At 41.8% G+C, this 72,089-nt stretch overlaps 1 long non-coding RNA gene across 4 annotated transcripts; it reads left to right on the forward strand.

Annotated features, from left to right (window-relative positions):
- Positions 1 to 15,332: 15,332 nt before the first annotated feature.
- LOC120502192 lies at positions 15,333 to 37,226 on the forward strand. Of its 4 annotated transcripts, none has more exons than XR_005627477.1 (4): positions 15,333 to 15,406; positions 29,945 to 30,047; positions 32,174 to 32,291; positions 33,667 to 37,226. It is a non-coding gene; the product is annotated as an uncharacterized LOC120502192 (long non-coding RNA). The 4 variants fall into 4 exon arrangements; XR_005627476.1 differs by lacking the exon at positions 15,333 to 15,406 and having other exon boundaries at positions 27,189 to 30,047; positions 33,667 to 36,698; positions 36,816 to 37,226; XR_005627475.1 differs by lacking the exon at positions 15,333 to 15,406 and adding an exon at positions 27,189 to 27,839.
- The last annotated feature ends 34,863 nt before the right edge of the window (positions 37,227 to 72,089 follow it).

Genomic DNA, 72,089 nt, shown 5'->3' on the forward strand with positions numbered 1-72,089 from the left:
TTTTGGGGTTTTTTTTGTTTGGTTGGTTTTTGGTTTTTGTTTGGTTGGTTTTGTGTGTTTGTTTTGTTTGGTTGGTTTTGGTTTGGTTTGGTTTTCTTGTTGTGAGATTTAAAATGGCTTTCTGGCTGGCTTGGTTGTAATGATTTGGAAGAAAAGGGAAAGTGTGGATCCCCAAAGGAGGGAAGCAGCATGTTTAAAATGCAGCTGCAGAAGGTAAGTGATAAGTTTCTTTCAGTCTTGAAAATCCTAGAGCAACATTAAAATTAGGTGATGCTAAGTTTATTTCCATTGAAACTGTTGGTCCCCTTTCACAGGTTAAACTTCCCCCTCCACCTTCCTGTTTTCTCCTCCTTCCCTGCAAGTGCAGCATCAAAAGAAGGGATTTGGGTGATGGGGAGGGAGCAGCTCATGGGCAGATGCTGCAGGGAAAGCCAAAGTTCCTGTCAGACCAAGCTCTGCAGGGGGTGAAGGCCAGGCTGTGAAATACTTCCCCAGTGTGACTTTCTTGGCCCATCTTTAAGGTTTTCTTTCTGCAAATCAGATCCCCAAGCTGAAAATGGTTTTTTTTGTCCTTGTCATTGTCACATTGCCTTCGTTTAGCAAAGAGTGGCTGCAGGTCAGGAGGGTGCCCCTGGCAAACCCTGCTTCAGTGGCTGCTTTCCAGAGGTTTATTGAGTGATTGTGTTATCCACTGGGCAAAACAGATGCCAACAGGTGGTTTGTAAAAAATGCTCTGTTATTACTTTTCACCCTGGTGTAGCAGGAGATAATAGAGTTATATTAGACTTGTCTGGCTTTTATTTCACTTGCTGTAACTAATAAAAAGCTACAGGCAGCAAATTTCAGTTGCAAAAAAGGTCATCTTTCTGCCTTTTTTTATTTTTGTGTGTGTGGTCATTTTTTCAAACTGGTTTCATATTTATGGCCCTACTGAGTAATATTTTTTTTCCCCTGCTTTTGGAATCCAACCCCAGGCTCATGAATAATGGTATAATTTGGTGACCCTTCGGAAATTCTTTTTTCCAGCATTGTTTATGTACTTTTATACACATACCTCTTTTTACCTTTTTGGTTTCTGTCTCTAGTAATTCTTTATATAAAAGGCAAGATCATGTGGTGTTTTATGCAGTGTGCAGGATAGTGTGCAGGACCAGCTTTGAGCTTCTCCAGAGCTCTGTATCTCTTGTCTGGATTTGCTGTGTAATTCTTTTGTGTGGCTTCAGCTCCAGCATTTGCTTGTGCTTGGAAAAACCAGCCAGGTTGCTGCTGCAGATGTCATTTTTTCATGACCAGCTTTTGGTCTTACCTCCCTGGCTCCTAAATGAACTTTTTCCTCAGTGGTTTGGTCACCAACCACTTTTTTTTTTTTTTTGTGGAGAAAATTGCCTTGGGAACAGAAAGATATTTACTAAAGCAATGGACCTAAAGTTTGAAAGGCACCTGGGGATCTCTACAACAAAACCCAACCCAAAAGTTAAAAAATGCTGACAAACACAAAAGAAACCTCATTAAAAAACCCCAAAACACAATCACCCCACCAAAAAAACCCAAAACACCAAAAAAACCAATACAAACCCTCCCTCCTCTCAAATATCTGAGTCTTCTCTTTCCTGCCATGTTCTATTTCAATAATTTCTTGCATCTGGAATTTTAACTGGTGCCTACAGTAATGGCAATGCTGGATCTCAGTCTCTGGTTGTTGGCACACAATCCCTCCCTAAACAGCTGAATGGCTTGGAGTGCTCCTTGGCTTGTTTGGAGTACTTGTTTGCTTGTTTCCTAATTGCTGACAGCACAAAGTTTTCATTTCCACAATCTGAAGATTGATTTTCAAATTGTCAGCATTGATTTTTTGTTTTTTTCTATGTTGCACAACTAAATAGGAGTTGGCACATGCAAAATACTGTACAAACCAGCCCATGCTTCCTACATTTGGAAAACGAAGCCAGACATAGCCATTTTGCCAAGCTGGAAAAAAAATGGAGCGTTTTCTTTCTCCCCACCCTCTAGAAAAATAGTTCTTAAATCCTTATCAAGCCAAGGAGCCTTTTTCTTTCTGATTGTTTCTTCCAGTTCTGCTCTGTGGTTTACCTCAGCATCTGCTTTCTTTTTCCACTGGAGAGTTAAGCCTGGCTTTGATTAAAAAGTAGCTGAAAGGCAGATTAATGCATGGAAAAGCAGCCTGGCTAATATGGAAAGAGAGCAGGGAGGGAATTCATCAGACATCACCTGGATGTGATGTTTTCTGGTAGCAGCTTTTTCTCCCAGTAGGACTGAACGAATGTGGAGGGAGTTTATTCTTATTTTATGCCACAAAAAGCCAAGGCACATTCTTTGAACTGAACTGAAATCATCTGTTTATCCTTTCTGACTGCTTTGCAGGCAAATTCCTTGGCCACAAGATTATTTGCAAAGCACATTTTTCTCTTTCCCATTCCTCCACATTTTCATGTTTGATGAACTTTTTAAAATATTTGTGTTTCTGTGGAACTCCAGCACTTTGAGATAACATAAATGAATTCAGGGGCATAAATCCCAGGGAGGATGAGGGAGCTGGGAAGGGGCTGAGCCTGGAGAAAAGGGGGATATGGGGAGTCCTTGTAGCTCTGCACAGCTCCTGCCAGGAGGGGACAGCCGGGGGGTCGGGCTGTGCTCCAGGAACAGGGACAGGAGCAGAGGGAACGGCCAGGGGACATTCAGGTCGGATACTAGGAAAGATTTCTTCTCTGAAAGAGTGGTTAAGCACTGGAATAGGATCCTCAGTGAAGTGGTGGAGTCACCACCCCTGAAAGGGCTCAAAAAACAAGTGGATGTGGCACTTGGGGACAATGGATTAGTGGGCACGGTGGTATTAAGTCAAAAGCTGGATTATTAATTTTGAATGTCTTTTCCAACTTTAATGATTAACTTATTATTTAATTTATTACCATTGTTCCTATTATTTTTATTAAAATTATCATTATTACCATTATAATTTTAGCATTATCGTAATTATCATTATTTTTCCCCTTGCTGTGCTCAATACGCTGCCACAAGCACTTTTCAGCTTAAATTTTCCCTACTCCTAAAACTCCTGCCCCATTCCCTCGGAGTTTAAACACCTCACCACAGCAGCTTTAATACAGAATTGTTTCACTGAAATCCTGGGAGTTCGCAGCTGCTGCAGGAGAGGGCAGCAGAGATCAGCGAATGGAGAGGGCTGGGAACAGCCTCACCTCAGCCAGAGGGACCGGGGTTTTCTTTCCCTGTTTCAGTCCTGGAGGAGCGGCAGCTCCCAGGCACCACCAGGCAGGAATGATCTCAGACATGGATTTTAGCAGCAGCTATAAATAGCTACAGGAAAGGAAAGAAGGGCATTGAGAGTGTCCAGTTTCCCTATAAAAGTAGGAACTCAGGTCATCATTAAACACAGGGTCACACCTCACTTGAAATCTGTTCTGATTTGGCAAAAAGGAAATGCTTGACAATGCATTAGTAAGCGTGATTTAAAGCTTCATTTTGCATCTAATGCTGGAAAGGTGGGGTTTGCTGCAGAACTTGGTTGTGACCAAGTCAGGTTCAGTTTATTTGTGTGCTGGTGATGCCTCAGGCCACAAGAAAGGGCAAAAGGCCAATGGAAACAAGCAGCCTGATTTTTGATCTCACTAAAGTGAGAATATGTTTCAAAATAATGAAGTGTAGCTTTTAGAGCTCTACCCCTCTGTGTATCAAGTACTGATGTGACTTCTCATGTACCAATCACACTTGATGAGAAAAAAAAGGGAAAAATACCCAAATAGTTTTGTTTCAAATTTTCATTTGTTACAGAGATGCTGAACTCTACAACTGTTAAAAACATTTAAAAACACATCAACAAAATGAGTTGATATGAGTAGATCCCTTTGGCATATGGAATATTCAGGAAAAACATGCCAAAGCCATTTTTACCTGAACTTATGTAGGAATAATTAATGAGTGGGAAAGAACCATGAGCATGGCCTGGAGCATTTTCCCAGGACAGCTCTTGGCACAGGAGGCAGGACTGATGGCCACCACTTTTGGGGGCACTTGTAACAATATTCCTGTAGAGGAAAAGAGACTTTGGAATCTTTTCAGGAGTGTTTATCTGCCAGCCTAAAGCCTCTCAGCCAGGACACAGAGGGTGAGAAGGTGACTGAAGGTATCAGCCAGCCTTGTCTCTGTTAAAAGCAGGTGACATTTCCCAGGAATTAAACCAAACCCAATGGTTATGGAGCAGGGACTGAGCACTGCTGGGCTCCAAGAGTTGCTGTCATCTTTGGGGAAGTGCCAAAATGAGCAGGACTGCAGCAACGACAGAGAAAACCTTAATTTTGTGCATCTCAGAAACGTTTGTAATTGGGAAGAGCAGAGGAACACCAGCAGGAGATTTTTAGATTGCAGCACTTCATGCACCAAGGGTTAGGAATTGTGTGATTTCAGTTTTAACTCCCTTGTATTGCTGACATTTGTCCCAAATCCCTTTCAAGGTCCAGTTTGTTGCTACTAATTATTTTTTTTTACCCTCTGGTGTCTTACTTATAGGAGGAACTGCCTTTCTGCTGCAAACCTTCCCCATCCTTTTCCTCTTTCAGTCTCTGATAGATGAAAACATGTTTTCACAGAGAAATGACTTAACACTGAGAGGCTCAGTTCCCTCCAAAATCTTCCCTCCTTTTCACATCTCTGTAGGATTTCATCCTTGCCAGCTCCTCTCTCAAGTTCCAAGCTGCTTACGTATGTAGCTTTTGAAGACAGCTCTCCTGTCAGTGTCAGAGGGTTTTATGGCAGTAATTATCTCAGGATGAATACTTTGTTGGGATTAAAGGTCTCAATTAATGTCCTTTTGGGTTTTATTTTGTTTCGTTGGGTTTTTCTTAAAGTTTCTGTGTGCAAATCGTAGGCTGCTGTTTAATTTCACCTTCCAAACTTTTAATTATTTCAAGTTTTGCCCTTTTTCCTTTGACTAACATGTTACAGGTTCCCTGTGGGAGTCCAGTTCAGGATTCAGTAATAAAACCAAGTGAAGAGTTAATTGCCTGGGCTCTGTCCCATCCTATTGTCTGCCCTCTGACTTAACAGCTAAAATCCTTAAAATGACATCGCTGGTGGGAACAGTGGCATTCACATGAGGTGAATAATCTCCAAGAGAGCTTTTCAAATTCACTGTGAGGCATCTTCAGGATGTAACTGAGCAGTGCTTTTCTGAAGCCAATTGTACACCAGCTGAGGGTCTGCCCAAAGATCCCTTGTGTGCCACGCCTTCTTTCCCTAAACTCATTCAAGTTATTCAAAGAGAATCAAATGACAGTGGGTGTAAAAAAATTAGGAAAAAATCAGCAAAGTGAAGTCATATTTGTTTTGAAAGTTTGTAGAAAAGGGTTGGATTCTTTTCTGCAACGTTGGCAGGCTCTGATTCAGCTCTGGCAGTAATTATTCAGAGGAAAGATGGATTCTGTATGAGAGAGAGAAAATGCACACGATTCCCAGGGAGTCTTGCCAGTCTGTGCAATTATACTGATTTCTGACATCTCTGGACAGTGGGAGAGGATGAAAATGAAGTTCATATTTGACACACATGAATTCCTGAGGTGGAAAAGCCAGCCTGTCTCCCAAGGTGCCACATGATCCCACGTCTGCCCCTCTAGCTCTGCTCAGGCAGGAGGTCAGATCTCAGACGCCCTCCCCAGATTTAGAGTCTCATTTAAAATCACAATTGCTGCTAAAAACTCGTGTGCTGCCTCTCCAGATGGAACTGGCCTGGCTTCAGCCCGTAGCCATCCATCCTGAGGTGGAGCTGAGGATTTTTCTGTTGGCCAAAACCAGCTGGGAGCAGCTCTGGCCCCTGGGCAGGGTGACCCCAACAGCACCTTCCACTTCTGGGGCACCCAGCTCCCAGATTTCTGCTCCCATGTGGTGTCACACAGTGGATGTGCCCCTGTCCCTTTTTCTGCCATCCCCCTGCTTACATATTTAATCTCTGTGCTGGTCCTGATCCTTCCAGTGTTGTCTGGCTCAACTTTGGCTAAGAAATACACAAATTCACCAAATTTTAACTGCCTGGCATATAAGCAGCTGATTTTTTTTTTTTTTTGGTAAAAACTTTCAGATATACGGATCAGTGGGGCCTGGGGAGTTTTTTGGTGCATATAGTTTTGAATCAGGGTCAGATTTGTTTTTCAGGGATTATAAATCCCTCTCAAGCATCTGAGACTTATGTTTAAAAGCAGACAGTTAAATTCTGTTCATCTTCACTAATTCAGGCATGCACAAATGCACAACAAGTTAGTGACAGTTATTTTAATATTGATTAAATGCATTTAGTAAAACACTTTGTTCTATATTTCCTCTATTTTTCCTCTAACACTTTGTTCTGATTTCCTCTCTTAAGTTCCATTACTCTCTGTTTGTGGAATTGTATTCATACAGAAAATTGAGTTGAACATACTACAACTGGATGATCTTTATAGAACTGAGTCTATTGCGGATTGTTGCTCCTTATAATTTTCCTTTGGTAGCATTTTGAGCCCAAATTTAAAATCTAGGTTGTTCCAAGCCTGATCCAGCCTGGCCTTAGGCACTTCCAGGGATCCAGGGGCAGCCACAGCTTCTCTGGGCACCCTGTGCCAGGGCCTGCCCACCCTCACAGGGAAGAATTTTTTCCCTAATATCTAATCTAAACCTTTCAGTTTGAAGCCATTTGCTCTTGTTCTGTCCCTACACACGCTTGCAAAAAAAATCCCTCTCCGTCTTTCCTGTAGGTTTCCTTTAGCATGTGATTCCAAAAAGAGACCTTGCAGCTAGAACTGTTGTGTCTCTGATGAGGATGTCAGAGCCAGATCAGCAGCCTGGAGCTCCCTGTGAGCCCCTGGCCACAGTGATGCTGCTGTTAAACTCTGAGCAATGTTTGCTTTGCCATTGCTCCACCACCTTTGTTTCTCCAAGCTCTTGCAGGATGAATTCCTGTTGTCTCTTCACTCCTAGCCCAGACTCAGGGCTCTGTGCTGGGGCCAGTTCTGTGAGACTCAGGGATGCCCCCATCACTGTGCACAGCTCCTGAAAGGTGCCTGTGCTCAGCTGGGGCTGGGCTCTGTCTGCAGCAGCACTGACACACCCAGAGCACACAGCCTCAAGGGAAATACAGGTTGGATATCAGGAAAAAGTTTTCCACAGCAAGGGTGATAAAGCTCTGGAATGGTTGCCCGGGGAGGTGGTGCAGTCACCATCCCTGGGTGTGTTTAACAAAGCCTGGATGTGGCACTGGGGGCCAGGGTTTAGTTGAGGTGTTGGGGCTGGGTTGGACTCGATGATCTTGAAGCTCTCTTCCAACCCAGCCATTCTGTGATTCTGGATATCTCCTGACTCCCAGAGCATCTCTCTAGCTGGGTTGGTGCCTCAGCTTGGAGCTCTGCTGCCTCAGAACCTCACAGGAGATCTTTGCAGGGCCAGGCTGAGCTCCTGAACAGGGCAACCAGACCCCAGCCCCTGGGCCAGCAGGTGAGGCTAGCAGCACAAGGCTTTGGCCAATGCCTCTCTCACCATCCCAGAAAAGCTCCCTCTGAAGTGGTTTATTCCCACTCCAGATGGGCTGGAGCCAGAAAGGGAGTGCTAGCTCAGAGGAATCCATGGTGTACACTTCATAAAAAGAAGCTTTCAAGAGAGGAATGTGTGAGCTAATGCAGTCCCGGGGCAGCAGTAACTCGTGCTCTGACAGGTTCTGTGTCTGAGGCTGATTACCTGCCCCTGCTTGTCCATGCTGATTGATCCTGCCCAGGGAATGCTCAGCTCTGAGTGGACAAGAGGCTCAGCACTCCCAGGCTGGCAGGGAATAGCTGTCCCCAGGTGCACAGGCAGTGAGGTGCATTGTAATCTCATTTATTTAGCACAAGGTCAATTTGGGTCCAAGCTCCCTTTGCATAGTGCACAGGCAAAAAATAGAAATAGAGCAAAAAAGACATGTTTCAAATAACAACGGCCAAAAGCATCAGAGCATGTTATAATGTCCTTGCCTCTTGAATTAAAAACAATTCTAACGGAGATTTTGGAATCTATAGCACAGAAGTTTTATTTTTAGAGAAAGCAGAGTATACATTTACTGGGAGCAGCACAAGCACAGATTGATTGTCCAAGGGCAGAAAGCTGAGTGACTGGCATCTCATGGTCTCTTACACTCTAGTTTTATTTCTGAAAAGTATATTTTTATGCCCTGTATAAATGACATTCTCTAGTTTATCTGAAGAGACATTGCCTTTCAATTGGCATCCAGGTATCCCAACATGCTCAGCCATAAACTCCCCCACACAGATCACACATCTGAGCCATTAGAAACTTTTGCTGAGAGGGAAAACCTGTGCTCCTGAGCTATTGGAAAGTTCAGGGGGTGTAAAATATTTCCTGCTTCAATGAACATTTGGAAATCAAGTGTTTCATTACAATGGTCTGAGCTGGCAGCTCTCACTCTGGGGGGAAAAGGGATTGTGACAGTAATGAAATAACAGTGGAAGTGTGAGATAGCTGACAGTGTAATTCCCTCTCAAACACAACTTTCAGTTCAGTGTCAGCAGACTTCCTGAAGAAAATATTAAGGCACAAATGAAAATATTCCTAGAGAAGGTTGATTTTGGGGGCAGAAGGAGTACAGGGGAGAGAGGGAGAATGATTTCTCAGCACTCCAGGCTGGAAGGGACCCCAGGAGAGCTCTTGTCCCACCTTCTGCTCTGGGATCACACTGGGCTGTGCAGAGCTTCCTCTGGTCTGCTCGTGGGAGCCTCCACGGATGGAGGATCACAGCCTGCTCCCCTGGCCTTATCAGGGAGAGATTCTACCAGACAACAGACTCTAGACACTGGAAATCAGGAGAAAATGGGACCAGTGGTGGCCTTTGAGACACTTCTGTTTCTGTGAAGAGGCAGGAATGCACAGCTTGGGGTTTTGGGGGCAGAACTTTGTCATTGCCTGCTCTGGTTTGGGGGGGTATTTATCCAGCCTGTCCTGATGGAGCTGTTCCAGCTGACATCTCTAGGAAGAGTCTGCTGGCTGGACACTTTTGGGAAGACAGCAGCCAGGAATTCTGGCTGGTGTGGCCCCACTGTTTGCCCTGCATGGGGAAATACAAGACAGGTTTCCTGTTTGCTTCCTATTCATTGCAAAGATGCAGCAAAGGACAGAAACTGCACTCAGGTTTCAGCTTTAATCACTGACCATTGCTAAAGAGCAGCAAAATGATGGGGTGGAGGAGCAGCCTGAAGACTCAAGTGTTTGGCACACAGTCCCAGGATGTTCCAGCTCCACTCTTCACATATTCCAATTTCAGTTTAACCATGTCTGACCAAAGCCAAGAACTCTGAATATTGTATAATCACATCTCAAGTTGCTACCTGTTAAAGCAGGTGTGAATTATTAATGCTGGATTTCTGGAAGCAATTTCAGCTCTGTTGATAAGTCCTCAGGGCTTTCTTTTTCTTTTTTTTTTTCTTTATTTATGCTTCTTTTAGAGTATGCTTAACTAATTGTATACAAATATCAATGTTTATTTCTCTGTGGGAATGTAGGAAGTAGGAATTTTGGGGTTATTTACTTGTTGATGCTGACCTCTTTGGGGGATTTAAAGGTAGTATGTAGGTATCCAAAATATGATTAGCTTTTCAGTATCTACTAGTAATTAGGTTAAACTTTATGGCTATTTAATAAATCCCTGAGGAAAAGATATTTTAAAAATAAATTATCATAATGTGACAGTTTATTTTAATGTATTTTTTCTATGCACAGTACATTCTGATTTTAATTGTTGTTTACACAAAATTTCATGCACTTTTAAAAAGTCTGTTGAAATATCTAAATATTTACCAGAGTATATAGCTGCATTTATGATTGATTTTTATCTGTAAATTTTGACTGGAATGGAGACTGCTCTTTTAAAACCTGTTTCTCATATCCAAAGCTATTGTAAGTGGAAATTTTTAATTTTAAAGCATTTAAGGGAATAACAGCAGGCTTTAAGACTGTATACTCAACTGAGTGGTCTTTACCTTCAAAACCCAGTTTCCATCAATGAGACTCTCTTATGACTGGAGTTTGCAAGTCTGGATCCAGAGTAAATACTCGATTTAGTGGGAGAATATTCTGAGTTCTTTGAGATGTTATTCAAGATATCCTAAAGTGCATTTATAATTTACTGGAAATATTTGCTCTTCCCAACTTATTTTTCTTTCTCTATTGATAGTATTTGGTGTATACTTACTCCAGCTTGCAATAACCTGGTGTATAACAAATATTTTCCATTTCTTTTAAACACTTTCAGGTTAAGTAACCAGAGGCTAGAATATATTTTCTAAAGAAATCCTTGGCCTGTAGCCAAGGAGACTTTGGGGACACTTGTTTGGTCCTTATCACTGTTGATTTATTTAATTTATTGACAGAATTTGGATTTGAAGGACCTTAAATCCCATCCAATGCCACCCCTGACATGGCTGGGACACCTTCCACTGTCCCAGGCTGCTCCAAGCCCCATCCAGGAGCAGCCACAGCTTCTCTGGGCACCCTGTGCCAGGACTTTACACCCTCACTGGGACAAATTTTTTTCCCTAATATCTAACCTAAACCTACCCCCTTTCAGTTTGAAGCCATCTCACCTTGTCCTGTCTCTCCACCCCTTTTCCAAAGTCCCTCTCCAGCTCTCCTGGAGCCCCCTTGGGCACTGGAAGGGGCTCTAAGGTCTCCCTCAAAATATATTAATTCCTCATGCTTGGTTCCCTAAAAAATGCCTGAGAAGCTCATTCCCACTTTGGGACACACCACTGGACTGTTGACTTCTTTGGAAATATTTGGATTTCTGTCCAAAGTTGAGAGTTCTTGAGAGAGCTGGTTAAGAACCAAAAACATTGCAGAGCTGGGCCCATCCATGGGTGCAAAGACACGAGCCCAACCAGCATTTTTGTGTCTCTGCCTGTGATTAATGGACTTGGGATATTTCTGCTCCAGACTGGATTAAACCTGAGCTGACATATATTTCAAATAGACTTTTCAAAGCAAGGAGCAGCGTGGTGTGGGGGAGAAGGCACAGAATCAGTCCCTTTACCTTCATCTACTTCACAGCAGCCTCCAGAGGTTGTTTTATTTGGACTGTGATGGTGAAAACAAATTCACTGCTCATGCAGGCTGAGATCTTATCAGGCAAACCTTAGTGAAAAGCACATTTTACACTCAAGCTATGAATGCTTGAAAACAGAGGCTTATAAGGACATTGCTGACAAGGTTTGGCATTGCAGCTGGGCTGGTTAAAATGTTCTTGTTTTTAAGGTAAGGATTTGTATTTGGTTTTACACAGTAATGCCTTGAAAAAAAAGAGGGAAAACATTACTTAGGACGAGTCATAAAAATGCTTTAAAAATGCTATTAAGATTTAAGGCATAATGCAGATCCTATAAATCTGCTCTGCATTCTTTCACTAGGAATGACTGACTTTTATGAAAACTAGGGGCTGTAAATCAAGAACCTAAATAAGGGGGGATTTTGACATGTAAATATAGATTATACATTAGCTGAGCCCAGACTTGACTGCCTCCTGGTTCCAGGGGGGCCACACAAAGCAGCCATTTATTCTCCTGAGCAACACTTTCACCTTGTAAAAGCTGCTAGGCAAAAATATAGTTTATCATTCCTCTGGGGAGAAACCTTTTTTTCCCTAGCGATTTGGGAAGGGGATTTGCTTGCTCTTTCACTCAGCCCTGATTTTCTGCCTCCCTGTTCACTCATTTCTTGTTTAGGGCTCTGTGTGTGTTTTGAGGAGATGGCAATGCTTCTGAAAGCAGTCCTGGGGGTCTCTGAACACAGAGGTTGGATGGAAGGATAAACCCAGCTGGAAGGTTAAACTCAGCTGGAAGGATAAACCCAGCTAGAAAGATAAACTCCACATGGGGGTACACACACCCCCCCCCTTTTCAGCCTACACAGGTGGGCTTTGCTGTTTCTGAAGCTGTTTTAAGCAGCAGCTTCCACTCTAAATCATCTTTCAAAATGCCAAGAGCCTTCCACTACCTTATCAGCACAAATGCACTTGACCATTTGCATCCCTGGCCTGAGCTCAGTCATTCTTGTGCCTCTCACTGGTGCCCAGCCATGGCTCAGCAGTGGGGATGGTGCACAGGGAACACTCCCCTGTCCCTGCAGCTCCTTCTCAGGGCAGCCCTGGCACAGCAGCCAGGCTGACTTCACCTTATCTGCCTCAGGCTTCTATATTTAAACAAGGAGGGCTCTTTGTGGCTGAACTAGCATCAAGCATAGCTTGACTGGAAGCCTGGCTTTCAGAGAAAGGGCATCTATCACTTTTATGTGGCATTTCAAAGCAGAAAGCATTTAATAACACTGGGAAACAAAGGAGGGATTCTGTCTTAATGCACAACCAGCCAGATAATGATTAACTTCTCTTAATACTTAATAGGTTTATGTAGAAAAAAAGTCCCCCCAGCAAGCCCAGTGCCATGGCCTGGTTCAGAATGGTGTGGAGGACTTTTCTGCACTGTCTGAAGTGAAACCTGTGTGCAGCAGGTGGGCAAGAGTATGTCATACACTTCAAAAAATGCATGTAAGTCATACGCAACAGCCTTTAAAACAGGAGGAGGAGGGTTGGGGTTAGGGCAGCAGGGAGTGTCCACCCTGCAGGAGAGAGCAGTGCCTGCAGACCAGGACTGGAAAGAAGGTGTGGGCTGAAAGAGAGTTTAGAGTAGATATTGGGAGGGAATTGTTCCCTGTGAGGGTGGGCAGGCCCTGGCACAGGGTGCCCAGAGCAGCTGTGGCTGCCCCTGGATCCCTGGCAGTGCCCAAGGCCAGGTTGGACAAGGGCTGGGAGCACCTGGGACAGTGGGAGATGTCCCTGCCCATGGCATGGGACTGGATGGGCTGCAAGGTCCCTTCCATCCCAAACCCACTCTGTGTCTGTGAGAAAGAACTTGTTCCTCCCTCAGTTAAGAGAGAGACAGAAACAAGCTCCTCATTCTCACTCCTGCTCCAGTGGAAAAATGCCTTCATATCTCCAGTTACTTTTTATGAGAGCACAATGCAAATGAGGCAGAAAAAGGCATTTTTACTTGTCAATGCCTTTCCAGAGAGCTGGACCTCTAATCTGATTTCTTCTGAGGGTGGTTGTTATATGTATTCTCAAAAATAATTATTTATAAGTGAGTTGTGGTAAAAAGTCTTTTTTTTTTTTTGTGGACTGTGAGCAATTCTACCTATGTATGTGCAGAATGGAAATCTGGGGCTGAGTGCCCCTGGACAGAGATCCCTGGGTTCTGACCTGCAGGGGAGTTTCCCTGGGCACCTTCTGAGATCTTTTGCATCTCAGGATCATTGTCTGGGTCACCAAAGGGCACTTTGTGCTCACTTTCCATGGGCTTCCCTGGGCTGCAGTCCCAGCAAAGTGCAGCCCCTGAAGCTGCAGCTTCTCCTTGCATTTTGGCCTGAAGCTCTTCAGAGGTGTGTGAACTCCTGTGAACCCAGGCTGCACTCAGGACATGGGGCTCTGATTATTAAACACTTTTTCAATGTCTGCAGCAGCTTTCACCCAAGGACACTCCAATGCACTCATGATTAACTGCTCACTCCACACTCTGTCCCAGTAGGAAACACCTGGGAAAGCCATGGCAGCTCTGAACACCCTTTCCCAACAGTGCTGGAGAGGGACCTGCTCTGAAATCTCATTTAAAGTGCCTCAGCAGCTCTGCTTTCCAGCTCTGCACTTTGAATGGCCCTTGTCAATAGCATGATTTAAACAAAATACAGATGTATGCCACATAAACACAACATCACAAACCTGCTTGATGGCTTTGCAGTGAGATAAGGGCAGTGGCAGCTTTAGGGTATTGGTGTATGGTTTGAAAACCTTCTTTCCAGCATTTCCCTTCCCATTACAGGATTTTGGAGGGGAAGATTAAACCAGTTCTGTCTCTCTGTTTCACAGATATTTTTATTGCTTTATTAGACTTATTGTGCTTGAAACAAAGAGGGTTTCTCCTGCAGAAACAAGCATTAAAGAGGCAGCTCTGCCCCAGTGTCAGGGTCACAGTGGCCAGGTAGGTGGTGTGGATAACCCACGTTCAATTGCTTCCACTGAACTGAGAGCCAGCAGTGGGTACAGAGCCTGCTTGAGTTCCCTTGCCTTGTTTTAGGGACCTCCTGCAACACAGGCAAATCTTTGCCAACCTTTGTGTCAGTCTCTTTTCCATACAGGTGGTGTTTAGAGGGAATCTGGTTTATTTTCCTTTATTGATTTTTGATGGTTTTTTTTCAGTTGCATCTGTCCTACAGCCTCCAAACTCCAGGTGAGTTTGTTGTCTGTGTAAGTGGATTTTGTCTTTGCATGTATTTGAAAGCAGCTGTCAACACCAACCCTGGAGTCTTCTACCTCCTTTCAGTCTTTCAGACACAGCTAAACCTAAAACCACAGAGCTGCCCTGCCAGCTTTGCTGCATGGCTGAGGTTTTACAGCCATATCACCCCTAGGTGTGACTGGCAATCCATAAAACCCCAGAAGCTGGGGGTGGAAGGGGCTGTGAGGTCAGCAGCTCCATTTCCCTGCCAGGGTGGGACGTGCCACAGGTGTGTCAGAAGTCCTGTGCCAGGGCTGGGGGTCATTAATCACTGCTTTGCTGAGCCTAAGACTGAACCCTGCTGGCTCTGAGCACCACCACCTCCTCACAGCCGTGGGTTCCAGGCTGCCCTGCTCTCCCCAGAGCTGGGAGGTGATGGTGTGAAAGGTGATCTCCTGTGGCCACCCGAGTGATCAGCCCTGGGATGAGCTGGGCTGCTCACACAGGGCAGGGCTTCCATTGTTGGTGAGACTGAGGCACTGCTGAACCTGTGATAACTTAATCTGCCCTTGCCTGCGTTTCAGTCAGGGAGGATTTTCACTCTGTTCATCCACAGTTCAGTGTGTTCTTCCCCTCCTCAACAGTTCAGGGTCTTTTCTTATGATACCTTTTGCAGAGGACATTTCAAGCTATTCATTAGTAGGTAGATATCATAACATTTTTCTTCAGCTTTTAGAATTAGGGTTATTAGGCTATTTTTTGCCTTTTTTTTAAGGAAAAATGAAATTCTTTTACTATTTACTCTTAATATATCTGACACAAAGAAAACAGAATTAAAGCAAATAGTAACTCAGTTTTTACCACAACATGAAATCCTGTTTGCTCTCTGCACATCAACTGTTGACATTAACTGGCAGATATGCCACTTCCATGCCAGGGTTTCATTCTTGGAACATGAGATCAGTCTGACTCTGTGAAAATAAACACTAAAGAAAACATGCTCATTAAAGTGCTCAGCTCATAAAGGCCCAGAGCTCAGAAATATGGGCAGCTGCTGCCACCCCACTGAGGCTGTCTCAGCTCTCCAAGCTGTGTTTTTGCAGGTAACCAGCCTGGTCCCATTCCTGTTTAGAGTTACAGGGCTCCCTGACTGTTTGGAATGACCTCTTTTCTCCATTCTGCAAGTGTCAGTTCTTTTACTATTTCTCAGCTGTTTCCATGTCGTGATAACCTGGCACTTCCTTGGCTTGTTTTGTTACAAAGCTGGAGACTTGTTTTTCTAGAGTTGTTTCCTTCTCTTTTTGAGCTTCCCCAGCCCAGAAATTACCCCACAGCAAGGTCCAGCCTCTGTGCCTACTCTTCCTCCATAGAATCTTCTACAGAAGTTAAATGTGGCACAGGCTGCTCTTGCCTGGTGCTCAGATGTTGGGACATAAGAAGCAGGGCACAGGAAATACGAAGAAAAAAGAGAGGAAAATCCTCTTCCCTGGAGTTACAATCAAAGCTAAATAGAGTCTTGAGTTGAAAGGTAGAGAAATTAATTTTGTTTCAGGTGGAACTTCTTTTGGAGGGAAGTGTTGAAATGAGAGAGCTTTGGCCTTAAGAAAGTTTTTATGCTCAACTAAGTGGTAGGTGAAAAATTACTTTAAATAATTTCAGTTAAACTAGTGAGCAGGGAAATCAATTTCCTTTCAAAATGATGTGGTGGAAAGGCAAAGCCTTGGGTTACAGCTCAGACAAAAAGAAAAAGTAAGTGCTTTCCATTTAATTCCTTGTGCCTGCCATACTTCCGCAGTCATCTTTGAGATTTACAGAGCAGAGGCACTGGTTTGAAGTGCCAGCTCACCTTGCCTGACCTCCCCCCTAAGGCAGGTCTGGGAGTCTGACCCTGTGATTCCTGCATCAGGCACCTCTCTGTGTCTGAGCTCTAACATGTCCCTGAGATATCCATCAGCTCCTGACTGGGAGGCTGCGAGCAAAGGAAATCCATCACATCCTTAGGTAGCCGGGTTTAAATCACTGAGATAAGCCTGCACATCTGAGGCTTTCCCTGAAGACAAGACAGCAGCAAGAATTTGCAAGGGAGGCCAGAGCTTGTGGGAGGGTGAGAGCTGCAGATCCTGGCAGTATTTTCCTGAAGCTGGGAAATGGGGGAAATGCAAAGTGTGGCTCTAATTCCAATGAAACATAAGCATAGCATCATTCTGCAGAGGACTTAGTGGGAAATGTATTCAGGAAGTTAAAGGGCTTTAGAAGACCAGTGGGCTTGGGTTTATTGATTATTTGGTTTTCAATGATGACTTTATTTGAATGATCAGGCAGTAATGCTATGGAGAGAACAAATTAAGACTACTCTGGGAAAAGAGAAAGTATAAAACCAAATAGAATTGTTTCCAGAGGTAGAATCCTATCTGAGTACAGGTCATCTTCTGTCCCAACTGTTTCAAAAACTTATTTTGAAAGCATTTCACTTATGAGTTTGGCATTTGAGAGCCAAATCTGGTGTCTATACCAAAGGCTTCAGTGAAATTCAAGCCAAATTTAAAAAGAACAAAGTTGTTTGAGGCGACATTACATGGAATAAATTTATTTCAAGCTAACAGCTTCAAAATTATGTTACTCTCTACTAGTGATAAAAACCCCATATTTCAGTTTTGTTGTTCTTTATATCTATATAACCATAGTCAGAGTTTCTCAGGCCTGAACATGCAGTTCCATCTGGGGTACTTACATTAGTATCAGAGAATTTAGTTTCTCTATTATTTAAGTAATATAGTTTTTACCAAAATTTGAACATAGGTGCTGACTTATGAGCCATCCAATGGCTCTGTATGTTTTTATATAAATGTTTTGATATGTTTTAACATATTGAAGAAGTTTCTTGTATTTCCCCCCTCCTATCTACTATATTTTTATTGCAAACCTCTAATGTCCTACATTTTTGCTTTATTCCTTTTCCATCTCCCACTTTTTTCAGTATGGATCTCCTGTTCCTAGCTCAACACTTCTCCCTTCCCATCCAGAATTTTATTAACAGGGATGAAAACAAAATAGAATGTGCTGGCTTTTTTTAAGGGCAGTTATTTCAAATGCAGTTGACCTGTGCTTTGTGGGTGAAAATACATTTTTCAGACTTCTAAACAAGGTCAGTGTATCTTATCATTGAAACACGTACTATGCCTGAGGTAAAAATAAATGAAAATGTAAAAAAGATGAAAGCTGTCTGAGTACCTGTGGTATGAAGACCAAGGTATCCAGGGGGAAAAAATGAACAAGAGAGAATGGAAAATAGTTATTCATTAAGAGTTACTCATTAATCTATCAACATGCATTTATATATTTTTTTAGGGGGGTGAAGTGGAATTTATTAAGAAAAATTAAGCAGGATACCATCTGATGAGACAGAAAATACTAAAATGCATAAGAACTTTGCCTTTCGGATGAATAATGTAATTAAGGAAATATATTTAATGTCAGGACTATGGACTAATCTCATTAATCTGTGGTAGCTGCCTTGACCAATCCATTCTGACTGGAAGGATTTTGTCTGCTTAGAGCTGCTCTTCTGAAACCTCTATTGTCACCAGTACAATTACTGGGAATCATAAAAAAGCAGGGAACTTAGGGCTCCTGTGCATGACACATCAGTGCATTAAAAGCCCTCATTCTGAGATACCAATGCTGCTTAGAATAAACCCAACTGGAAGGAATTACACAGAATTTCTGCACAGAATAGCAGGAACGTGTTCTACAGAGCATTTGGATACAAAGATGTTCACTTCAAGGCATCTATTATACCAAAAATATAAAGACTTTTTTTTCGAATTTCTGTGCAGAATAGCAGAAACGTGTTCTACAGAGCATTTGGCTATTCACTTCAAGGCATCTATTATACCAAAAATATAAAGACTTTTTTTTTCTAGCAGGCAAGCAGGAAAGAAAATGTGTAGATTGCTGTCCTATGGAAACTGTAGGGAGCTGCTGGAGGTCAGGAGCACCCTGGTACCTCTGCAGTTACTGGTACACTGCAAAACTTTTCCCTGAAAAAGAGCTTTTTAAGCTTCACAGCAGAGGTTGGGCTTACTGCATGAGCCACTAAGTGTTTAAAAGTTGGGTTCCTCTGCCAAACTGATTGGCTGCTTTAGGAAAAGTGGTAGCATCAGGTAGCAGCTCTCCCCTCCCATCTGTGGCTGGTGTCTGATGGGTCTGGTGGGCTCTCAAGTCCTCCTCAATTTCTCTCCATGAAGGAGAAGCACAGGACCTACCATGTTGTCAGGCAGAGCGTTGGAAATATGAAGTAAAATGTTTATTTTCCAAAAGCAATTAGGTGTGAGTGAGGCCCTGTCTGGTTTGGGCTCTGCTTCTAAAGGAATGGGCTCGAATTTGGCAAGTGCTGGCCTAGCCAGTGAATGACGATATTTAAAAGTGAAAGCCCAGAGTTTGGAAAGCAGCATCCAAATAACTCCCAGTGGTGTCTCAACCATATCTTGAAGGGGAAAAAAATCAAACTTATGCTGCTCCTATAATAAAACTAACAGAGATTAAATTAAAATTAGCTTTAATTAATGTAGATTAGCACCATCTAATATAATCCTCTGACTTCCAGAATACTTTGAAAGTCCAACTTAGCTATTAGATCACAATAAGAATTCAGAAGAAAATTGTGTACAGCCTCCATCTACATTATGCTGGAAGTTTTTGGGTCTGTTTTCCTATGCCCTGCTTCCATTGCTTCTTTTATTTTGACTGCTTCATGGTAATTATTACGGAAGCAAAATGAAAAGAAATCGAAGCTTTTCCAAAAGGTTATAGGAAGTATAGACTCATAGCCTAGGAAACCTCACCACACTCATGTCAACTACACAGCCTGTGACCACAGAAGTGTTTTAGGAAATTTGCTTTCATTTCTCTTAATTTTAGGTATCGTGAGGTGCTTAATAAGATGTGTAATGATGGGGTGACCTGCCTCTGCTTTCCAAGTGCAGTGAGCTGAGACAGGCTGGGGTTTGTGCAGCTCTCTGCTGGGAGGCTGAGGGGATGCAGGTGGGAGAGCAGCCAGTGCCAACCATCACAGCAGAGCTCCTGGAGAGGGAGGTCCAGGTGAAAAACATGACCACATCCCTGGGTCACCTTTCCTCACCGTGCCTCCTGCTCTGGAGGGGAGCCTCGCTGTTCAAAGCCTCACATTGTACCCACAGCCTTCCTAAACACCATAAAACACCCTCTGCCTCAGTGTGGGTGGGCAGTTACAGAGAAGGCAAACACCCAGCAGTGCCAGGTTGTGTTTTTTGAAGCAGTGGGCAAGATGTGCTTCCAAAGGAGTGACCACAAAGATGTGGGAAACACCTGCAAGGCTTTGTTGCTTGGGACCCAACAGGAGTCCAAAGCCCACCTTCAAGTCCTCTGCAAAGCTGTTGCAACAACTTGTGTAAGGTAGGAAGTAAATGCCCCTATTTGTTTATTGGTGATGTTTTGTTTGTGCAAATGACATGGGCACACACCAGTCACTGTAGAGTGAGGGAAAATCACCTCCCCATCATCACTGGGCAGCACAAGGACTAGGAAAAGGGCCAAAGGTGGTGGCTGTCCCCTCCAGAACAGCCCAGGATGGCACACCTGCACCCATGGGTGTGACACAGCCCTGGCTGTGAACCTGGGGTGCTCTAAGACCTCTGTCTCAAAACTGACCTGCTAAGAACCCTCCCAGGATGGCACACCTGCACCCATGGGTGTGACACAGCCCAGTGAACCTGGGGTGCTCTAAGACCTCTGTCTCAAAACTGACCTGCTAAGAACCCTGCAGGTCCAGCTGTGATTGACAGATGTCAAGCTGACAGCATATTTTTGTCAAACACATCTTGTCCAGTTTCATTTGATATCTTGAAAATATCACCTTGAGTGGGGAGGAAACAAACTTGTTCCATAGGAACAAGTAACTTTATAGAACAGGAATATAACCATTCCTAGATTAAGGCCAGAAGGGAATATTTGACTTCCTATGTAATCCAGGGCAGACTGCATTATTCCACAAAAGGATATGTTTTAGAAAGACATCCGCTTTTGTTTAAAAATTGTTAGTGATGGGGAAAGCATGCATGAGAAGTTCTCGCAGTGACTGACTGCTACCGAGGAAAAGTCATCACCCATTTTCCACTTTGAATTTATGTGGCTTCAGCTTCCAGCCTTTCAGCCTGTCTTTGTTTAATAGGCCTTATTTTTAAAATCCTCTATTATAATTTATTTTTTTTTTTTACATTTCACTCTGTATTAGGGTCAAAATAGTGGCAGGTCACCTTTGGAAGTTTAAATAGATCTAGCTTCTACAGTTATTCAGAATTTTCTGGAGGTCATATTATTCTTTCATCTGTGTTTTGGCCTGTCTCCAGTGTTTCAGTAACAGGAGTAATACACACATTTCTTCCAGATTAGGTCTTTTAATTTCTTATTCCCTCTACATTTCTTTAAAAACTTGCTGCTGGGTTGTAGCATGGTTGACACCTTCCCAGCTGATGAGCTTCCATGAGGAGCAGCACACTTGGCGAGGCAGGGGAGCTTCTGCTGCAGCCCAAGGCTTTGGGAGAAATTAAAGGAAAACAGCCCCCTCTCCCTGGGTGTCCTGAGCCTCATGAACACAGCCAAGAGCACAGTAAATTAGAATAAATAGCCTCACACTGAGGGAGCCCTGTGCCCACAAAGGGGGTTCAGTGCTGGGAGAAGGTTTGATTTTATTCCTCTACATCTGTAACAGCTTAGAAAAATGCCACGGTTACATACAGTGCTGGTTGTTAATGTCACTGCATCCCTATAAAACCCATCCCAGCAGTGCTCTGCAGTCCAGCTAGGAGCTGTGGAGGTCTCAGACCACAGAGGGTGTTGGTTTTGTCAGAAGGTTTCCCTGGACTCTGCCTGCAGGATCCAGCATGTATTTGAACCATATTTTACCCGGCCTCTCTTTCCCCTTGATCTGAACAAACTGGAGACTGTGTAGCCATGATTGGTGTGGGAGGAATTCTGAGGGAAAAAACAACTGCAGAGAATCTGGGGTAGGTGTGGTGTTGGGTTATATCTGCCACAAGCACGCTGTGCAGTCGTGGCCCCAACAACAAATTTCCTGGGATATACAAAGATATGTCCCTGTCCTGAGCTGGCTGAAGCTGACCTGAATCTTTACAGACTTAAACAGCTGGTGGAAGAAGTAGGAAATATCTGTAGGATCTCTGAGTGCAATCTGCCAAGTCCACCACAAAACCATGTCCCCAAGGGCCACACCTACCTGGCTTTTAAATCCCTCCACAGGTGGTGATTCCAGCTGTGCCAGGGCTGGACAGCCCTTCCCATGAAGAGATTTTTCCTAATGCCCAATCTAAATCTCCCCTGGCACAATCAAGAGACATTTTAACCTTTTTCCTGTATCTACTTAGATTTATTTCCTTTGGTCTTTAAATAACCCACTGGTGCTCTTTAGGGGGTTTTTCAGCCCTGTAGAAGTGGAAGGTAAATGGGGTTCTGGCTCTTGTACCAAGACTTTTCAACATTCTCTTTAGATCTTTTCAGAAAGCATGACCTAGAAAATATCAGGCTGTACCTTTATTGAGCTCTCAGTGACAATCAGGAGCAAACCCATCTTTTCAGTGCTGAACTGGATAAACTGGATTGAATAATCATTGCAGGGTAATTAATAAGTTACCCCAGGATGTAATTTTACAAGTTTGCTTTTCACAGAAGAACACTGAATGCACGTCATTGAGCTTCTACTGTTTTTCCTCTCTTTTCTCAGAAAAAAAAAACAAAACAAAACCTCCTTTTGTTTGAATAATGTCAAAAATCCAAAATTTAAAAGCCTAAAGAGATGATCTGAGGCTGAGGAGACATTCACAAACCCTGGGATTTTGATAAGCTCAAAAAATAGATCAAATGCTTAATCATTTGTAGTTTTCTTTTGACTTGAAAACATGGCTTTTGTAGGTCTATATTGATATTTCATTGTAAGGAAGAAAAGGCAGAGTTAATGTCTGTCTCCCATTCTGGGACAGGGGTTCAGGCCACCTTCTGTGATCTGCTCAAATATTTTCAGTGTCCCACAGGAGTCAGAGGATTTCTCTTCTCAAGGTTGGCTCTCTCAGGTGGTCTTCCCCCTTCTGTTGTGTTGCAGAAAGGTGTGCAAAGCTGTGTGTTTAAGTCCTGCAAAACATGGTGTTCTTGAAATTCTCAGTCCAAGGGCTAATCTTCCAGCTGGCAAAGGCAAATTAAATGTCCCAGCAGTAATGGGACATTATTCTTGTCCTGCTGCTTCTCCTGGGATAATGTTCCAGCTGGCACTGTACACCACAGCAAAGGAAAATCAGAAAAGAATAATAATTCTAAAAACCTAATAAAAAATAAGTAAGGCTGGCTGGAGCTAAGTTACTGAACTTTAAACTAGGCTTAGGGCATTTACTAGCTAACACATTTTCTTAAGGCACTTAAAATGTATTTCTACTTAAAACTTAAACCTACACTTCTACTTCAATCTATGTGGCTTAATAGATCTTAATTTCTCTAAAGGCTCTAATTCAGCCCCTGCATTCATCTCTTTCTCTCTGAAGAACTCAATGAGGCTTGCATTCCAACATGTCCCCCTCCTCTCACAACCATGTAGATTAAACAATTCCTTTGTCTCTTTAGACTCTGCAAATTGTTCTCAGGGAGACATGATAAAGATCTGACCTGTCAGGGAGGAGAAAATGTTTCAGGGGACATACTCTGGGTAAATCTGCTTTGACTAAGGAGCAATACAGAAGCTGTGCAAAAAGGAGAAAAACTAAAGTTGTATTATCACAATCCTCAAGGTGTAGGGGCTGCTCTCATGCTCTCTTGGTTTAGGAGACTGGAAAATGGCAGATTTGTGCTCATTATGTGACAGAGAAGCAGAGAAACTATTTAAAATATTGTCTAAATTCTTTCAGTCTGACAGGTAAGGGATCTCTGTGTTTGGATTAATGGGCCATTACTACAGGATGTCCCTGCAGGCTCAGGTTTTGCTCCTTTCCTCCTGGCAAGCTGTAGCATGATCCAGGTATGCAAGTGCCAAAAGCATCGTTTCCATCTTCCCCGTGTCACAGTCAACTGCTGGAATGTCAAACAAACAAAACACTGCAGTCAAAATCCTGTCCTGCTGGCACTAGAAAGTGAATTTAGGAAAGAAAAGGTCACTTCTACCTTTTTGTACAGAAACTTGGGGGTTTGCTATGTTAAACTGACAATGTTTGTTATCAAATGCATGAAAGGATCCTGATTAGTAACGAGAGATGGAACAATTTTAAAAAAATGCAGAAGATGACAGCAACAGTGATGCAAAATAGCCAGCTAACTTCACAGTGGCTTCTGAATCCTGCTGGTGAAGGCTGGTGCTGTGTCTGGGCTCACTGTGTGGGGACCACTTGCCTCTTCCCCAGCAGCAATTCTTGTCTTTCCCAGGCCAAGAGCATCCCAGGGTGTGCTGAGCTAATGCCAGCAGTGTTTCTCCTTTGTGGATCAAATAGCAGGAATTGAAATGAGCCTTCCTCAAATTCTCTCCCAGAATCTCCTCCAGGCAAAACTTTGAGGTTTGCATAACTCTGAAAAGTAATCTGACTTGACTTTGGCAATGAAAATGAAGCCTCTTATTTGTGCCAAAAGAAGATATATTTCTTTTTAGTAGCATTTTTCATTTCTAATGTGTCACTTCTGTCTTCCCCCCTTTTTTTCCCCTCTTGCTGTGACTTTCCCCTCTTTTGAGGATAGTTTTACATATACTGTTCCAGGCATGCTGAGACAAGAGTAAGATACGTGGAGAAGTTTATCAGAATGCATGAATTTGGTGTGGTCAAACAAAGCATTTCAGTTAGTGGTCTGAATGTGTTGTTAAAAACTGGAGGATTATACAAAATAAATGGAAAAATCAATTTTCCTTTGTTTCTTGAAGCACTCCCAGAAGCCTCAATAAGGACAGTCCAAAAGTAAGAAAAACAAAATAAAATAATGTCCTTTGCAATTAATTGGTAAAAATGTGGTTTTAATACAATATAACCCATTGCCAGAAGAGAAGTAAAGCAGCTATCATCATTTTTTGATCAAGGCAAAGGATTTGCAAGGATCAAGGCAAAAGTGTGACGCTTTTCATTTTCTCATATGAGAAAGCTTTTTTTGGAGCCAACTACAGCCACAGAGATGCCAAAATATTGCACCTTCTGCCTTTAGAACTTTGCTAGCAGAAGGTTTAGTTCAGGACTTACTAGATCTGAAAGTTTCAAGAAACAAATTTTGCTTCAAGGTAGATATTTATTTATTTTTAAAAATATATATTTAATAAAATATGTGGACATGTCTTCTCAGTGATAGAGCTGTGGCTTCATGGTGGGTTCTTTTGAAACATTTGTCTCTAGAAAGCTCTGCATGATAATCTCAAATTCCTGGTGCTCTGCTGTGTCTCAAACCACCAGAGACATTTGTGCCTTTAAACAATCATTCTCCCCTCATTCATGCTGTCATCTTTTTTGGGAGAGGAAGGAGAAAACCATCTAGCAGCACATGATGGATTTAAACCCAGAAATGTCAGAGTGGCCAGAGCAAGAGGGGAGCTGCTAGCACAGGCTGGGAGGTCAGGCAGGATCCCATCCATCCCTGGTCACGGCTCCAGGAGCCCAGAGGAAAATCAGCCAGGCCCGGCATCAGCCAGGCCCAGTATCAGCCAGGCCCAGACTAGCAAGGCCCAGCATCACTTGGGCTCAGCATCAGCCAGGCCCAGATCAGCCAGGCCCAGATCAGCCAGGCTCAAAATCAGCCAGGTCCAGACCAACCAGGCTCGGCTTCCGCCAGCCTCAGGATCAGCCAGGCCTGGTGTCAGCCAGGCCCAGATCAGCCAGGCCGGCATCCACTGGGCTCAGATCAGCCAGGCCCAGACTAGCAAGGCCCAGCATCACTTGGGCTCAGCATCAGCCAGGCCCAGATCAGCCAGGCTCGGCATTCAGCCAGGCTCAGCTTTAGGCCCCCTTTGTGGGCTCTGGGGTGGTGGAGCACAGCCTGTGGCCCTTGATGTTCCATGGGGTAATGCCCCGTGGAGATGGAGTTAATATTAAAGAGAGCAACAAGGGAACAGAGCCTTGAACAAAAGGGGCAGCTTGATGTGATTTATTGGGAGGGCTGAATTTCTCATCAATGTGTCATGGAGAAAAAGGGTTTTAGGACACCAGGAGTTTTTAGGCTTCCTATGGCCAGGGCTGAGTGTTTGCAGTGGGATGGGCAGGCAGAGGATGCCCTTGTCCTACATTGCAAAACCAGCCTGCAGAGAAAAGCACCTTTGCTGTTCTGTGTGCCTGCTCCAGCCTTTAATCCTCCTCATAAATTAAGAGGCAGTAATCACCTACTGCTTCTCCAAGTTTCCTGCTCCTGTTTGATGTCATTGTGCTTAATTCATCCTTTTCACTGGGGTTAAGCCTGGCTTGCTTTTTTTTAGTGCTGCCCCTATTTAATCTTCTTAATTTATGTGGCGTGCTGATATTTGTTTAGAACTCTAAAATAGATATAAATAGCAGAATAGAGCCATCCCTGAAACAAAGAGAACCTCTGTTTAGAAAGAACTGGAAAGAATCCTCTTTGTCTGCTCTGAGGAGATGACATTTATGAGGAATTGTGTAAAGAAAAAGGGATTCACTTTGTCTTAGGTTGTTTTTCAAAGAGAAAATGGAACCTGGGAACAGTTTTTTAGTATCTTTTTTATTAGTATTGCATAAAAATACAAAGACTAAAACTCCCTACAAATAGATGGCATCATCTAGAACACCTCTGTGTTATTAGATTATTGTTTATTAAAAAGAATATGCCTTCAGAAACAAAAGCTGCATAATTTATTGACAAAACAAGACAGAATCAGCCATCAATTCTAGCTCTCCAAACCATACCATTGATTGAATTAAAAATACTACTTTAAAAAAAGAATTCTGTAGATTTTCCTTCAATCTTAGGATAGGCAGATGAAGGCACAGTGTTGTTGGGAGACCCATATCATTGACTGAATGAAAGATACTGCATAGAAAAAGAATTCTCTAGATTTTCCTTCAATCTTAGGATAGGCAGATGAAGGCACAGTGTTGTTGGGAGAGATGGAACTGCAAATGTCAGAATAAAATCCCTCTACACAGGATCCCAAAGGGATGTATGTTAAACTGTCAAAAGTGTGGCTTTTATACAATAATTACATTGATTTTAGATTGTAGTTCAAATGAGCTTTGCTAGTGAGGTGTAGATTTTCTTTTCTGTCTTCCTGACTCATAAAGTTCCTACATTTTAGACAGGATGTAAACTGAAGGCACAGTGTTGTTGGGAGCGGTGGAACTGCAAATGGCAGAATAAAATCCCTCTACACAGGATCCCCAAGGGATGTAAGTTAAACTGTCAAAAATGTGACTTTTATACAATAATTACACTGATTTTAGATTGTTGTTCAACTGAGCTTTGCTACTGAGGTGTAGATTTCTTTTCTGTCTTCCTGACTCATAAAGTTCCTACATTTTAGACAGACTCTAAAGGATGTTTTTCACTTGAATGATCTCAACCTTCTTTTTTTGTTTTTATGTTGTCTCAATCTCACAAGTGTCCTTTTCAACACCAATTTACCAAAGCTGGTTATGTAAGCTCATTAGACCTTCAACTGGTTTTATATATAATTTTGTACAACAATATCTGCATAACACATAAATGGAACCTTATTACTCTGCATAAATTTGTGTCTTTCAAGTACACAGCATTTCTCAAAGAGCCCCTAACACTCTGTTTTTTTTGTTTTTCGGGCTTTTTTTGTTGTATTTGTTTGTTTTAGTTATGGTTGTTATTATTTTTGTTGGTTTTCTTGTTGGGATTAAATTTTTTTTTGGTTGGTTGTTTTTTTGTGATAATTATTTATGGAAAACACCAAGAATTACAGACTTCTATGTTCAAGTCCTGTGCAGGAGTAACGGAATTCTTAGAGATCGGCCAAAAAGGAGAATCATGAAGTCTCCTTAGAATATTTAAGTGATTGATAGTGATTTAGTCAGTTGATTAAATTTTGTCAAATGGAGGATAAATAACCTTCAAGGAGTTGGCTTTGCCATGATCTGCACTGCAAGTGGCCCAGTCCAGTGAGGGCTCTGACAGGTTCTTCTGGGCATGGTGAGCCCAACACTTCCTTGCAGTGACTCCTCAGCTGAACTTAGCATGTCTAGAGGCAGACTGAGAGCATTTGCATGTCTGGTACTGGGCTGAGTGTGTTTATCTGAGGTTGACACGATCACTGTTAATAATCCTGCTCTAATTGAAACTTGCCTTTGACATCACCTCCTGCCTGACTGATTGGATTGTGTCTCCTTATTCTCCCTCAGTATTTATTCCTGTCTCCCTGATCAGCCTGAAAGGCAAACCCCCAGCAGCATGACACTAAAACCAAGCTGACCTGTCACACAAACCAAGGCACAGGTTCAGTTTTTACCCAGGAGCCCTTCCTGAAGGAGTTGGCTGAGCCAGGTGGGACCTCAAGCTCAGGTGCGTGGTGGAGTTCTGGGGCTTCTGCTGTCACCCACAACTTTGGGAGTCAGTTTTTTTTTTTGCTCTTGCTTTGCTTATACCACAACTGTTCCCATCGAGACAATATGAGATTTTACAGGCTTCCAAATTTGAGCATTAGCATTATATTCTCTCAGGATGTGTAAATGAACGTGTGAATTGTGGAATATTTAAATTGTGTTCTCGGGGTAGTTTAGAACGTGGAACCCACCCTTCATAATGCTATTTATAAACTTGGGGAGAGCAGTGAGTGTCTCAGTTAAAACAGCCAGCTGACTCTGTGGCTCACAACACATAAAGCACTTTCCTCATAATGTTTGCATTTGTGGGAATATTTCTTTTTCCTGTCCTTTGTCATGCACTGAATTTGAATGACTGATCTCTTGCACGATAACTGATGTGCCTGTGATACAGCTGGCAGGCAACCTAAGACATTCTTTAATTTTTAAATAAATATGTTAAAATAACAGTGATTGGAACCGTAGCTATATTAAACTAAGTATAAATAACCTGAATTACATAAAGACGGCTTCATAACTTAAATTCACCTATGGATTTTGTATCACTTAATGCATTATTTTAAAAACATTTCTAGGGAGAACATACTAGCTGACTCCCATGGCTTTTCTTGGAGGGACTGAGGAACTTTTTGCCCCTTAAGTCACCTGTATTTCTTAAAAGTGTAAAGAGCAACAGGACATCATGTTTTTCTATATAGAGACAGGCTACTGAATAATAAAACATCTTCAGCACTGAGATTATTTTTTCCACTACAAGAAACATGTAATATTTCCACTAAATGCCTACATAGTCACAGCTGGTGTAAATCAGCAGATTCCCATCGACTCCTTACTGGATGCAGTGCAGTTTTAGGAAGTGCCTGGCATTGTTATCAAAAGGGTAAACAAGAGATCAGCCAGAAACCTCAGACACAACTAACACTGTAAATTCAGGACACAGTGCAGAAATTTTGTGTGAATTTATCTGAAACAGCTAAAATGTGGTTTGCTTTTTTTCTTACTCCAGAAATGGTATAGCCATGCCATATGCATTAGAGTAGAAAAAACATATAATTTAAGAAGTATATATTGCTTAACACGAGTGCTATTCCAAACATGCAGCATAAATCCTGCTCCTCGTTTTAGCAGCTGTAGCAATCCCAGTTCCCTCAGGAGCAGTGGAAGTCTTGGCTCACCCTCCCCTGTCCTGCACCTCCACTCCCACCCCTGGAGTGGGGTGAAAAGATTTAGGAGAGATTTACTGTGGCAAGGAGCCTGAGCCTATCTATTTAATTCCAGAGCTGCTTTCCCTCTGCAGAAGGAAAGCTCACAGCCTTTCTTTGCACACCCTTTGTGGTGTAAAGCTTTCCTTGATTAAAGCACTGTATTAATTAACTTTTGTGCTCATGTTGTTGACTGGCTACGGTGATGGTCCTTCTGCTTCATCTGCTGCTGTCCATGCTGGAATCTCCAGGGCTTTCCATCATGGGAAACATTTGGGTGCTGTTAGATTTATATCTGAGTGGGGCTCAGGTTGAGATTTTTCATGTTGTTCAGGGAAGGAGGATGCCAAATTCCCATCAGGCTGATGAGACTGTAACCTTTCTTCTTCAAAAAGGGCTCTTATGTCTCAGCTGAAGGATTTCACTCACACTAGGTAAAAACTTTACAGGTCAGAGAATGTTTTCATGCCTGCAGTCACAGGTGAACAGAATAAAAATAGGTGATAACATTCCTTTCTTTATCATCAGACTGATTGGCTTGACTTTGCAACTTTTGAGAAGGTCTGATGGATTCCTTTGGCTGCTGCAATGCCCTTCTCAGGACCAGCTGCCCTTCTACACATCAAAATCTACCAAAAAAAGGTTCTTAGGCTGTATCCTGTACGTAATGTTGATTTCTGTCTCCCAAACAAGATTATTACTTGGCTGCAAAATCCCTTCCACCTATAATATTCTGTGTAAAAAAACCAGCTGGGCTTACATGTGTGCTCTCTTGTTTGAGTGAAAAAGGATAAAGGTGGCTTGTCCAACTTTATTTCCTTTAAAATTATTTATTTCCTCTCCCTTTCATGTTTTTGTGCAGTTTTTGCAATCCCTGGAGACTCTGTATCTAACTGCATCAGGCAGAAAGTATCTCCCCTTCATCCCTGAAGCTCAGCAACAATGTTGTTCCAAGCACCTGGAAGGTAAGAACAGGTGTTGTCATCTTTCTTCAGCACAATTTAATTGTTTTTTCAGAGTTATTAATAACTGGAACTGTAGATTTCTATCCTTGTGTTCTGGTTTGCTTCAGAGCTTCCAAAATGTCACAAATTTTCTAAAGTTTTAGGAGAGGCTCCTGCCTCTTCTATGAAGGCTGTACAACTGCTGAGGCTGTGAAATTGGACTTGGACCCAGATGGGATGACGGAAGGATAGTTTATTGAGGTTTTCATGGGTAAAAAAGAGAAAAATAAGGGAATAAAACTCTGCCTCAGCATCCTCACACTGCTGCATGTGAGGCTATGATTTACTGGTCTCTCTGATTTACTGATCTCATTGTGAGCACCCACAGTAACCTTTGCTCCTGTTGAGTAGAACTGAGATGTGCATAAAAAACACAGCTGCTTTCAGCACATAATGAGAATAATTTATAGATCAGGACCTGTAGATGGCTTTATTGTGCAGTCACCAGCTCCATGAGGCAGAAGCCGTTTGGAATAGCCATGATCATGTCATGGAACCATCTCACAGCTCCACCACTGCAGCTCCTGGTCACTTGCCCATTGCCATAGAAGCCCTTTGTCCCCAGCAGGACCCTGGTTCTGGGCAAATACTAAGCAGATGAGGATTTTTTTTCTATATTTTCCCTGGTTTGTTGCCTTTGGCAAGCCCTTTGCTGCTGCCTGCACACCTATGATCTTCTGTAGAACCTGATATGCTAAATCTCTTCCACCTTCATCCAATCTGTGCCGTGGCAGCAAGAGCAGAGCATGCCAGGAGTGAGTTAATGTTTGCATAAAAGAGAGAAGTTCATCAGAACTAGGCAAGCTCTAAGCTACCAAGCCAACCTGGCTTACTGACAGCCTGTTAATGCAAAATGCAGGCCATGTTAATTGTTACATATACTGGTCACTCTTTCCAAATTCTCATCAAACTAAATCCAACTTCAGAGTAAAGGAAGTAATTCAACTTCACCTCAAACAGAGATACTCCTGTTTTAATGTGTGGGTATTCCTAGCACTCCCCTCTCCCTTTTACCATTTGTGTGTCCACCTCCATCCTCCACGAGGCAGAAATGCTGGATGAAGCAGCCCAAAAAAATATCCTGGCTGCTGCTCCAGGCTGGATGTGTGACCTCAGCCAGTTCCCCCAAAAGTGCACAGAAACATCCCTTTTCTGCAGAGCTTCTGACTACTCATTCTTTAATTCTTGTTGCTGTTTGGCAATTAATCCTTAAAGCAATCACAATTTGTTGCACTGAACGTGGCAGCCTAAAAAGTTATAAATTCTGTGACTTTCTCAGTAGCATCAGACCCAGCTGAATTTTTGGATGCCTTGCTACAGCCAAATTGGGACACATTCTATGGTGCAAAATCATTAATATAATGGTAAGGATGTATTTAGTTATAGGTGCCTAGAGCTACTTCCTTTTTGGAGCTCAGATGTTAATAGTGATGGGAAAAAAAAAAAAAAAAAAGCTAAGTAATGTCATCAGTTTTTTTTAAAAGTAAAACACTCCTCCCTAAATTTTAATAACATGATACCCTGTGCTCTTTCCAAACTTCTATAAATGGTCTCAAAAAGAAGTCCCTGAATCTGTGAAATGTGGAGGGTTCATTAAACATCTGGAAGTGCTCTCCTCACTTGCTTTCAGGGCAGTGAAAAATGAGGCTGGCTGATTCCTGGATACTCACACAAGGAGTCCTGAGTAGCATCAGTGCTAGTCAATAAAAGATTAAATTTTCTGCACTGGAGATTGATGCTTGAAATTTTGGGTTTGGGCATTTCCTGAGGGCCTGTTACTCATGCAGAATGTTGGGAGCTGTTTGTTTTCAGTCTGTAACTAGAGCAGCCAAGCTGATGCTCATGAGGTAATCTCTGCTGGACCATCTCTGCTGCATTTATACAGAATAGTGCCCTTATTACATGCCTAGTTCCATTTATTTCATCTGTTAAAATTAGATATTTCCACTGAACTAAAAAAACCTCCATGTTCTTGGCTAGCAGACCCAGGAGTTGAAGCTAATCATTAAAAAGAGTTTCTAAACTTTTAATGAAGTTTATTATTTTCACTTTTTACAAAGTTTATTATTTTCATTTCTTTTGTTCAGGAACAAGAGCTCACAATGCCTGTGGTACTCCCCCCTGGAATCTGAAGGGAAGGATCATACTGACAATTGTGATTTAAAAAAAAAAATTATAAAAATAAGCGGACAAAGCCCAAAAAAGGTAAGAAAGTAAACACTCAGGTATTTCATTTTATAAAATAAAATATGAAGATTTTAAAAGTTCCAGGTTCAAAAAGGCCTTTGTATCATCCTGTTAATAGGGTTGGGGTTTGGATCTTCCCTAAATGACTTAAAAAAAAAAAAAAAAAGGGTAAGAGAGAGAAATTAAAAGAAACAACCCTGGGCATTTTTAGCAGGTTAATTCCCTCTTTTGACATTTGCTGTGTGCTCCCTGATTTTCAGTCTTCTGTTTCAGAGGGCCACACCAGCCCACCAGTGAAACACCAGCCTTGATGAAGAAATAAGACATTGGTGTGGTTACAGCTCTGTGACTCAAAAAATGGCTGGAAAAAGCAAAGCACTTCCAACTAAAGATTCAAAGAAATCAAATAATTGTTCAGACACCTTTGTTTTGAGTAATCTCGCAAGCTTACACAGAAGGCACTGAGAGAGGCTGCTTGTGTCCTTTTTGTTAAATTTGGGGTTCAACGTCTATTTTGCATTTTTCAGCTGAACCAGTAAATACAGAATACCTTTTTCTGCAGGTATTGCAGAGGAAAAATCTCTGCATTTTAAGGGCTGTGCTCATTCAGACAGCACAAGGCCTGCACTGTGGGCACAGATACTTTCTCATAGAAAAATCACTGATAAAAGGCTAAGAGAAAACTCTTTTTTTTTTTGCTAGATCCCGCTTCAAGCATTTCAAGAACAGAAAGTTTAATAATTGTGTAATCTTGGCGAGAGCTCCACGATTAAATCAGTGAACTGGAGGATATTAAACACGGGGGAAAATACCGTGGGCATAAAGCAATAGCTCCCAGATGGACTGAACCTCTGCAGCTGTGCTGAGCCTCCTGCTGGGGCTGCTGGACACAGGGCACTGACCCTCAGCTGACTGCACAGAGCATCATCAGAGCTGCTGATGCTCTGCTGTCAGGCTGGGAGTGGTGACCTGCACAGGGCAGGGTCCTTGTTGCCTGAAAAAACAGCAGATATTTCTTATTTATCTCGGAAGAGTTGCAGCTTCCACGCTGAGCTGGTTTTCTCCTGAAGGAGCTGCAGCCAGCAGGCTCAGGGGTGGTGTGTGTTAGTCCCACAGTCAGCTGGAGAGCTGGCCACACAACACACACAGCCTCCACCAGGGCTGGGAGGAATTCCTTCCAGTAATTCCCCCCGAAATGGAAGTAACAGCCCAGGATCTCATGACCTGTGCTGTGAACTTCACTCGTATCTTTACTGAAAGGAGTTTGTTTGTAGAGATTTTCTTTGTATTTACTGATCCAAACAGAGGAAGTTCTCTGTCGTTTTCATTGCAACATTTTCTTGGAATATTCTTTTGTATGTTTTTACTTTCTTTTTGTTTGTATGTTCTCTAGGAGGCACGGAAGACATTTCCAAACAATGTAAAAACCAAGCTTTTCCTTTTGAATGTGACAATTTAGTCCTCAAAGGACTCTCATCTGTGCACTTGGGACTGTGTTCCTGAGACAACTCCTTGGAAGCAGCCGCAGAATCAGAGGTTTTGAGTTTGGGGTGTCCTGTTTGATGCAAATGTCTTGGGTTGTCAGATGACACATTGACTTCTTTGCTAAAACCTCCCCAAAACAGCTATTTCAAATTGAGAACTCTTAATAAACACCTTGCCTGAAAATACTGACTTACTGATAGAATTGTCCCTTGCAGGACAAATATTCCTTATTCCAACCTGCCCTATTCCACTCAGTTTTCCTCACACTGGAAATAGGACCAATGTTTCCCAGCAGATAATCCTGACAAGCTCAGAGGGTGACCTTCCACAGGGCCTGGCCCTGGCCCACTTTGCTGAGGCACCATCACAAAATCCCTTGCCATTGCCCACCTGCTGTAAATGACACCAAAGGTAGAGCTGAGACAACAGTTTACTACAAAATGTGATTGCAGGCCCATTTTTCTTCATTAATCTAATGTTAAACATAACCTATTACAGGGTATTTAAGGAACAGATGGTAAATACAAGTTAATGCAGATACAGATTAAAAAATATTGGCAACATCTAATGCTTTTACACAAAGCACAAAGCTAATAAGTGTGAATCTATGCTTAATCATGGAAAATTAAATCCTTTGATAGATTTGTTTTTAAATTTCTTCAGTCACAAAGTATTTCAGTGAAGTTACAGGGTAAAGGGCACCCAAGACCTCTGCTTATAAAATTTCAAGATCCACTCTATTAAGTATTTTGATGATTTCATTGCATTTATATTTTTCCTGAGCTACAGTATCAGACAAATGCATTGCTTGAGCAGGGGAGCTAAGAGCTGGATCGCAAGAATGGAAGCTGAGGTGCCTGGGCTTTTCCAGAGGGAGGAAGTGCTGGTTCAAGAATAGCACAGCAATTGTTTGCCTAAGAAACACCCCAAAGGATTCAGCTTCCACACGATAAAAGTGCAAACTGTGCTGTGTGAAGCAAGGTATTCCCCACACTGCAGCTGCACATCTGGACACAGCCTGCATCAAAATCCTTTCTCCTTCACCCTGCTGATCCTGCTGAATGGCCATTTCCATGGCACTCACAGCCTCCTCCCAGGGAAGAACAACCAAAGCTCCTTTGCCCTCCTGGTTGCTGCTTCCTGTGCAGGTGGATGGGGCTGGTGAGGATCCAGTCCCTGGGCAGACAGTTTAGGATCACCCTGTGAGTGAATTTCTAGGAAAGGGGCAAAACAAAAGTGGCCAAACCCTGCCCTTGTGTTGGCTGGGATAGAGGTAAATTTCTTCACCCCATTCCCCACTTTGTTGTTTGGTAAGAAAGTGGCAGAAATGCTCCTTTTAAAAATTTGATTTTTTTTTTAATGTTAAAACAATATCTAAGGGAATCTCCACATTTAATTAAAAAATAAGACAGACTCAGCTGACTCTGCAGGACCCTGCTTGCTTCTGGCTGTAGCCAAGTGAGGGAAACAGAGGGATGCAGGATGTGTGTCTACAAAATCATCTGCTGCACAACTGGATCTTCCCAAGCTCTTCTGGAGAGCCAGGATCTCAAGCTCCTTGAAAACACCACAAATGCAAGTCAAAGAGCTGCAGTGACTCAAACAGAAAGATTCTATTTTCACTCTTTTTCTCCTTTAATCTGCTCTCCTCATTTTCTCTTTGCTGTCTCATCTCCCTGTCTTTGTGTGTGTTTTGAGGTATGCAGATTTATATAACTATTTATACTTAATCAAACAAAACCTCTTGCTTTGAAAACAATAATTATTCAAACATCTCAGGAAGAAAAGACAATGAGTGGATGTTGTTCACTGAAGCAAAATAAAGCAAGACAAAGAAAGTTTAGATTTATTACAAAGCAGAAACCCAGTGCTTGCAAAACAATTTGCTTTAAGTGCAGTAATAATTCCTTGAGGCAGATTATATGAGGCTCTTGCACATGAGTTACATTTCAATAGTGAGATCCAGCTCAATCTAGCAAAGAGATACAGCTCCAAAATTTAGAGCAAGGAGGCTTTGGCTTGAAAATGTGCTTTTCAGAATCACTGCAGGATCTACAAGGATTGCTCTGCAACGTTTCAAGCATCCAAGGTCATGGATTTTTTGGTTGTTTATTTTCTCAACTTAGTGATGAGATGCCACAGTTCCAGTGTAATGGCATTATATAGATATTATTCCATTAGAGGAATGGAATCATGTAGATATTATTTTCCATAATACCTACAAACTTGCTGGTTTGTTGATTCAGGGAATTAATTCATCCCAAGAAAAAGTACTTGGAGTTCAGCTAGGCTGGCTTGCTGGCCCCTGTTGCCCAAGAGGCATTTAAGGATGGAGGTGCTGGTGGTGATGGGAAGGGAGGGAGGGTGGGACAGTGGTGCCACCTCTGTGGAGAACAACACACTCTGGTGCCCAATTCCTGCTCACACTGACTCACTGTGGAGCTCTTGTGAGGTAAGAATCCAACTCAAAGCATTTTCCTGTCCCCCACCCTGTTTTTCCTCTCCCCTGTTCCTTCTCCAGTTTGTGAAAGCCTGGATTGAAATGACTTCGAATCCATTTTACTTAGGTGGGTTCTCTTATACATATATAACATTGCACTGTTACAAATAATAAATTCTTTCCCTTCCTTAGCAGCCTCCAGCACATATAATTTTGGCAAGCAGCTTGAATAAACATGTCTCTTCCCATCAGGGCTGCATAAACATATTGGGTGCTGCCTGATCCAAGACACCTTTACTCTTTCCTAGGCATTTGTGCAGTCTGCTGCAGGATGCTTTGGAAAAAGTGGAGTTTCCAGCATGACTGAAAGCTCTCCCTCCAGATACTCAATGTACCAATGATTTTTCTTGCACAATCTCCCTCGCTCACTCTCTCCCATGCTCCACTTGGAAAGCAAACCTATCAGCATTTATTTTATGTGAGCTGCACTTCAGAATGAGGTAGGACTGCCATTCTTCTTTATTTTTTTCAGTCTCATCTCAGTTTTTTGTGCTCTTGGAAGGCTCTTTGTCTCATTTTCCCACTTGGCATTGACTCAGTAATTGATTTTGTTTTAGTTGTCTCCAAGGCTACAGCACTAAAAAGCCCCAGAGGAATTGGGCACTTGACTGGAAAGACACCAGCGATGTGGAGACCCTGCTTCTCCTTTTCGGTCAGCAGAAATCAGAAATTCTGGGATTTCCAAAGGAAAAAATGCAGGCACCAGCTGCCCATGAGGTATCTGTCATCCCTTCATCCCTTTGCAAACTTCAGCATGTGCATCCATCTCCTGCAGATCCTGCCAGAAGTCCTTCAGGGCCTGTTGTAAAGGTTTAAAGACAGCCCACGGTAGAGCTCTGGCTCCAAGCCATGGGTGGTGCTGTGCTCCTGGGCTGGGGGAACAGGGAGCCTTGGACCTTGGCAAACTCTGCTCACAACCATCAGCAGGAATGTGCACTGCTGCTCTGGAAAACACTCTCAAATGGAAGAGCTGTAAATATATAAATTGTATTAGAATTAATCAAATAATTGGGCCAGATCTTCTATCCAGTTTAGACTTTTTGTGCCCTAGGTGGAGTTTAAAGTGTTATAATAACTTAGCTGATGATTTTTTTTTCTTAACTTTAAAATTTTTCAAATTTTCAGGGTGAAAACCAAGTTTTTGAGAATTTTTGTCTGAGAAAAAGCAGTGTTTAGATCAGAGTGGAGATTTTGTTAGTGGTGAAAGGCACCAGACTTACCAATACTACTCCTGGCTTGGTCATGAGGACAAGGGACAAGAAAGTAAATCAGACCCTAAAGAAATCAATCTAAGCAGCCTCATGGCTGAGTATCGAAATAGTAGCCAAACAATTTAAACCCATATTATTTACCAGAGTAAATCTAACAGTGGGGCAATTTTCAGCTCTATTTCCTAATGTCAACCATTTCACCCTCTCAGTTTAATCCCAGAGGTTCCTCTCATCCCTGTGCTTTACCCCAATGTCTGTGATTTTGTGGAAAGGAGATGGGATCCTCCTCCAACACTTCACCTGCTGAAAGGTCAGATGGCATAAGCTAAATGGAACCATTTAAAATGTCTTATCGATGTATTGCCTTTGACATGTGCAGAGATCAAAGCTATGATTTAGGGCAGAATTACTTAAGAATTGAGCTGACAGCTTATTTACATTATTATTAATGGTGGCATTAACAGGACAGTCACACCCCAGGAGAGCTTTGCTCAGTAGACACATGTCAAAGGCAAATTCCCTGCCCAAATAACAAACAACTGAAAAGAATTCGCTTCCTTGTCTCTTCATTTTTGACAACAGTGAAAATTTCAAACGGAGACACTGAAGATTGAATTCCAGTCTCCAATATCAAGAAGTACTTTTGAATATAATGCAACCTTCATGAAACACAAGGAAGTTTTTAGATTTATAGTCACCTGAAAAACTGCTGGTGACACACTGACACAAATAATTCATTTTACTCTCTGTCCCAACCTTCTCAAGTTTATCCATCAATACTTTCCTTTCTGGCTGCATCATTGTTTGAACTTATGTTGCAGTGATAATTAATATGTGTTTCATGTAGTTTGAGCCATGAAAGTTTCTGGTTACTTGTTAACTCTTCCCATTGTCCTGATTTTAACAAAACTGTTCTACTTTGCACCATACAGTAGATTTTATTAAAATAAAATCTGATATTGGAGAGAATCTGGATAGTTCTTACCAAAATGAGAAAATTAATGGGGTTTAGGTATTCCAAGAATAGAAGGCTTTAAATTCTAGATCTCTCAGAGGGATCATATCACCTTGGTCAGATCCACTTCAGGATTTTGACTCCCAAATGAGATTTTGGCATAATTTAGGGCCTTATTTCCGAGAATGGGATGCTCCACCTTTCACATGGGTCTCCAGCTGTGGAGAATTATTTACAATTCATCAACTGGCCCATTATTTTGGTCCTGAGGTTTAGTGAAAATGCAGAGTAGAGCTCTGCCTTGTTTAGAGTGCTGTTCCATGATCAGCTGAGGTAGAGCTCCAAGGACATGCCAGAAGATCCTGTTCTAGAGGAAAACAGTGTCGTGCTGACCTGGATGGGACTGGTGGATACTGTGGACTTTTCCAGCCATATTTCAGCTATGGCTCTGACCAAGTTCTCGGGATCAAAATGTTCTAGTGTTCACTAATTTTGGCTATATATCAGGTTTCTGAATATTTTCCAAGGATAGATCAGTTTAAATTGTAAAAGTAAATATTCATCTGAAGGTGGCAAGAACTGTGGCACCCTACTTCATAGTCCCAACTACTAGATTAATGCTTATGTTATTATTTATATGTTATAGAATGATGTTTTGCTATTATTTGTAATAGAAAAACATGGATTACATCATGTGTTAGAAAAAAGTAAGGATATAAATATATAAATCCCTTCCAGAAGGGAAGTGAATGTAGAGCCAGTGACCACATTTCTCCAAGAAACTTCTTTTTACTTTGAGCTACACTTTTTGAAATATGACTTCTACAGAAGGTGTTTGTTCCATGGTGCTGGTTTATTTATTTTTTTTCATCCACCACTGAATGGGTTTTATGCACTCAGACTTTCCTGGGCAGGGAGTGCCAGCCCAAAGCAGGAGCAGCCACACTGGAAGCAGCAGGAGGAGTGAGGGGCTCTGGGCAGAGGCTGCACTCTGGGATGTGCCCTCCATCCCTGGAGCTCCAGTTTTTGGGGTTTTTTTTGACTCAGAGGCACGTGCACAGCAGTCCTGTGGCAGGTCCACATGTCAGTGCAGAGAGAAATCCCCATGCCCAGTCAGCTCCCCGAATTAAAACCTCACACTGGCAGTACATCAAGAACCAGAATTTGTTCCAGGTTTAATCAAATGCAGCATGGCAGGTGTACAATGGAATTTAGGTCAGGCAGGGGAGAGAGATCAACAGCACAGAGCCATGGGCTCTAAATTTGACTAATCAAAGACTGGCCAGGGGTTTGGTCCTGGCAGAGGAAGTGGCAAACAGAGGATAATTACATGTTTGGAAAAAACATCCCCTTGGGCACTTTTAGGCAGCCCAGATTACCAGAAAGGATTGTGACAAAAAACAGAATAACCAGGTTGGCTGGTAGCAGCCAGAAATCTACTGCAATAATCGTAATCCAGATTTTTGGAGGAGGACTGAAGGACAAGGCAAGAACAAGTCTGTAGGGAAGTGCAGCTCTGCTGTAGTTTTGGAAAACCAGAATTTTAAAGACTCCTGTATAAGAATAAGAACAATCTGACACATTAGATTTAGCAGAGAACTCAGAGATAAACTTCCTAATTTTCATGACAGACGTAAAATTAAAAATATTGCTTGGAAAACTGCTCTTTATTTCAGGCAGGTGTTCAACGAAGCCTTTGCAGCAGCATGAAGATGTCTGCAGAAATCTAAAGCACATAAATCCAAGGAAATACCCCTGAGGTTAAGAAGGAGGATGTAATGTAAATTATTCATAGCTGGAAATTCGTAATTAGTCATTCGGTGACAGAGGAGACAGGAAGCCCAAACCAAGTTCATTAAGGGGTTCTAGACCCTTTTTCAGCCAGGCTGCAAAGTGACAACCAGAGGAAAAGCCACAACACAGCCAGGTAAGAGCACCTGGAGTGCTGTGCCCAGCTCTGTCCCTCAGCTTGGGAAGGACCTTGGGACACTGAGCACATCCAGAGGGGACAGCGAGGCTGGAGAGGGGCTGGGAACACAAACCCTGAGAGGAGCCCTGAGGGAGCTGGGGGTGCTCACCTGGAGAAAAGGAGACTCAGGGGTGCCCTCATCACTGTGCACAGCTCCTGAAAGGTGCCTGTGCTCAGCTGGGGCTGGGCTCTGTCTGCAGCAGCACTGACAGAACCGGAGATCACAGCCTCAAGGGAAATACAGGCTGGATATCAGGAAGAAATTTTTCACAGAAAGAGTGATAAAGTTCTGGAATGGCTGCCTGGGGAGGTGGTGCAGTCCCCATCCCTGGGTGTGTTTAACAAAGCCTGGATGTGGCACTGGGGGCCAGGGTTTAGTTGAGGTGTTGGGGCTGGGTTGGACTCCATGATCTTGAAGGTCTCTTCCAAACCAGTGATTCTGGGAATTCCTTCTGTGAAGAAGAGGTTGTGCTGCAGGAGCAGATTGTGACTCAGAGAGTCCAGGGGGTGTGAATAAAGTTCTGCCCTCCAGGACCCCTGATGGATGTGGAATGAGCAGATAAAGACCCTGCCCACAGAGGAGCTGCCAAACCACTGCTCAGTGACACCTCAGTGCCCTGGAAGATGTCCCTCAGCCAGGGGAGGTCACCTCACCCCACAGGGTTGCATATTTAGGATTGTGAATGCACCAAAATATGGCACTGGCATTAAATATTGCACTATTATTTATTCTGAGCACTTTGGGGCAGGGGCCAGTGACCTAAGGACTTTTAGCTTTCACTGCTTATGGGTCCCTCGTGCTCCCTGGGAATGTATGATCCTGCTCCTGGAAAAGAACTGAAATGAAAGGATTCAAATAAAGATGGGAAACAAGTGTTTAAAGATAAAATAAATGCATTTTATTATAATAAATGTAATAAACAGAGCTGTAAAAAAACCCCAATTATTTTAAAAATTGATGGTTTATATTTGAAGGAATTATGTTATATAACTAACACCTATTGGATTTTAGGAGCAGCTTCGGTAAGAATTTTTTGTTTTGAAATAAGAAAACTGGAAAAATGTAATGAAACTTGGACCCTTTATAAAACAAATGAATATATTTTGTAATGCCACCCTTCCCTCGACAGCGGTGTTGAAACAAGAAGATTTTTAAGGTCCCTTCCAATCCAAACCATTTTATGATTCTATGATTATGATTCAAATAAGGAATTTGTAACTTGTGGGGCCAAACTTTGGAAAAAAATAACTTGGAAAGAATGGGTTTAAAAAAATCTGCAGACTTAACATTTTAACATGAAAATGCACCTTCATTTAGAAACATTTTTAGGAACAAGGGCATACATAAATTTGTTTAAGTTGTTAATTTATGGCAACAAGTTGGTTTCATAGACTCAAACTGTGCAACAGATTTAAGTCAGTGATTTCCTAGGGGATGGAGGCCTCCATTTGAATTTTCCCACAAAAAAAAATGAATGAGGGTTGACAGTCTGGAATAATTTTAACAGGCCTGCGTATTTGTTACCTGCAGTTTGTTATAAAGAAGAAAAGAAAATGTATACAAGGTTGAGAGCAGCCACAGTATAGCAACAAACTATTAAAACAGGGCACATATATAGGTCAAGAAAGAGTTTCCATGGAGTGGGAAAAGCAGGGAAAGAAGATTTAGGAGGCAGAAATAATTATTGAGGGAATTTTTGGCATGTGGACGCTGTCAGGATAGAGTCAAAGAGGCATCTGAAGCAAAGCTGGCCAGGTTTTGCTGTATGAGCAGCACAGCAGTGAGGATCATTTTTACAGGGCTGAGGGAGGAAATGAGAAGATTACACATAAATCAACAGAATTGGAAAAATGTAATAATATAGAATTCTGACAAATGCTGGTTTAATACATTCACTTATATAAAAGCTCTTACCAAAGCTGCACATAAACCCATAAGCTACCAGGAGTTCGAATAAGAGACTCTGGGGTTTTACTCATAAAAATGTGCTGACATGGTCGGGTCAATTTTTTTTTTCCATGAAGTTTAACAGTAGGATCAGAATGTACATCCATGCATGGCTTGAGAAGAAAAATGTCCAATTTGAGGAGTCTGGTACCAGCCAGTGAATGAGATTAAGAAAATGAGATCTTAACTCAGGGAAAAGCTCCTGTTTTTCTCCCATAAAAAAAAGAGTAATCACACTGTCAGCAGCAAAAAATGATGCTGTTCTAGTGGATTCTGGAAATATCACATTGCATTTACTGTGGCAATGCAAAGCTGACAAAGATTTACACATTTCCTTCCTCCTGACTTTATTTTCTTTATTGTGTTTTCAAATAGAAAATGTTGCTTGCAGAGAGCAAAAAACAAATGGAATGAGAATAAAAGAATTAATTGTGATCAGGCACCTCAATTCATCCATTTTTTATTTTATTTTAATGTAAAAGGACCAGATCACAAATGGAAATTCAAATTCCCTCTTTAAACCAGGGAGTAGAATGATGATGTTCAAAGTGCTCAATAAGACTATAAAAATACCATTTAGATGTGTAAATACTGGTCCTGTGAAGTGTAAATGAGCACTTGGGCAGTCAGATGCTCTATATCTCTCCAGAATGGCGTGTGGTCAAGGAGAGAGAACCATTATCTCCCCCAACAACTCACACTGTAATTAATTTATTTGTTCCTGCATGCACTTGTACTGGTGAGGCTCCTTACAAGCTTTTATATAACTACAGTAAAAATAATTCTCTCTGGAAATTACTCCTGATTAGGTTCAGTAACAAGAAATCCCTGAAAACATTTGCATTGTAAAAACCAATTTTCCAGAACTTTCTCAATCCTGTAAACACTGTACACACTAAAATGTGCCATTCATGTGATTGCAATTTTAAATCCAAAACTTACAGTCTAATCATTATATCATGAAGGAGCTAGAAAATGTAATAAAACATTGCTTTGGGATTTTCGTGGGTTGATCATTTCCATATAAATGAAGATATAAATCCCATTCCCAGCACAGAGTAATTCCCATGGGAAAATTGCTGTCTGATCTACTGCTGTGGTCACCTGTGGCACCTGTGCTTTAGGAGATGGGCAGTGGTTTGAAGAGTGGCAGAGTGTCACTCACTCAGCTCCCACGTGGGAAGCCACCAAGCCCACGAGGACTGTCCCAGGAGAGGGACAGCTGACAAGGGCAGGGACAAGGTCTGTGAAGTCACCACGGATAGGACTGGGGATGCTGAAGGTTTCAGAGGAAACTGGACAAGTCCGTGGAATGGAAATCAACTGAGGGTTGATAAACCATGGAAAGCACATCTGAGGGTGAGAGAGGTCAGAAGCTGGGAGAGTCAGAGCAGGGGAATTGTCTGTGCCTGTTCTATTCCTGCTCTTTGGCTTGGGATGCCACCAGGGAGAGTGGGCTGAGGTAGCCAGACCTTCAGTAGGATCACTTCCCTCTCGTTTTTATTAAACTAAACCTGTGGAAACTCCCACTGTTGAAGTCTGTATGATTGGTATGACTCCTCTGGACAGAAAGGGATGTCAAAAGCCCCTCTTCTGTACTTGACACCTGAATAGATGTTTGAACAAATAAGTAAACAGGCACAGATTTTATTTGTAATACCTGAAGTTGCAATTTTATAGGAACTGTTTTTCAAGGGCCAAGAGAGATAAAAAAATATTTGAAAATATTTGATAAAAAATACAAGTTAGCCTGTTCAAAGAAAACAGGACTGAGCTTTGCATATTTTGCTGTCTGAGAGGTTTCATATTTCTCCTTCTTTAAACCCTGAAGAGGTTCAACCATTTGCCTGTTCAGAACTAGGACAATAAAAAAATGGATTTGTGATAATCCAGTCACTGGAGATGCACAAATGTTCAGAGGATAAACCAGCTGAAACCTCACACAGTGAACCCCAAACCCAAGGTGTGAAATTCAGGTTTGCTCCTGCTCCCACCTTCAGGGGTGCACAGCTCAGGTGAGGTGGTCCTGCACCCCTGGGGACCACAGGCTGAGGAGACAGGCTGATTTTAACTTCTGAGCTCTCCCATAAAGCCAGAAAATAAGGAATTACATTGTAGGAGAAGATACGTTCACAAACACAAGAGCCAATAAGAGAAGATCAAAGTTAATTCTTCACTAAGGAGGGGAGCTAATAAATTAAAACTCTAGATAACACCAAGAAAATGTTGGCTCTAGGAAAATCTGATACGTAGGCCAACTGCTCAACAATGCCAAAATTAAACGCTAATATTTAAAGACAATATCATCTGGAAATTACAGGGACAGAGATTAACCAGTAACTAAAGAGAGACAATTTTTACCAGAACAGCATGAGAGGTGGGAAAGCCTTCATTTTATTGATCAGAGCTATAAAATGTGGATGTTGTGCACACGTGTCTGCCATCTGCAGAGCCTGGCAGCCCCATTTCCACGTTATGGATGATAAGAAAGTAACACAGTGGCAGCAGTGGCTCGTGGTGTGCTCCACCATGCAGGTGGTGTTTACACACAGATGCTTTTTTGGAGTGAGCACTTGAGGTCAAAATCATCCAGGGAGCTGTTTGAGCAGAGCAACAAACAATATTAAAATAAACATGAGCTCACTGTAGCCCTTCCTGCCTCAGCTGTTGTGTTTATGGCACACTCCCAAAAGAAGCAGGTCCCCTCTGTAGTTCTGCAATGCACCTGCCACCTTTGCAGAGCAAACCCACACGTCTGTTTTCACTCTGGTAATCTGTGTGCCCTCCCTGTGCTCACAGCCTGGAAGTCCAAAAAAGCACCCAGGTTTACTCCTTAGTATTATTTTCATGGATTGCATCATGGAGATGCCACCTACATGGAGATGTAGGTGGAAAAACACACCTTGTATGAGCAAAAATTCTGTTAAAAGGACAAAATAAAGTGGCAGAGCAGCATACATTGAACAATTCATAGATGTTACCACCAGAATGTTAAAAAATAAGTTTCAGTCCAACCTTGACTTTCAGCCACAGTTGCACTAAAATGAGCCTTTCACTGTGATCTAAAGGAGACAATCACTACAAGGATGAATTAGGACACACAGAGTTTGGTGAGATCAGCTCTGCAGTGTTACAGCTGCATTTAAATACATGGACAATCTGTGGAGTGGAAACAAATCATAGCAGCCCAGAGCTGCCTGAATGAGAGGTCTTTGTCTCTGAATGTGTGATTTAATGCTGGTTTTGAGGAATAACTTGCAGTAGGATGAAAGGCTGGTCTCACATCCATTAATAATAATCAGAATCTCATCATTCTCATATACCAAATTATTTTGTGAGAGTATTTTCTTCTGTTCAGTTCTGTGTTGGGCTACATAGAAAAACATGTGTTACCAGTTTCAGTGAAGGAAGAAGGCATTCTTGGCTCTTACATCTTCTGAAATGCATCCATCTTCCCAATTAACTATTTAATTTTATTGTGGATTTGGAAGTCTTGACCTCAGCCCTGTGCTGCTTCACTCCATGAGTTGTGTTTACAAAGCTCTCCGACCAAAGATGCCTTGTAGAAAATATTTATTTCGGGAAACTATTTCTTGTTTGTGAGTCTGGAAGAAAAGTGAAAACCAAAAATGTCAAACTTTCATCATTACTTTTGAATTGAGTGCAAATATTTGACTCAGCAGAATATAGACATCAGTAAGGAAACAGCTTATCTGCTCAAAATACTCTTAAAAATACAATGGCAAGAACATGCTGGGTATTTTAAGATACTTATAAAAAATAAGTGCATGGGAAAGATGTACTGTAAATGATAAGGCAGATGTTTATACAATCTTTTTACAGAGTCCAGAGCAGAATTCTGTGTCACTGATGGTTCCTTTTGGTAAACACATTCAATTGCTCAGTATCAGGGAGTCTTAACTAATTTTCTTTTTGCAGGCAGCAGAGATAAGAAAAGTGCACTGCCAGCTTTTTTAATGCTGCTGGAGCCTTGAAGCTGCTTTTTAACGCAGATGGTACAGAGGTGGAACAGAGTCTCATATTTCTGTCTAATAATAGCTATCATTTGTAGGGAATTCTATTCCCAAGGCACTTTTCTACTTCTCATATACACATATTTACATATAGATACACATAAAAATAGATTTAAAAAAAGAATTTATGTGTGTAAAAATGGACCACTAAAGGCAGAGTGCTCAGAATCTCCTTTAGCAGACTTCCTGGGGGCTGCCTGCCCTGCCTCAGGACAGAGCGTGCCGTGCTCTGCCTCGGGGATTTATTTCAACTTGCATGGCAATCCACTGTGAAATTATGATTTTTCAGTGCTGAGTGGCTGTTGCTGGCAGGAAACGAGGTTTATGAATGCTAATGATATATGATTGGAGCCCACCACACGGATCTTTTGCCTCCACTGCAGAGGAGGGCTCAGAGCTGTGCCAGCAGCCCTCGTCTCCTTCCCCGCTCTGGACCACAGGGGCTGGAGAAAGTCCCAGAGTCTGCTCAGGATTAACTCTGGAAACTTTTGGGACAGAACTTGCCCCCTTCACCCTAAATACATCAAACAAATACAGGCAAACCTTAGGAGAGGGGCTCAGTATTGGTTTTTTGAGGTTTGGCTTGAAGGCACTTGAGATTGTAGTTTATGTTTGGACTTGGGTGTTTATTATTTCTTAGCAGTAAAAACAGTCTTGCAACTATGAGCTCAGTAGCTTTTCATTAGTAGGGTACAAAATGGCTCACTATCTCTTGTTACAAGGTCTTTTAAGACTAAAAAAATCTAATTAAGAAACGATACTTAGATTATTTTCCGTTTTAACTTAATTGATCTTTCGAAGCCTGCAATGTGGACTTTTCTGTCTAATTACAAAACATCACCCAAACCCATGAAGAAGAAGGAAGAAGGTAATGAACAGCTTGTCTCTGCCTTAAAACTTCTATTTTACTTCATATTTGTTTCTATATTTTAAAACCTTAAACTTTATTTTTTCCTACTTTGTGATATCACACACTTTTAACAAACTACACACACGTAATCTCAGAGCTATCAGTCAATTTTGGAAGTCTTCTCCACAGCTTCAGGTCAGTTGCAGTGTTCTCTTGTGGGTCTGTGCCTTTAAGCACAGAAAGTTTAAAATTCTCAGCATCCAGGGTTCCAACAGCTCAGCACTAAATGAAGTTAAGGGGATCTAATAATTCATGTTCCACTCCAGCCACAATATCCAGAGATCCCAGACCATTAAGGTCCAGCCTGAAAAGGGATGGTTACTGGATCCAAGACACCAAATCCTTCTAGTTTTCTTCCCTTATCTGCAGGCAAAGTGATGCCAACAGATTACAAAATATGCCAGGTGAACTGATGAGAAGATTTCATTATTATAGAAAAACCTTGACCATAGATGCCAAGGACAACAAATAAAATCTAACAACTGGATTTTTTCTTCTTGAAAACAACAGGGCTCAATGATTTTCTTTCTAGTTTTTGGTATTTCACTGGGGTTTTGACAAATTTAATATCTATATGACAGCAGAATGTGAAGGGCACATTTCTCTGCCCATCAGGGCTAGAAGGCAGCTATCTCTGAGTTAAGTGACATAAAATTTATGACCACAGTGCTCATAATTTTTAAAAGCATCTCTGGTTCTGACTCGAAGTATTCTGGATCACTCTGTGAAAACTCCATGTTTCCTTGTCTGATACTGATTTTAATTGCAGATAACTGACATAAGGCTGTTTACAGACCCTGTTTGTCTGAGGATGGGAGATTGATGATATCTGTTAGATGATTTATTTCCCACCTGTTTAAAGTGTGCGGTATTTGAAAGTTAATTTGAAAAGAAGTGGAATGGAAGTAACAAGAAACTCAGTTTAAAATGCTGTTCAGTGGTTAAATACATAGTGAACTAATCTCAACCATAGTTTTACAAGGTTCCTTTTCACCATTTGCACCCAAGCCTTAGAACACAAATCTTATCCTTTTATTGGTAAATGACACTTTTTGAAGCACAGTCATTTACCTTCAAATTACCATGCTTATTTGTGAAGTTAAGAGTACTAAGGGAAGTTTAAGCCCCATATAATTGAAAACATCAAATTATATACCCATGAAAATGGGATTTAGAATGGAAATAGCAGCTGATGCTTGACTGAAACAGATATGTTGGAGTAACAGTTGTGTACCTGATTTTTAATTCTTCAGATGACTCATTTATGCAGCAGTTACCAGTCCTGCAATTTTGAAAAAAGGTAAAGGTCAAACATCTTATTTGCAAATCCATGTTCCTTGGTTATTGCATATATATCTTAATTCAGATTTACATGTAAGTAATAAACCTGGAAATATTTTAAGCTGATTAAATGAAGGCGGATTTCATCTTACAACATGCTAAAACACACCTACAGAGTAAATAACAAGCCCCTGAAGGAAATTTAAATAGAAAGTGATTAATACTTTAAACTGATGAATAATACAGTTTTATAAGAGCTGTGCTAACGAATCAGACGCCTCTGCTTGCAGTCAGTCCAGGTGGGTGGGCCCTGCAGCTGGAACACCCTGAGCTGGGGTCTCTGTGTGGCTGGAAAGGTCCAAACACACCCACATGTGGCTGCAGAACTGGGACTGACCCCTCAGCACCCTGCAGTCATTCACATCCTACTTGGAAAACGCCAAAGAAGGCCAAATATCATTGACCTCAGTGTTTGTGAAGACTTTCTGCCAAGTTCCAGGCAAATCTATGAAGAATAAACATGGTTTTACTCAGATTCTTAGTCACTTCATTAGCAGAACCAAGCAGTAATTATAAGTCACAAGTATTTTCTTAATTTGAACACATTTTTATCTACCAACTGTTTGGTTTGTTACTTCTTTTAATTGCACATCTCAGTAAGGGGAACGTTGGGAAAGATGAAAGGGTCAAAACAAGGATCTTGGAGGATAAACTGTTGTCTTTAAAAGCAATCCCTACTGGAGGAAAATATGATGATTGAGAGGCCAGCGGTGCTAGGGTAAGCACAAGATAAGTCACAAGCTATTTGAAGTAATGTTTCCTTTGATCTGCCAGGCCTTTCCATACATAAGGAAATTCAGTGGGGTGCTAAAGGCTCTGCTAATCTTCCTAATGATATGCTGAGGATGCTTAAGGCTGGGGTTAAAGAGGCCTTTCAGTGCAGCTTGATTTGTGAACTTTTGAAATACAGGACTAGCCTTCCTCCCAAAGATATTTGCAAAGCAGCTGCTCACATTAGCAAATGTGTGGGCAACTGTGTGGATGAGCTCAGGCCAGAAAAGTTCAAAAGAGAAGGCTTAGATGAGTTTTGCCTTTAGCAGTGCTGCCCTGGACAGTGATATTGTGGGGTTCCCACAGGGCTTTAGGAACAAAGTGTGTCAAGAACAAGGGTGGTTTAAAACCCTTGAGGAAAGCAGGCAATCAGAGGGCTGGGCTGGTCAAAATCTTTGACAATTTTTATGTGTCAGGCAGCAGCACAAATGTGCTTGGGGAGACTCAAGGTCCTCATTTAAACATCTAATTTTTAGGTCAATCTTTAACCATGGCAGTCAACATCAGGTGTGAGAGCAAAATCAACATTTGACTAAAGAGCCTGAAAGCAAACTGGGGAGCCTGAATTTGTCAAGAAACATCAAGAATCATTCACAGGGAGGGGAAAAAAGAATGTGATAGAGAGAAATGTGCAATGCACGTTGAGACCACTGAGTTCAGAGTGGTTTGATTTTGCCTGGTTCACACTCCTTTTCTGCCCTGAGGCTGGAACACAGCAAACAGAGCACATCTGTAGCCTCCAATCCATCTGAGTTCAGAGAGTGAGACCTCTCCCAGTCTGACAGTGTGACAGGTTTGCTTCAGAGTGTGCCCAAGCTCCAGACTGTCTGGCAGTCACAGCAGCTTTCTTCCCAAAAAGAAGAGATCACCACTTGCATGGTAGCCCAAAGGATAACTCAGGGGTCTATAAAGTGTCACAGACCCTCACACGAGCAAGGTGAGGCTGTTGTCACATGAGAGCAGATGACACCTGGCTCAACAGCTGCCTGGCTGTGCAATTCTGGGATGCTTTCATGCCAGGATGGCACCAGAGGTGGCCACAGCACTGACGGAAGGGCCACACAAGGGAGTGGGACCGGGGCAGTGGGAATGGGACACGGCTGGTGGCCTCCAAGCAGAGCCAAAACAAGCCAGGTGTTTGGCAGGGAGCGCTGGAACCTCGGGGCTGAGGAGCAGCAGTGTCCAGCAGGAGGGCTGGGGTCAGGTCCCACAGCCAGAGCCAGCTCCTCAGACACCCTGGCTGGGGCAGCTCACTCACTTCCAGCTTTCTCCTGGCAGGTTTTCCTAATCAGTCAATTAAAAAGCTCAGTAAGGAGCTTGTGGCAATAAATAGAAAAGCACCTTCTTCTGTTGGCAGCACCTGCAGCCCACCTGCCAGTCTGGGCTGTTTGGGACAGCCAAACTCCCTCTGAGGAGCATTAATATCCCTAAACACAGGCTAAAGCCTAATTTTCAGCTACTCTCAGTTGTCCAAGGGTTATTTGGTTGTTCCATGCAATGAGAAATCTCCCACCACACCTTCCAGTGGGTTTAGAGCACACCTGTGGGAGGTAAGGGCTGGCTCACCTCAAATTAAAGAAAAAGAATTATTCTTCACGCTGCAGGTAAGAACTTTAATTGGTGGTCTACAGGCAATGATTTAAATACAAGCAGTGCTTTTTGAAGCACTGCTCTGGAATTTAGCCATCCTGGGTTTGCTATTGTCTTTATTTATTTGGTCTTGTGTTATTTGGGGACTGCATTCCTGAGGAAAGTGCCAGCGTTTTCATTGGACTGGCAGAGTGACATTCAACTGCTTTCAATTAGTCTGTTTTTATATCTGATTATACATGAAAGGAAGCCTTTTGAATGCTGTAAAAATTGATAAATTTGGAGCAAATCTACCTGGAACTGACAGGCAGGGAACCCTATGAAGCCAAATAGGCTTAGGGCTGAGATAGGAACCAGTCCTAATGTTCTTAGGGCTCAGTTTCTGTGCAGAAGCAGGGATGGAGGTGCTTTGGAAACTTCACTGGCAGGGACCAAATACCTAGAAAAATTAGACCACTGGAAACATTTATTTGATTTTGAGGGGCCAGACTTTAGATGTGGAAATCAGTACTTGTCTGCTGATAAATGCACCTGTGTGAGACTTGAAAAATTCAGATTCATGGTTTATTCCACCAACATTTTGAATATGGAATATTCCAAATATATACTCAGGAGTTTTAGCAAAAATAGAAAAAATATTAATGCTTGTTATTCATTGGTTAGAAGAGTTTTTCTAATGAATAATCCTCTGTCTATAATCAGTAAAAAGACCTCTCTAAAAACCATAGAGTGGTTGCTGCTGAAGGTTAAATATCCTTCCCTTTTTAACCACCATAACTGGTGGCTTTACTTTTTCCAGCTGTAGGTCTACTGGATGAAACAGAGGAGAGCAATTCCAGTTAGAACCTCAAAAACATTTAAAAATACACAAACCCCAGTTTTTATTCAGGGCACACACTTCTGGCCTCACACTGAGCAGGTTTCTAAGGGCCAGCTCCATGCAAACACTCACAGAGGCTGAGCAGGGCAGCCAAGTCAAAAGGTGAGATCATGGAAACCACCAACCATTTATGGCCTCACCTCAGAGACCTCTCAGCTGCATGTGGCTGCCACTTCCAGGCTTTAAAGTTTCCCTTGGTTTTGAGGCTTCCTGCAAGCCCAGAATTGCCTCAGCCCTGACCCTGCCAAGCAGCCTGGCACATCACCCACTCCACTGAGTCCCCAAAGGTCCCCTCTCCCCACCTCCCCCAGGAAGGAAACATTCCCAGATGATGTCTAGGACACTGTTATACATTATAAAAAAGCATGGGGGCTGCCACTGCTTTTTAAAAATTAATTAGGGAGAGAAAAAGGTCAGATATTTTTAAAAATAGATCATTAAATCTTTTCTGTTCATGCTAGATGGGACTAATACCAAATCTCCTCATTCTAAGTCATGACCAACACCCTGCAAATCCTCTCAGCTCTGGACTGCTGCTCTCCTCTCACCAGCTCCTGGTACCCAGTGTCTGATGGTCAATGCCATTGCTTTTGCTGGCCCCTAATTCCTCTGATGAGCATGTGGAGCTCCACATGCCTCTTAGAGACAGGAGTTCATCACCACTCAGAAATATTTGGAAATGTTTATTTGTGTGGATGTGCAGGAGTACAGAGATAAGTGTGTGGGCTCATGTTTGTGTATTTAACTACGCAGAAATAAACTCTCTGGATGGAAGCTGATAATGGTCAAATAAAAGCAAGCACTGAAATGATTGTTAAAATAATCAAAAGTCCTTTTTTTTGTCCTCACAAAACAGCTCCTTGCTGATGCTGTTAAATGCTAATGCTAAAGCCTGTAACTAGTGCATGGAAATATGGAAAATTATACTGGATCCCTAACTTCTGGATAAGACAAAGAATGTCAATTGGGCCAAATCTTGTTGTTATTTGTATGAAGAAAAAATTAGTTTAATTTAAAGAGGGACAGAAAGAAAATGACAAAGAAAGGAGCAGAGCTGGAACAGCACCCAGATTCTGTTCACTATCACAATGTAACATGTAGGAGCTAACAACCATGGCCTGCACATGCTGAAAATTGAAAAAAATCAGAAAAATTCAGAATTTTGTGCTTAAGAAGATATGTGGTTGGATGGGAGGATGGAGTGCCAGGACACTGCTGGCATCTGGCTCCAGATGAGGATCTGAATCACCCTGGCCAGTCTCGAGCTCTTTGTGTTTCATGGAAGCCAAAATGAGCCAGGCAGAGCCTCACTGGAAACCAGCCTTGCTTGGACTCCTTTCCAAGTCAGCTCATGAACAGAAATATTTCTCTGGAAAGTACCTTACAGTGCATTTAGTATGAAGATATGCTTTCAAACACCTCCAAAGAACAGAGCTCCTGCAGGAGTAGTCCAGTGGTGCTGTGAGCAGTTTGAGGGCAGTGCCCTGAAACCTCTCTATCCCCAGTAATCTTAAACCTCCAAATTCCCACAAGACTGACTCCTTATTGATAGCAAAGATAAAAAGGGTGTTTTCTGAGCCTCTCAGCATTTCCTTAAGGCCTGAACTGCAGAGGAGGCCAGAACAGGAAAGAAAATCCTGTTGGTGAATGTTTAATTCTATGGAAGGCAATGGCCAATCCTGGGTCAGGTTCTGTGGGAGAAGGATTTTTTCCTGTGATTTTAGATATGTAAAACCACATTGATTGCATGAATGAAATTAGAAATTACTTCACTGAGTTCTGCTAACAGCAAGAGTAATCTGATGTAAGTTTGAGAAGAACCACATTTGAATGATTCCTATCTTCAAGTAATACTGATTTTCCACAGTGGCTGTTGCTCTCTGATTATTTGCTGCTACTTAATTCCTTGTGTGTCTGTGGTGGTTGCTTTGGCTGTTTTTAAGTGCTGTACATTTTTATACTCACAAGCAGTGCAGTCTTGCTGTTTATTTGCACTGGAAAGTTTTGGGGAGTGTGCAAATCTAAGCTGTGTAATTTGGGACAACAGCTGAACAACAATTGTGTTGAGTTTGGACCCCATTTTTGCTTGAGCTTCTTCCATCTGACATTTCTTTTTTCTTGCTGCAGAGTACCCAGTATCTGCCAAACCTGCTTGAATTCTGGGATTTTGGTGTCAAATGATAAAAGCCCCCATCTCTCCACTCCATCCACCTGCTTTTTCCCAAGCTAAAGCTGCTTTCCATCACTGGGTCAATAGGTGGAGGACAGGCTGAGCCCTGTGAGCCCAACAGCTGTTTTACAAAAGGCAGAGATGCCAAAGGCATCCTTCTTGCAGGAAGGGAACACAGATGGGGAGACCTCTTCCTGAGGCCAGAGGATGCACTTCGCAAGGACAAACTGCAGCCAGAGTCATGCACTGGCTTGGTGCCATAAACACTGCCAAAACAAGGGGGCTGCAGTTATAAAGGAAAATGGCACTTCCCAAGGGAGCAGATAGATGGAATGTAACTGTGAAAAAGCCCTGGAAATGATGGCAGGCTCTAATGGCAGGCGATGGAAAAGGGGAGGTTGTAAGCTCATGGCAGCTGACAGGTGGAAGCTGAGTTCACTTTGGGTTTCTGTTTAGTTACAGATGTGGCAGGAAGTTCCAGTGGAATTTAAAAGAAATCCCAGAAAGCACCCCAGGAGTGCTGGGAGGTGTGGGCAGGACTGTGTCTGTCCCAGGAACAAAGGGAGTGTCTGTGCACTTTGGAGGGGCAGCCTTTGACAGGAGTGACAGCAGACGTGAAAAGGATCTTTGATTTGAGACACAGGTTGACTGCTCTCAAAGTCTGTGAGGCTGACTCAGTTCCTCTTTTGATATAAGGGGTCTCCTAAGCGACACCAAATCTTGTTGGTGGCTTCTTAGCCAAGGCAGGAGCTCCTTCCACCCTAGGGCAGGTCAGGGCTTCTCCAGCCCCAGCCCAATCCAGTGGCTGCAGGCTCTGTGGGTCACCAGCCAGAAAATGGGAACGAACCAGCTGACCCACTGGGGAGCAGGGGGAGATGAAGGGAGATGCACAGCATGGCTGGTTCTCTGTGCCTCTCTCCTTGCCCTTTACCTGAAAGCAGGATGGCCAAAGCACAGAACTGGTCTGGAATTCCCTGCGTGGCCTCAGTCTGGGGCTGTCCATGGCCAGTCCTGGACAGGTCAGTGCTGCCCCAAAGACCTCTGACACAAACAGCAGGAGGTTTAGCAGTGGGGGCACGGCAAACTTTGGGTTTAGTTGCCTTGGGTGACTTTTGGTTGTGTTTAAACATTTTAAGGGATGCTGGCTGGGTGATTCTCACCTTCAGGGTTGCAGTCCTGTAGTTTGTATTTCTGCTTGTCAGACATGAGCCTAAGTGAGTGTTCCAGCATTGCATGTCAGAGAGGGACAGGCATAAATACAGAGATGGAAATTTCCCAAACACGTTTGTCACCAGGTCAGATTAAGTGAAGAGAAGCTTGATCCAGTTAATAACTAATAGCAGACTTTTAAAGTAGGAAAAATCATCTTGTTTGTTATAATTCATTGTTATAACATGGGACTATTTTCTGCTGAATTTATGAGGGAAATCCTCAAACCTCTGTTTATTTTTTAGTGCCAGATGAGTCAGTTTTTGTTATCTTTAGCAATAACTTGTGATATAATGAAAAATTTGGTATGATTTATACAAAAGAGTTTGTCTTCGTTGTAAATAAACATTGTTCATTTTGTGCCATTAAGCTGAATCAAGAAATATGTGGTTTAAGATGCAGTTTACAAGCTAGTGAATATCAGAAATTATAAATAGCATGACAATCTTTTTGGACAGGATGCAAGTCTTCATGCTCCCAGGACATAAGATAACCTCTAATTAATGGGGGCTAGTAAGAATTCTTTCCTGTCAGCAAGTTATTCCATAATTGCCTTCTGTAAGGCTTCCTGTCCTTTCCTCTGAAGCAGCTGCTGTGCTTCTGCAGCAACAGGATGATAAAATCAATAAATCCCTGACCCACTCCTATACCTCTGTGAACGTCTTTTTTGATGGGAACTTTTCATCCACCCAAGACCCAGGTTCAGTTTGCTTTGTTTGCAAGGCAAAAACTGCTGAACACTGAGGCAGAAGAAATTACTTGCTTCCTTTAGTGATGTCTTCACTTGTGACAGGAAAAACAAAGCCTAAATCCTTCAACTCATGTGTTGGCATGTAGGGAGGAAGGTAAAGTAACTTTTTTCAATAACTTCACCTGGAGAAGCAATTGGTTATGTTGTTAATGTGGACCAACAGTAAAAATATCCATCTAATAGAGGGAGAGAAATGCTTAGGTCTTGAGAGGTTGTCTGGTTAAAAGAAATCTCACCCCAACCATCCTCTGTGCTTTGGAGCTGTGTTCAGGAGGCCTTCCACTTTGCCCTGGCCCTCAATTCTGTTGTTTATAATTTCCTCCCAATATTTCCACTTGTCTTCACCAAAACTACTTTTGGATTAAGCCTTATTTTTGCTATGTAATAGGTGAACCTCAAAAATGACCTGATGGTGGCAGTCACTGGGTTAGAACCCAGATAAATGCAGGAAATGGCTCTCTGGAAGTGCCTTTGCCCTTTTTTCTGTCATATAAAGCAGCTGGGGGGTTGGCATAGGCTGAGACAGGCTTAGTTTAACATTAAACTAATTGAAACTTGGTGCAATGAATCACATCTAATGTGTCATTGGAAAGGAGGTTTCTTGATCTTTAGATAATGATGCAGTCTAAGGTAATATATATCCATTTTACAAGGTAGGAAGAAGGCTGGGAAAGGGAATGTCTCTAGTGAGTGATAAAACTGCAGAAGCACACACCTGGTTTGGGAAGATGGTCTGCCTGCAGGCCAGGGCCTGAGCCAATTAAAGGAAGCCCTAACTGGACATTAATCAGCTTTTTTTTTGTCCCCTAGGCGATCCAACAGGACACTTTCCTAAGGTGATTTTGCAATTCCCTCCCTCCCCTCCTTCCTTTCCCCATCAGTGTCAAAGCTTGAATGATATTGTCTTTTTTTTTCTTCTTCTCTTGTTTGGACATGGACCAGGAAAAATGAATCTATCCATGCTTCAGATCCCTGTGACTTCTAGAGGTTGTACTGATCATCAGCTACTAGCTGTGAGCGAAGCCTTCAAACCTTATTTAAACATCACAGCACTAATTATGGTTTCCTTAAGTAAAATGCTTTTAAACTATAATTACCCATAAGATTATAGATTGGCAGTTACACAAGAAGTTGTGTTGCAGGGTTGTACCAGGGGGCTGAGCTCACCCCACTGTCTCAGTCAATCAGATCTGGTGAGAAGGACAAATGCAGCAGAGTCAGCAGTGGAAAACCATCCCTGTGTTCTGCCCAGCCCCAGTATGAGCAGAAACTCATTTAATATTCAGCAGGCACTATTCAGTTTACAGCACTGCTCCCAATTCTCAGCTGGTGCAAACAGATGTTGATCTGCTGAATATTGATTTCCATCAGTTCAGGTTTCAGTTCCCAATGCAGAGAGCTCTTCCCTTTGTGTTTAATGTGAAGTGCACTGTTAACCACCACCAAAAGGGAAACAACTCTAATGCCTGTTTTGGGGTATTTTTAAAAGGAAACAGAGAATTTTGGAGGGCAGTTCTGATAAAACAGATACTCTTGTCCTTATGAGTGTTCACTGCTCACTCTATCCCTTTGTAGCATGAAAGATATAAATTAAACAAGGCTAGAAATTTGGAAAAGTTCAGACTTTAGACTAGATGGAGGGCTGGGGCTAGAACAGATATTTTCCTGTCATCCTCTGTAAACCCACACTCCCTTCCCAGATACCATCAGGTGGTTTCTTTTAATCAAAAATATATGAGCAGCATAAAGCCTCTTATTGCTGCTTGTTTGAATTGAATTTTGTCATTTGCCCCTACAGTCTGTTGGTTTGGCTGCATGGCATTGATGTCCAGCTAAAACAATTCCTCACCAATTGCTTCCACAGACAACAATTCCAAGCAATTAAGAGAATTAATAAAGTGTTTTCATACTGTTAAGGAATACATCTGTTAAGAGCTTTTAAAAGATGCAGTGTGAGATGCTAAAATTCACTTTGCTTTTCCTCAGTTATTAGCAGGGGAAATGATCAGAAAAATCCAGTAAATGTTTTATGCTCCTCCACCTACATATGTAAGACAGCTACCAGAATTGCAAATGCTTTTAAATTGGAAACTACCTGCTTTCTTCCACAAAACTGCTTTGTGGGGTTGTTTTTTTCTTTTAAATAACCCACTTTTTCTCTTCTGTGTGGGTGAAAACCATGATCTGTCTATTCCATGCAGGTTCCTGCTGGATTCCAGGTGCCTGGTGATGCTGCAGTGGCTCTGCAGGGTTTGTTGCAGCCCTGCCTGCACACAGCTCTGCACAGCACATCCCCTCATTCCTTTGGGCAGAATTCAGGACTCCAATGGCACTTGCTGAGGGGGTGGTTGGAATTAAATCAGATTTTCATATGCATGGAACAGTGAGGGGAAAGCACATGGCATTTATTTATGTGGAATGAGGCATAGGAAGGCACCAGAGCTGTAAGGATCTGTAATTTGCAGACACCACCCAATTCTGGTGCAAGGGTGCCTCAATTTAAGTGCAAATTAGTAAGTTTGAGGAGAGTGCCTCAAAAAATTACTAAAGCATTTCATGATTATGAGGAAGATTTTAATTTAGGAGACAATTCCCACACTCCCACCTGAAGGCATTACCATTTTCTGTCCACCTGTGCCCCTCCTGTCCTTCTTAATGAGACTAAGTTGTGGATTCCAAATATCAGTTTTGGCTATTGTTTCACAAAGTCTTTTTCCCTCTTTGTGGCTAAAAGAGTTCTTGTGACATCCTGATTTTCATGGCTTATTTCAGAGGGGTTAAAAAGAGCAGTGAAAAACTCAGGATCCCACAGACATTGCCATGACCTTTCATGCATCCATTTAAAGCAAATATTTCTCTTCCTTGGGGTTCTGAAAATGTGTACATTTGACTTCTAAACACAATAGGTGCAATGTTGGAACCAGTTTTACACAGGTGTGACTCCTTGGCTTTTGATGGAGTTTCTACATATTCATTGGCAGAGGAAGTGAATAAATACTCTGGAGCTTTGAAGACAGAGCTACAACAGGAACTGACAGCAAGTCTTCTTTGAGAAAGTGAAGCACAGAAATGAATTTAAAATATGTTTTTATATGTATACATACAGACATGGGGGGAAAATCACAGAAAGGAAGAGAGAATCTTTTGTTGTGAAGTCAAAATTCCCTTTACAACTGTGACAGATAACCCTGGACTGACAATAGCCATCAGTTTTGTAAATATTGTAAATATTTTAGAAAATCTTGTCACCTGAGTACATAAAATCTCTCAAACATCACTGTCTCCGCATCATTCTCCTCCCTGTGTTTTCACATGAATCCCTCTTCCCCAGAGATCTTCACAAATGTTGAGAAGATTAATGTCCAAATATGAACAAAATGAGAATAAACTCATCATTGAACAGGACTAAAAGAAAAGGAAATAGCTGATTTAATTAGGTTTTTGGTGATGATTCAGACCAACATAAATCTCAATGAAAGGACAAAAATAATTACAGGTAATTAATGCCAGAGTATCTAAAGCTAAGGAATTTAGTTAGCCTTGAGCACAGTACATTACACACCCAGTTCTTCTTTCTGAAGATAACACAGTGCATCCACTAATTTAGGTTATGGAGTTTCTTTTACACTTGTAATTATTTTTAATACTGACACTTCTTTGGCCAGAAGGGAAACAGTGCTTGTAGCATAACGAAGCCAACCTAAAACATAGAAGATTTTTGTTTTGTTATTCCTGGAGCTAAAATGGCATGAGTCAAAAACAAATCAAATTCATCATTCTGCCACTGGAGAGATCAGTATAAAATCAGTGAGATTCAAGCAGAGCTAGATTCCATATTTTTTCTGTCTCTGGTTGAGGCTCAGTAGTGTTTCTCAGCTATGGTTTTGTTTTTAATATATTTTAAAAAGCAACTCTTCAGTGACAATTTTTTTAATATCAGTGTTATGGTCAAATTGAAGCTGTGATTTCAAAGATGCAATTTTTGTGAAGATATGTTTAATGCACAAACCTTCCAGAGTAGTTTGAAAGACAAATATTGGAAAGATAAATAGAATATTTTGCCATTGATAAGAGCTACAGGACCATCTAGATGGACTAGATTGAGAGTGTGGGTTTAAATGTTGCATTTTGGTAGTTCAGAAATAAAAGTATTTTTTTCTTGGGTCAGATCCCACTCTATGTATTTTCCTTTCTTTGGATTGTGGGAGATGAAAGTTAATGAGCATACATATGTTTCCTCCTCACCATTAGGGGGTTTCATAAACCTTATTTTACAGCAAAAAAATGATGGGAGTATGGGAGTATGAATTAGCTGTTAAGTTTCCATATCAGATAACCTACATTTATGCAGGTGGGAAGCAACAAATTTTCAAACTGGAAAAAATGAGCACGAAATCTGGGGCATGTTCATTACAGAAATAAATTAATGACCAGAGCTGGTGCTTTCTCATGATTTTTTTCCCCTTCTGTGGTATTGCTTTTCTTGCCCATGAAAGAAGAATCCTTGATGTAACTCCTCCTAATTCAGCTGCCATTTAGACATGTGTCCTCAGTTATCCACCTAGTAAAGTTATGTATTTTAGTGAAATCAAATCTGATTTAGATAAATTATGTTAGGGAAACATCTCTGTTTTACCATGAAATTAACCCAGCAGCAATGAGCCTGTCAGTCTGTGGGGAAATTCAACCTCAGAGGAGCAAAATGAGCCCTGTTAGTGATGAAGGGTAGAGCCCACTTTGTTGTGAATTAACTCAAAAGGAAAGTTTGGGAAAGGAGCAAAAAAGCCAGTTTCTGAGAAGTGCTGGTTGTGGAATTGTTTGCTTTTGTATTCCACAAAATGCATGGACAAGCTTCTGCTCCCTGAAGCAGTGGGGCTGGGTGTCCCAAGAACGTGCCCTTGTCTGAGGGGCAGGTGGCACAGGCAGCAAATTGCCTAAAACCAGGACACAGGGACATGGTTTTACGATCTGCAAACAAGGTTTGGCTCGCGTGGCTGGCAGGTCAGGCAGGTCCCAGCCTGCCTCCCAGGCAGGTGTGCTCCTCTGCTCTATCCCCACACAGCCCCTGAGGGGGACGTGGGGCCAGGGCTCCACTGCAGGGTGAGGGACCTTTCACAGCACTTGGCATGGCCTGGGAGCTCTGCAGGAGCCTCTGCCCTCCAGAACTGCTTCTTGCCGTGGGCTGCAGCCGTGCATGGGACACTGCAGCCCCAGGGCTCCTGCAGCACCTGCTGCAGCTCTTCTGCTCCTTGCATCCAGGCTATGGCTCTGCAAAACTCCTCCTTTTCCCACTTCTGCCCCAAAAGTCCTGGCAGAGCTCTCTCCTGGTCCTCATCAACAGCAAGAGCAGCGGGTGCAGAGCTTTCAGCCCCCAGTCCCTCCTGATGGCACCAGCTCCCAGACTGCTGTAACTCAACTGTGACAACACCAGGGTTCCTGAGAAGGAAACCACACAAGAGTGGGTGATTTTGATATTTATTCCACAGGACAAGCAGGAGATAAAAGGCAAGTGATGCCTGTGCTTGGGCAGCTCTGAGGAAACATTTTCCATGCTGAAAATCTCCAGAGGGAGTCAGGAGCACAAGTGCCATTGGCAACCCAGAGAATGAGCACAACTAAAGGCCACAAAAATCAGAATATTCATTGCACTGGGGCACAACAGGAAAAGCCTCCTGTGGCCAGGCATTCATCAAATTCCCAGCCCTGCAATATGGCCAAAGTTATCTGTGTTTCTGGGAGAGGTGGTGCAGGTTTGTTCCCAAATCCCAGCAAAGGGAAATCATACATGAACATCCTCATACGCCATTCTTTCACATCAGAAGCTGTGTAATTAAGCATATCCATTAAGGGGGCCACAAAATATGAAGTAATGAACTCTACCTCTCTGGAGACCAGTACTTCACACGGTAAAATTAATGGGATTGTGAAAACAGCCATTGCCTGGGAGCAGCAGCCATTTTATGGATCTTTTATTATTTAGGAAAGCAGCTCCAAATCTTTCCCTTCAACTTGTCGAAGTCAAGAGAGGGACTTCTGCTTTGACCATCTAAAAGTCAATGCCTACTTTTAAAATTTAGCCTTCACATTAGAAAATGGCAGTTAGACAAAGATGTTCCCCTCCCTTTGTTATGAATATGATTTTTAAAGCTTTCCCGCATCAGAATTTAGGCACAAACTGGGCAAAATACAAAACCGCAGAACATGCAAATAAATCAATCATTCCTGTGTTATATATCTTCAGAATATGATCCAAAAGTAATTCTGGGTGTAGTTTTCAAACTTCAGCATTGCATAAACTAAATACCCTGCAGCACAATTGGACTGACATGAATTACAAAGTAAAATAAATACACACTGGGATGTGCCTTTGTTCCTGTTATTTTACTTTTCCTTTTGCCTTTCAAAAGTTGTATTAGAGCCCATAATACTTGAGAAGTAAAAATCAGAAATGTCATTTAGAAGAGGGAAGTAATCTAATTTTGTATTGTAGATTTATAACATGCATCTATGGAAATGTTCTTGCCTATCCCAGTGATTTCCCTCCCCTCAAATATTAAAGCAAGGATAGGGCATGCCTGAAAGATGCATGTAAGAGCTGTTTTAATAAAAGAATTTAACCTCTGACTTTTACAAGCAGAGATTTGATTTCTAGATATGAGTTCTTTGCCTGCTTTTCAGTAAATTTTTCTTTACAGTCATTTGGAAAACTGTACCCAAGTCTTTATTGTGCACGACACTTGGAGTTCTCTTTTATTGACTTAGGCTGCTTCTTGCCAAAGTCAAAAGGTTGGAAGCAAGGCCACTGGCATAGGAAGAAATGTGTAAAGAATAAAACTACTTTGGTTGGAAATACGAGAATTGAAATGAAATAAAAGAAATTGAGCAGAATAAAATGAACTTTTCCCTTTTTATGGTTGTGTTTACTTCACAGGCAGTAATGACAGACCCAAACTAAGCCCTGCCATGGGAAGGGGCAGGGATTTCTGTGCATCTAGCACTTTTCTTGGCTAGCAGAGTCTTGGGATTCAGCCACATATCCTGGATGTGAACAGTAGGGAGATCTTTATCTCAGCACCCCTTATTTCTCCAACTTTTTCTCTACTTTTAATTCCTCACAGTTGTTTCCTTTCCCTTCAAGACCTTCCACCTCTGTTTCCCCCTTTTTGTTCTCCCTTTTCTGAATTCATGTTGGCTGTCTGAAGGTATGAATTATTTGAGGACTTATTGTAGGATTATTTTTGTGTAAGCGTACTTTTAAATGACTGCTTTAACTTATATACAGGAAAATACAAGTTCATATCCCCTCAGTTCTATCCAAGCAGGAAAGCACAAAACTTTACAGAGATTTTGTTTTACCAGCTCTCATTCTTTCCTCATGTAGGAGATGAGAAGAGGGATCTGATCACTTCCCAGCAATGCCAAAAATCTCAGCTTGTGTTTGCTCACTTTTTCTTAGCATGGCCTCAGGTTTGCAAATGCACCAAACCACAAACCCACAGTTCAGTTTGCAAAGGCCAGGGCACAAGATTTAATATTAACAGACAAACAAATCTTTTATGTATTTCTTCTATATCATTACTTGGCTTAGGGGGAAAAAAAAAAGAAAAATAAAGAAAAGCCACCATCAGCTTTCAAGGCAAAATTGAGACAAAATTAAAAAGTCTCACCTGTGTTCATAGTGAAATCAAACCAGTCTATGAGTTTCACATTGTTCTAAGAGAAAACCAAAAGATTCTGCAGCTGACTCATTGAAAGACATGGAACTGACACAAAGTCCTGCTGTTACAGAACTCACCCATGGCATTCATCACCTTGGAATATACTCAGGCTGGCAAACCTGGAAAGAGACAACATAAGCAGAATTACACAGTTTTTATTTTCTTGTTATTACTCTGTGTCTTGGGGATTTTTCTGATTTATAAAATGCCTGTACAGTCTTCCAAATAAGTGTACCTGGACCAATTAATCAAGGCAAGTATGGATGGATAAGGTTATGGATAAGATTATTATTTTTATTTATTAAGGTTATTTTTGATGTACAGGTTGGTGAGAAATTAGCTCCCTCAAGTACCTCTGCACTAAACTATCCAGTCTAGCCACATCCTAACAGAAGAAATATGAAGAGTATAGAATAAATGCAATTTTTGACACTGACCAAATCTGCGGAATGGCATTTCTTTGGGACAGCAATTCATGAGCAGTTTCTGTTCCTCCTCCCCTCACACACACACTACTTGGGGGAGCAGAAAAAGCAGAAACATTTGCTGTGAATCTTGAGAGAATATGGATGGCACTCATAAATTTAAAATCATGTTATTCCCTTCACAGGCTGTGCAAGGTGCTGTTCATCCTGAAGGCAAGGCTCAGCCCTCTTTCCATGCTGCATAAGGTAAGAAAAATAATAAGACAATGAGGATTAAAAAAAAACCCCAAAAAACAGTGAGAAAAGACAAAATCCAGTGGGACAAAACCTAAGAGGTTTTCTGTCCAACAGAAGCCTCTTCCATGCTGTTTTATGGGATTTTATGCTTCAAGAAATGTGGATTTGTCTGCATTGGCCTCTGCTGTGCTGTACCATGGGGTGACTGTGAGTGCTCATCCAGGAGTAAATCCTTGACTGGAGAGGTTTAAAAAGTAATACAAAAGTTTATGCAACAATAAATAAGACTGCAAGGTCCAAACCTAAAAGTTTTATAGACAACAGAAATCAGAACCCTATCAGTCATTTTGTAGTGGTAAAACTAAAAATAACACTGCACAAAGGGCTGCTCTGTTTTCTTTTTTTAATTTTTTTTTCCCTTAGAATGAAAACATTCCATTTAAAATTAACTTGTTTTGACTGAGCAATACAAAGGTAAAACATGAAAACAAAATAGTCAGCATTTGGCACTGGTGTTTCCAGCTGAAACTGCTATAAATATTGCCCGGGCTGGATTTGGGAAGCAGGCTTAGGGAGGTTTGTGCCTCCAGCTCAGCTCAGCTCAGCTCAGCTCAGCTCCCACGGCAGTGGTGGCTGCTGGAAAAACAAACTGCATGTACTGCACACAGGCACCCAGCCAACTGCACCTGGAAAAGGAAAATAACCTTTTAAAAGGGAAATCCATGCAACCCATGAGCACAGCAGCCTGCGAGCACCACCAGAGATCAGGTGGTAAAATGTGCGTAGGGGAAAAGAAGAGTGAGCAGTAATAGCATTATTTAAGTACAGTGAGGAGCTTCATCCCACAAGGTCCAGAGAGCCATAAAATATGATTAACATTAATAGAATTAAAGACCATTTGTGTCTTTCAAGGCAAAAATTCATGCTCTTACAACTGTAGCCTTAGGATTTTGCTAGGAAAATGAAAAGACTGGAAATGGAATGACTTATGTGAAGATTCCTTTGTTCAAGTCAGTGACATCTAATAGCCCAAGGAAGAATGAAAACTGCATTTTAATGAGAAATAACTTATCATATTAGACAGAAAGAAAGAGAAAAGAATACTTTCTTCTTTTTTTTTTTAAGAACCATGGAAATTAAAATACATAAATGGGAAGTATGTGATTTCCTGGGAGAAAAAACTGTGTTTGGATTTTTTGTTTGCTTGGATGTTATGATTTTTAAAAAGAGGAGTAATTGTATCATTTTACATTTTAACTGTTTACTTCTCCATGTCCCAAGCAAATGGCTGGAATTCTGCACAGATAACACAAATGGAAGGGTTCATTCTTACAGAGATGTAGTTTTGTGTAGGGTATTTTTTGCTCAAAGATTGATAAAAAGCAAACTGAATATGCAATGAATAAATGAAAGTGAAGAAAGGTCTTTTGTACTCTTGATTTATCTTTACATTAAATCTTTTTTTTCCAAGAAGCGGATGTAGAATCAGTTACAGCTCTATCTGAATATTCTCACATTTTTGTAGAGCAGCCAAAGAATACACAGTTTATAGAAATCTCCAGAACTGCTTCAGGTGAGATGACAGATACAGCTACAACTTCCTACGAGCTCCCCCTCTGCCTGACAGCCAAACCAAGCAGCACAAAATGGGAAACAAATCAAAACAAAACAAAGCAACAGATGGATTCACAGCTGCACTTTGTATTCAGGAAGGTAGGATGTCAAGAAAGGCTGGCCAGCCTGTGCTGAAACTCCCACAGCATTAAAGGGAAACTCAATTTCACTGCGTCAAGTGCAATCAAAGCGTTCATACTGTAACAACAGAAACACTTATTATAATTGCAAAAAAAAAAAAATCTAAAAATATTTATTTCTTTAAAATGGCTTCACACTAACAGGTTTAAATTAGATATTGGGAAGAAATTCCTCCCTGTGAGGGTGGGCAGCCCTGGCTGCCCCTGGATCCCTGGCAGTGCCCAAGGCCAGGCTGGACATTGGGGCTGGGAGCAGTGAAAGGTTCTTTAATCCCTTCCACCTCAGGCCATTCTGTGATCCTGTGACACTGTACTACAAAACACGATTTTTAGGGAGCTGGGTTAAATTTTCTTACACAAATATTTATCCTGAGATGGAATCCAAATCTCCTCTCTCCCTGCTGCGTGGTTCTTTGCCTGTAGCAATTTTTGGGGGTTTTTTCAGGCCTGAATGTGGAATCTACAAACATCAGAGTTTATGTTGTAGTCTTGACAGGGTTACTCAATTCAGGACGTTTTGGTGCATAAAAAGAAATACTGCTTCCTAATTTTAGCATGGAATTCTGGTGTAGGTGGGAATATCTTGGTTGACTTCATCAGGTTTTGGAACAAACTGTTGAGAAAAGTATGGGATGGCAGTGAGGAATAAGCCTACAAAATCCTTGACCTGCAGCACATATAGGTTGAAGGGTTTTGCTAAACCAAATAACCATTTTAATTTAATCTCCACTAGAAAAATAGGAAAAATGAAATGCTTGCCATATGGTGAAAATATGTTAAGCTTCAAAGAAGTAGGAATCATTAAATACAACTATGAAAAGGGGTTTTTAGGTTTGAATGGTATGCCAGTTTCAATATAATAAAACATACATATATAATCCTATTAAAGCCTCATTTGAAAAGAAATAAAAGGATTCCTTTGAATAATGCAAAATCTTAGGTCACTTTTTTTTGCCTGTATATTTATTTTTATTTTAATCAAGGCTTCTATAGTGAGAGAACTTGGTAAGATTTTCAGTGCACATCCACTGTTTCAATTTTATACAGGTAACATCAACATGAACCAGGCTTTGAAGATAAAGAGATGAAAACTGAAAACCATATACTCATAAATAGTGAGCCACTCCATGCTCCATGACCAAAAGGAATATTAAAACCAAAGCTACACCAAGGACTCACCCATCTTTTTCCCAACTGCACTGTGTAGAAATTGAGGCAGTAAAAAGGAAAACCTGAGCCTCTCACTGCCTTTCCAGTTCCACTGTTCTCACAAAGAAAACTGAGAATCCAGATCAAGGAGCTCCATGAATAATTCTGGTATAAATACTGCAAAGGGCTTGCCAAAATACAGTCACACACACTAAACACCCACATTCCAACACTTACAGGCCCCCCATAAAATCTCCCTCTAATAAAGGGCAGACAGGTACACGAATGCTCATGGAAACCCAAAGGACAAGGAGAATGGCTGTGAGAAGGGTCACAGCTGATGGCAGAGAGGAGCTGCAGCCCTCTGCAGCTCTTGGGGTGGTTTCTTACAAGGTCCCTTAAGTGTGAGGCCTTTTTAGAATTGTTTGGTTCTTTTTGGGTTTTTTTGTTTGTTTTTTTTTCCCAACACCAAATATCACAAGCAAAGCGCTCACTGTTCTTGATTATTCTTGTTATTTTTCTCATGAGGTAATGCAGGGACACCCCAAACAGAACAAATTGCTGTGATACAGCTGAGCAGCACGCAGAAACATCAGTTCTGTCCCAAGCATTTCACGGGGCAATTTCTCATTTTCATTGCAAGATCCACCTCTACATTAACCTTCAGGACTGAAAAGTGTGGCCACTTCCCAAGCTGGAAATCCTGCTGAGCTGCAAACCTTCCTCCTCCTTCTGGAGCTTCATCCCATAATAAACATGAGAAATAGACTTCAAGATAAAGCAGGGCTTCCTTTTTATTTTTATCAGCTCTGTCAGGAACTCCATCACTAAGGCCACATTTCTGACACTGCTTTTCCTCGGGTTTGGGTTTGGGATGATTTAAGATGTTTGCAATCTCACCCAGTTTCTAGAAGATTCTCTTTGAGCGCATTTGGTGCTCTTTAGATTCAAATGACTGCAGAAGTGCAAAATGTTATCATTTCTTTATTACTGCTGTTAAATAACAAGGTTGACAGAATAGAAAATCCTCCAGGAAAGAGCATCTGTGCATCTCTCCCTCAGCATGCACCAAACAAAGAGCTGCACTGTTTGTCCCAGCAGCACAAAAAAGTCAAGTTCCTAAAAGTTCAGTCAAAATTTTGGCTTTCCAAAAGGAATTTTTCAAAAGCATCTCTCGAATATTGATTTGGGTGGTTTGTTTCCCACAGGATGTGCAGTATATTTATATAAGTGTGCTCAGAGAGCTTGTGTGCATGCTGCTCTTTTGGGGGTGGCTTTTGCTTGGATTTTTTTTTTTTTCTGTTTGCTGACACCTGCTTTCATGCACAACAATTTTCTTTGATCCAATTGGAGCTGAGCATTTTGCACAGGGAAAAAATGGTTTTGGCTGTATTTGGTATTCTGCATGCCATTTTAAACAGAGAGGGGAAAGACTCAATATCCACAGGTGATGGAGGTATCTAAAAGATAAACTTAATCAGAAACTATCAAATAAAATGAAACATTAGCTGAGTGTTGCAACCAAACTCCCATGTGATTCATAGCATTCAGTTTTCTTGTTCAAAAAGATCTTGCCAATTCCCCAGAGACAATGTGCAGGATCATGTTTTACACAGTGCTGAAAAAAGCTACCTTTTTTTTATACTGTCCTTTGTGATCAATAACATTAAACTGTATTCATCCAGGAATACTTAACCTCCAACAGCCATAATTGGAAAATCCCTGGAAAAAATGTCACCATTGTCCTGCATAAAGAAATGTCAGCCAGCAGCCAAAATTGCCTTGAACAACAGCTTCCCACAAGGGTTAAAGGAGCTATAAAATGCACTGCTCACACCTTATGACACCCTATTAATTAGCTCCTTCTGTGGATGTGTTGTATGAACTTTGTAAGGTCATACAATAAATAAGAATAAAAACTCAAGACTTGTAGTTTGCCAGCTCGTTGTGATTTACCCACTAGCAAAGCAGAATATCAGTGGAGCCTGTTTTTTGGGGAAGTGCCTGCTCCAGTTCCCATTTTGCTTCTCTAGCTGTTTAGGATCAGAAAAGAGCACCGTGAGTTTCTAGAAAAAGTATGTAAACTACTGATCCAACTATACAAAACAATCTCTTAGGGAATTAGTAGATTAGAGGGGAAAAAAATAGCAAAAATTAACATTAGCAGCCAAAATTGAATGGCAATTAGTGGTAAAGACTAAATAAAGCTAAGGAGAAGGAAATGTGCTGACATTCTGGACTACTGCTGATATTTTCCACACACTCCACTGCTGGTGGGAAACTCCTGCATTTGCTTATAAATTCTCTATAGATAGCCTAAATAATACAGAGAGCAAACTCTGAAATTGTTTCTAGGAGGATCACAAGAGCTAAGAATAGGCCCCAAATATGACTCAATTTTTAATTCCTTTTGCAAAGGCTGTGAATTATTTAAATTTTTTATTTTCTTTTTTTCTTCTTTTTTTTTTTTTTTTTTTTTTTTTTTTCTGAAGAGAATGGTTAATTTCAGAGCTGGTCTCTAAACAAGGAGTCCTGATAATATCCCAAGATTCACATGCTGCTAGGAAAGATAATTTCCACAGCTGGAAGGATGAGCTGCAGCTCCAACAAGTAACAAAACCTGTAACCTTCCTGCAGCTGTGCTGCACAGAGGCAACCAGAAATTGTAGGCAGAAACAGATTGTATCTTATTTTTTTAATGGAAAACAAGCACAGAAATAAACTGCAAGCCCAGATGGCCAACTCCAGCTAGGGAATTAGAGGCTGAGTTAGGACTGATTCTCTCTCTTAATGGAGGAAAGAAAAGTACTTTCATTCTCAAGAGCAACTCCAATTAATGGTAAGGCACACTGGAAACTGGGCTTGAAGCTGTTCAAGAATGAGATTTGGTGATCAGAATATAAAGTTCCATGAAAATATCTCAGTACTCAGCAGCTAATGAAAAAAAGAAAACTGAATGTTGGGATGTTGGGATAGAAATAGAGAATAAAACCAAGCAGAACATCTTTATGTCAACTTATTCATCTGTGGTATGCATAAATCTTGAATGCTATCTGTAGTTTTAGTGTCTCTCTGTGAAAGAGGAAAAAAGAAGAAAAAAGAAAAGAAAATATAAGAAAAAAGAAAAGAAAGAAAAGAAGAAAAAAGAAAAGAAAAGAAAAGAAAAGAAAAGAAAAGAAAAGAAAAGAAAAGAAAAGAAAAGAAAAGAAAAGAAAAGAAAAGAAAAGAAAAGAAAAGAAAAATATAAAATATCAGTATACATGTAGGAAGGATAATCAAGTTAATGCTGGATTCTGCACAGGCAGATCAGGATGGCTCAGTATAGAAAGAAAGGGGTGGATGAAAGGGGCAGTATGAGAGTACACCTGAGTTTCCTGGATACTCGCTCTTGGTGTCTTCATTGAATTAAGTATCAGAAGGAAAACCTTCTCCATGCAGTGTAGATCCTTTGCACCAGTGTCAGAAGTCTTTGGGTGTTAGAAAAGTGGCTGCTTTAATTCAGAGAAGAAAAATCAGAGAGGAGAGCTTAGGAAGCCCAGAGGAACTAGACTTGATTTCTGTGAGGTCCCTGGGCATTAAATTGTTGGAGGTTAGGAAAGGACTTCTAAGAAGCACTACCACAATCTTTCTCTGCTCATTAAGTCTTTTTTCTCAGCCACACTTGGAGACAAAGTTCTGGATTAACTGGGCCTCTGAGCTGCCACAGCTGTACCTGTGTTTTGTTAGATTCCCTTCAGTCCTGTAACAACCACCTCCACTGCCTGCATGAGGGGAACACTAAAATAATTTGACATAGCAGACATTTTTAAAGTGAAGTTTAGCAGCTGTATTCATGGGGTACTGGTACCCTGGGATTGACTGTCTGGTGTTCTTCATGCAGCAGTGATCACAGAATCATCTGCAAAAATCTGTCATGAGAGAAACATCCAGACCTAGGAATAGAGCTTGGAAAATGAAACACAGAGATCTTCAGTTTCAGTCCCCTAATATTCTAAGCACTATGTCACATAATCCCTTTTATAAACTGTTCAGGGTTCATTATGATTAAATTTATTAGCCTCCATTTTTCCTGGAAAGCTGTTCCAGAGCTTCATCGTTCTGCTGATTAGAAACCTTTTAATTTCCAAGTGAAGTTTAATATGACAAGTTTATACTGTTCTGGAGAAGTGTTACAGTTGCCCTCCACACACACATCGCAGAGCAAATACCAGCAAGGGAAAAGAGCAATTCAAGTTAAAATCAGTAATAGCACCAAAGCATTGCTGGCCGAGAAGTTTCCTCCAATTTTACATGCAGATCCCACTGCAACCTTTAATTCTTTGGTAATAAGCTACTACTAAGGGAACTCAGTCTGTTCAGATCAGCTCTGGTTTATATCTACAAATGCATAATAACCTCCTTCCCACTAATGAATCACTGGGGCTGTCATAACTCTGATGAACACATTTCTTTCTGAAGGTGTTGATCATCTAAAAGCGCTCGCTTGTTTTTCCTGTCTTGAGTGACATCGTGAGTGCAAGCACATCTCCAGAGGGTTTATCTGCAGGGCCTGCACCAGAGAGAGACCCTGGACCTGGGAAGGAGGAGAGTTTCTGTTCACAGCCCGTGGAGCAGCTGTGTCAGCTCACAGGGAAAGCTCTCTCACACGCTCCAGGGTGTGACCCTCGCACAGGTTTGGTGCTGAGGCTGCCCCAAGTCGGGCTGGAACAGCTTCCCAGAAAAGTGGTGGAGTCACCATCCCTGCAGGGATCTAAGGCACGAAGTTGTGGCTCTTAAAAGCCTGGTTTAGCGCTGGGTTTAAGGTTGGAC

The sequence above is a fragment of the Passer montanus genome, unplaced genomic scaffold (assembly GCF_014805655.1).
Source record: "Passer montanus isolate IOZ18808 unplaced genomic scaffold, ASM1480565v1 scaffold21, whole genome shotgun sequence".
Classification (NCBI taxonomy): Eukaryota; Metazoa; Chordata; class Aves; order Passeriformes; family Passeridae; genus Passer; species Passer montanus.